This window comes from Panicum virgatum, chromosome 1N, assembly GCF_016808335.1.
Source record: "Panicum virgatum strain AP13 chromosome 1N, P.virgatum_v5, whole genome shotgun sequence".
Classification (NCBI taxonomy): Eukaryota; Viridiplantae; Streptophyta; class Magnoliopsida; order Poales; family Poaceae; genus Panicum; species Panicum virgatum.
In genome coordinates this window covers 46,625,564-46,697,233 of record NC_053145.1, presented here as the reverse complement: position 1 = coordinate 46,697,233, position 71,670 = coordinate 46,625,564, and the positions used below count along the sequence as shown (strand labels likewise).

At 46.1% G+C, this 71,670-nt stretch overlaps 4 protein-coding genes and 2 long non-coding RNA genes across 6 annotated transcripts; 3 read left to right on the top strand and 3 right to left on the bottom strand.

The window, feature by feature from the left end:
* Positions 1-24,493: 24,493 nt before the first annotated feature.
* LOC120653590 (anthocyanidin reductase-like) lies at positions 24,494-30,822 on the top strand. The gene is made up of 2 exons (XM_039931300.1): positions 24,494-24,598; positions 30,436-30,822. Exons 1-2 carry the CDS (start codon positions 24,494-24,496, stop codon positions 30,820-30,822), a joined length of 492 nt encoding a protein of 163 aa, XP_039787234.1.
* A 5,569-nt stretch (positions 30,823-36,391) lies between these two features.
* LOC120656156 lies at positions 36,392-38,106 on the top strand. The gene is made up of 6 exons (XM_039934185.1): positions 36,392-36,559; positions 36,653-36,850; positions 36,925-37,098; positions 37,177-37,566; positions 37,648-37,869; positions 37,943-38,106. Exons 1-6 carry the CDS (start codon positions 36,437-36,439, stop codon positions 38,033-38,035), a joined length of 1,200 nt encoding a protein of 399 aa, XP_039790119.1. The 5' UTR covers positions 36,392-36,436; the 3' UTR covers positions 38,036-38,106.
* Positions 38,107-43,249: 5,143 nt separating this feature from the next.
* Positions 43,250-45,153, bottom strand: LOC120656155 (zealexin A1 synthase-like). The gene is made up of 2 exons (XM_039934184.1): positions 44,234-45,153; positions 43,250-44,144 (listed from the first exon to the last, which is right to left on the bottom strand). Exons 1-2 carry the CDS (start codon positions 45,131-45,133, stop codon positions 43,512-43,514), a joined length of 1,533 nt encoding a protein of 510 aa, XP_039790118.1. The 5' UTR covers positions 45,134-45,153; the 3' UTR covers positions 43,250-43,511.
* Positions 45,154-46,383: 1,230 nt separating this feature from the next.
* LOC120654121 lies at positions 46,384-47,724 on the bottom strand. The gene is made up of 2 exons (XR_005666993.1): positions 47,552-47,724; positions 46,384-46,760 (listed from the first exon to the last, which is right to left on the bottom strand). It is a non-coding gene; the product is annotated as an uncharacterized LOC120654121 (long non-coding RNA).
* A 16,068-nt stretch (positions 47,725-63,792) lies between these two features.
* LOC120656154 lies at positions 63,793-64,208 on the top strand. Its single transcript, XR_005667826.1, has 2 exons — positions 63,793-64,001; positions 64,119-64,208. It is a non-coding gene; the product is annotated as an uncharacterized LOC120656154 (long non-coding RNA).
* Positions 64,209-64,521: 313 nt separating this feature from the next.
* LOC120653589 (atherin-like) lies at positions 64,522-65,216 on the bottom strand. The gene is made up of 2 exons (XM_039931299.1): positions 65,208-65,216; positions 64,522-65,013 (listed from the first exon to the last, which is right to left on the bottom strand). The coding sequence occupies exons 1-2, from the start codon at positions 65,214-65,216 to the stop codon at positions 64,522-64,524; spliced, it is 501 nt and encodes a 166-aa protein (XP_039787233.1).
* Positions 65,217-71,670: the final 6,454 nt, after the last annotated feature.

Below are 71,670 nucleotides of genomic sequence, written 5' to 3'. Positions count from 1 at the left end.
CGGATACACTGACGCCTAAGCATCGGTGCAATTCTGAGTGCAGACAGAAGCCATGTGGAGAAATCCCAATGCGACCGGTTGAACCGACGGGTTCTGGACATGCATCGGTGTAATCACCGTACTATTGTCCAGAGAGCATGTCAAGGACGCAGCAGCAGAAGCTTTAGCACCGGTTTAACCGACACCCCGTCGGTGCAATGCGTCGGAATAGTGACACAAGCTGTCAGAGCTGTTCAATGGCTATATGCGACTCAAATAGTGTGACCGGTTGAACCGACGCTATACCCCATGCAGAGGCATCGGTTGAACCGATGCTTGGTGGCCTATATATATGCCATCCCTCGGCCATTTTGGAGTTGCTGGAGTTCAAGGAGATCCTATACACATTGAAGAACACCTCCAAGCCACCCAAGAGCTTAGTGATCAAATCTTTAGTCCTTAGCACACTTTGTGAGCGTAAGTGCTAGGTTTAGCTCGTGATAGAGTGCAAGAGCAAGGTGCTGTGGCCTTGTGCTTTGGTTCTAGAGTGAACCAACCCTGTATCTCGGTGAGCCGGCCATCCTTGGAGTCTTGGTGACTCGCCGGCACGTCTTCGACCCTCCGGCTTGGTGTGGAGCGGCGTGCAAAACCCTTCGACCCTCCGGCATGTGCAAAAAGAAGTGCACAATCACTTCAAGCCAAAGAAGCCTGAGTTGAAGGAACCAATGGATCCAGCAGGAAAGAAATTCTTTCTTGGAATCATGTGCCAACCAAAGCAGAAAGAACTCCTATCGAACTACTACCGCTCGATCACAAAGTCATGGGAGAAGAAGAGTAACCGTCAAAAAAACCAGACGGTTCCCCAGCTCGGAGAACAACCCAATCAAACGGTACTCCCTCTAAAGGTGCTTTCAAAAGAGGATGAAGCTATTGCTCAGTTTGTTGAGGAAACCCGCCTCACAAAAGGTCAGCTCCAAGGTGATGAAATAGCGATTTACCCAGGGGTAGGCAGAAAACCATTTGTAATGGGGCAACCTCTTATGTGGCCAGAGTTGATTGACATGCTACCAGCGAGAATGCGTGAGTTGCATCAATAGTACATGAAAGCATCGGCACAGGGGTATGTAATGCTTCCTGCTCGAATTAAAGATATCCATTTCCAACGAGGGATGGATGACGTATGGATTGATTTTGACCATCTTTGGTTTCTATACAATCAAGATGCCCTAGACAAGTCGCTCGTCAGTGTATGGGCTATGTAATTGTTTCCTCTCATTTCTATACTCTAGCTCTACTAAGTCTCTTTGCTTTCTCATCCCCTCCTTTTATTTGTAATCGTGCAGGATGAAAGTGCAAGAATGCCGGAAAAACAGGATCTACAACATAGGCTTTATGGACCCAAATGTTATACATGAGGAGAGTGTACGCACCTGGCCAAATCGGACCGAGAATAATATATTCATGGCCTTGAATGGGCAGCATGATCACACATTCATTCTGTCGCCGTACAACTTCGAGTGAGTCCTTTGATTTTTTTTAATCACTTCAATTTGCCAATAATATAAGTATATATATATATCCAACATTTCTTCTAACCAGGTGTACCAACAGTTTCCACTGGATCCTACTTGTGATCGAGATCGATCGGTCCCGAGTCACGGTATTCGACTCGTTGAGGAAGCCAAAAGAAGAATATCAAAATCTCATAAACATCATGCAAAGGGCATGGTCTCGGTTCCTCAGAAAACAATTAGGAGTCACGTCAATGCCGAGTGAACTTGAATTCAAACTTGACAAGCCGGTACGAATATAATACATATTGCACATCAACTTTCATTTATTCAAACAACAATATATATAGTGTTTGAGACAGAAGCAAGGAACCAACATCTGTGGATACTACGTATGCGAGCACATGCATTATTTTTGCAGAGACACAAAGAGGATGACACAACATGCATTCGATGTACGTATAACATTAATAACAATTTATTGCATTTAATTCCATGCAGGTACTAACTGAAAACATTGGTTTTTATTTGTACTTGACAGATTTGGTGTATGAAAGAGGACCTCATCGAACCGGCAAGAATCAGGGCAATTCAAGAATCACTCTGTGGATTCCTGTTGCATGAGGTGATAAATCTAAAAGGTGAATTTTATTCAGATCAAAGGATAAGCGTGGCTCGAGCTGATCCAAAGAAGCGCGGCAACGGCGATGACGAAGACGATGACTAGAATTATTTAAGAATTTGTCGAAAAAACTTATGAGCATTCATACTTGTAAATATTTTAGTAAACCCAAGTTCTCTATTATTAGAAGTAATTGTAATATTTCAAGTGTATATAAATATAATATGTATATAATTTCTTTTATTTGCTCGATACAAATACGAATGCTAGATACGAGTACGAATACACAAACCGCTATGAGTACGAGTACTAATACTAATTAATTGAAATTGAGAAGAAAAGAGAAGAAACATAAAGGGGGAAATAAATAAAACTTATATTAGTACCGGTTGGTATCACCAACCGGTACTAAGATGCCTGCCCTGACTGCCTGTGTGGCCAACAGTTTAGTACCGGTTGGTGTTACCAACCGGTACTAAACTAGCCATTTGGTACTGGGCGTGGTGACCGGTACTAAGTGCACGCGCACTTAGTACCGGAGGAGCGGTACTGGGCGGAAAACCGGTACTAACCGGGGGTTCCCGCCTGGTACTAATTACTAATGTAAGTTTTTCTAGCAGTGGGCCTATGTACTATGTATATACCACTAAATGGTGGTATTGTGCGATATAAAAAACCTCCTAGGTGAATGTTTCTTCAAAATTCCTACCAAAAGCCCTTAAACACGAAAGGTCCTATAATGTAGAAATTATATAAACATGAAAAGCACAGGCTAAATATTGTTTTTCTGGTTACTGGGTGCACCCTCTTTTTTGCTTCAAAACTACTAAAAACAACCCAAAATATATTAACAAACAAGCAGATGCAGTTATCTTACTTAGCGAGTTTTAGATATTGTTTTGCGTATATGTCTTGCAACACAGGCTCATCATAAGGCAGGTCAAGGCCTATATCCTTGGCCATCTCTAGCAGCATTGGGAAGGTCATCTAAAAACCGACCAGCATCCAATTCTCATCGTCCTCACGTAGTCTCTTTATATTTTCATGGATAAACGACAAGCCTACAACAACATATCAAGTTCATGCCATTACTTGTGGGGTGACTACTATACATTAGCAAAAAAATATTAGCTCGATAAGGAAAGTCATCAATATAATATATATTCCTTGATGAATGTCAATGTTTTAGATTTTTATTGTTACTTATTATTAGACAAACTATTAAAACCTGTACCTTTGATGCACTTGTCGCTATGAACATTCCAAGTTTTCAGAGCGATGACGCAAGCCAAGGTGTTTTTTTTTGTGAAAAGGGGTTGTATTAAAATGAAGCACAGGACATCCCCGCACATTTACAGAAAGCACCCTGGAGAAAAACGAAATTACAAGCTGCAATCCCCAACCACCAGACGCTTCCCGAAGCCGCCGGAGCTCCTCGCCGCCGGCCTTCCGTCCGTCGGAGAAGACGACTCACAGCAAGGCAAGGTCCACCACCAATCCTCCCAAGGGGCGTGAAATTTTGTTGCCGCAAGAGCCAGCACCCGGCGCCCAAGCCGAAGCACATCGTGAATGATGAAAGAACATCGGCCGCCATCTTGAGAAGAAGAGGTGAGGAAGAGAGATCCACCACCATCAGCTGACCGACCGACGTGGGGAAAGCAACGCCACCGCCACCAGCATCGCTAGCAGCGTGGCCATGGAATCCCACGGAGATGCCGAAGAGGCCCACCCTTTCGCAAAGAAGTGGCCACACAAAACTCATACCTCCGCCGCCGGCGATGGAGAGGATTCCGAAGCAGATGGCTGTTGCACCGCCACCCTCCACCGAAGCCTTTACCCGACCATCGGAGCCGGAGCATAGACAGCAAAAGCACGTCCCACTATCTTCACCGGAGACCACGCCGAATCCGTCGCCATCGTTGTTGCAGAAGATGTGGAGGACCATTATTCGCCGGGATAGAGGTTCCTCCATCGCCGGAAAACGAAGCTCCGTCGCCAACGAAGACAACGAGCAAACCCTAGACTACTAGTTACAGACCTAAACTAGTATCTACAGCTGCGCCGGCCGTCGATCCGCCCCGTCCCCCACCCGATCCGGCGCCGAAGCGACCGCCGGAGGGGAGGAGCTGGGCGGATCGATGCCGGAGACGGGGTCGCCCCTGCTTCGCCTCTCTCGGTCACTATAGGGAGGGGAACGGGGGAGACAATAGAATCGGTGAACCCTCTCGCCCGACGCAAGCCAAGGTGTTGATGAGCCGGTCTTGGACTAAGAATAAGGCATCATTGCCCCATGAGCCATCTGGGAGCTGGCTCCTAGCGATACAGTCGATGGATGAGGGGAACTACGGGCCTTCTCCCCCAACCAGCTTTCTCACAAGTGCGAGCCACGCCGTGTCATATGGGGAGAAACCGATATCGCTACCTGCCGCCAACCTCAACGCAGCTCTGACGGTGCCGATCATTTCGTCGATGTGTCTTGGCTCACCCTTTATATATGCAGTGAAGATTAGTCCTTCGCTCTGTAGTGCCTCCACGATGAACCCTACAAAGCAGACATGCCAAGAATGGCCCTTGTTATTTTTAGTGCTGTTATTTTGTTTTGGTGGGGTCATTTGATTTCATGTCTTCATTCCGCGTGGTTAGAATTTTAAAAGTTTGGCCATTAATATCTGAAGTTACTATATTTTTTTTCAATGTACCTTTATGACAAAGTACAAATATGCAAACAAATCATGAATTCACACATAGTAAAAATGTTGCTTTTGAAGACAACAAATAGGTAGTAATTTCATTAAAATTAAAAAGAATAGATTGAGTCCTAAACCAGATTGATGAACGGTGAGCATGGAGTATGCACACTTTGAATATTTGCATACACAAAAAGCTATTACTTGTTATTTTGGACATCAATACACTACTACAAAAACATTGATTTGTCCCGGTTGGGAAACCCCTGTTGTCCCGGTTTCCCAACCGGAAACGCCAGTCCGGGACAAAAGGGGGTGCCCTTTTGTCCCGGGTCTGGCAACCGGGACAAAAGAGGACCTTTTGTCCCGGTTGGTAACACCAAACGGGACAAAAGGTGCTGCCGGCGCCCACGTGGCTGGCGCACCCTTTTGTCCCGGTTGGTGTTACCAACCGGGACAAAAGGTCCCTTTTTTTATGTTTTTCTTTTCTCAATTCTTTTTCTATTTTAATTATACTTTTGCATTTCAATTAAACTTATGTATTGGAATTCAGTGTGTATGATCTCCACTAATATATACATATATATATAGTTACTTATATAATATTTGTCCTAGATAGTTTTCATATATAAATTAATTCACTTATATATATATATGTATACACATATCTATACATATGAATTCCTTTACATATAAAAATGTCTAGGATCAATATTATATATATATATATATATACACATATATATTATTGGAGTGCTTATATATATAATACATATATACTCCATCATATTTGCATAGGTATATTCATTCTTAATTACATAGGTATATTCGTTCTTAATTATATAGTAGAATTCGCCTTTTGGAAATTTAATACATACATACATACTCATAAATAGAAATTTAATACATAGACACACATATATATTTACATAGGTATATTCGTTCTTAATTACATATATACGCGTATATTGTCATATTTGCTGTGATTGTCAATATTAGATATTCCATCATAGTAGAATTCGCCTTTTGGATCGAGGACTTGCTCAACAATAAATCCGGAGAATTGTTCTTGAATCGCCATAATCTTTTCCTCCGGTATGAGTTTATCGCGCATCTCCTCGACCTATGGAAAAAGGGGATAATTAATTTCGACTAATTAAAATACGAGGTCTAATATTAATAAGTTTTTTACTTACTTCCTCCTCCCAATCTGTCCAGCCCTTTGGAGGACCTACCAGACCATGGATGTTCTCGCATACATAGTATGCGCATAATACAGTGCCTTGTTTCTACCTCATACACTTTAAGAGAGAAGAAATTATCAGGTATTTACATGAATATATAATAAAACTAATGAATCGTGCAACAAATCATCCAAGTGCGTACCGGGAAATCTGTCTTGATCTTCAATTCCTTGTCAAATTTGCCTGGATGATTTTTAGCGAATTCTTTCCAAATCCTGTGCATGATTAGAACAATTATAGTCAAGTAACAAAGTGATTCAAATTATCGGTCATCGACGGAGTAGTGGTAGAATTACTTTTTCATCATGTTAAGAAGATTTTCGTATTGTTCTGGAGGTCTCCTCAATGAGTCCATAACCACGAGTAGGCTCTTCTCGGGAATTATGACAATTAGGACCCAGTGTTGACTGCAAGATTATACGGAGGCAGTTCTTGGTAGTTAAGGTTTAAACAATTCGATTACAGAATATAAAGAGTTAGACGGAAGGAATCACTCACGCAAAGTTGTAAGGAAACAATATCATTTGCTTGTTGTGATGAACGCTTATGTACTTGAACAAGTTTTGGAATATCTCATCAGAATTGTCACGTAGAAGTCTTCAATTACAAGTAATTGGGTCGATGAAGCCGAGGTGAGAGTATCCCTTTCTTCTGCAAGTATGTATCTCCATTCTACATGATACCGAATAAATCAAGAGATCAGTATGTTGAAATCATGCAAAACAATACGTAAGGAGAGTAAAATACTTACAGAACCCACAAGCCGACCATAGAGATGTCGAGGGCCTTCTGATGGAATAGTTGGTAAATTTCTTCCCACTTTATCCATATAATGGCCTCCCCCCGTAAGAAATCGTCATCTTTAATCTTTGCACCCTGCATGAAGATGCAATCGGCCATCGCATGCATGTAATGCTGGTGCAGCTTATACATTTGCGTTGGAAGCATAGACACTACTTCGGGGGGTACAAGAGTTTTGCCGATCTCAAACGTCCATTTGACGACCACATCGGCCTTTGGAATATCTTCTCCCCTGCAATTTGAGCCGCCGTCAGGTTTGATTCTTTCAAAAATGTAACAAAGTCTTGTTCTTGCGTCGTCTGTCCCACTACGAGAGGCTCTATTGATTGTTTCTTTTGGGCTCCGAGCTGTGGAACGTCGGACGATGACGACTTTGATTGTCTCTTCTTTTTCTTAGTAGTTTTGAGTATTGTGTGTTCGTAGTCTGAAGGGGGGGTCTCTCGGAATGAATTTTCTCTTATTTGCTTCGCACATTCCCTTAAAAAATTTCAAATCTATTGGATTTATCACTTTCTCGGGCTCCGGCTTCGGCTTCGGCTTGAAGTGCTCTTTAACTCTTTCTTGAGTTATCCGATCGCATTCTTCAAGGCTCATGTCCCAGGGTTTAATAGGAGCCTCCTTGGTTTTCTTCTCCTTTTCCTTCTTCTTTGGAGGCTCCTTAGCCGGTGTAGCTACCTTCTTTGCCGGCGGCTGTTTCTGCTTCTTTGCCGGCGGCGAAGGGGGTGACCATGGAGGCGACGGTGACGCTTGAGTGTTCATCGGCGCATGAGATGATGGTGACGGAGAATGTGCCGGTGAACTTTGCCGAGACAGTGCTGCCCTTGGGGAGTTTTGCGGAGATGCCGGTCTTGGAGAGGCATGCTGAGATGCCGGTCTTGGTGTTTGATCATCCGACTTTAGGACAATGTAGCGCTTATCCCATAGGATGTAGCCATGAATGGCTTCTGCTAGTGTCCTCTCCCCATCGCCTCCAGGAATATCAAGCTCGAGCGTCTCCCAACCCAGGCACACCTGCTCCACGCCAACTCTTGTGTATCTAGGCGGAATTTGCTTCCCGTGGTACACGTCGCCTGGTTGGATAGGCATGGCGGTACCGTACGCAACAGTGAACATTAAGTTCTTAACGGCAGTCTGCAGGTCACAAGGTGTCCGCTGGGTGATCTCATCCACTGGAAATCACTACGGGGCCGACGCTTCAACTGCGGCCTGGATCCCCGTTGGCTCGGCGACGGCGACGTCTGTGGAAGCGCAGCTGCTTTTCCGCTGAGACAGGTGATCGGCTGCGACATTAGGCTCTGGAGGCACCGTTTGCGCTTGCTGTTGCTTGCTCATTGCTATGGCCCCTTGGCGTTGAACCTCTTCCTCCAGTCTTTGATCATGTGACATGAGCCGTTCCTCTAGCCTTTTTAAGTGCTCCCGCTCATCATTCTTTCTTCTTTGCCGGCTTCTATATGATTCAATGTAATCCCTGAACCCATACTTCCACGGAACCACGCCTTTGCCTCTTGTGCGGCCCGGATGCTCTGGATTCCCAAGGGCGTAAGTCAGCTCGTCCCTCTCTCTATCCGGCTGGAATGTTCCCTCGGCCGCTGCTTGTATAGCCTCCTGTAGTCTCCGGGCTGCTCGCTGGATGTTTGGCCCATAGATGCAGTCACCAGTCAATGGGTCCAAGTTTCCCCCGTGACCATAAAACCAGGTCCTTGACCATTCAGGCCAGTTCATGGTCGCAGGTTGGATGCCTCTATCAAGCAGATCCTGCTCCATCTTCTCCCATTTGGGTTTTGCAAGCTTGTAGCCTCCTTGGCATAGAGTGTGATGGTACACTTTCTTCGAGGCGTTGTCTTTGGCCTTCTGCACCTTCTGAAGCCCAAGCTCTGAAGACTTGTATTCCACAAATGCATCCCAGTGACCCCTGAGCTTTTCGAGCTCGCCGGTAAATACGGGTGTGGTCCCAGTCTTGATATATTTCTTTGTCAAAATTTTCTTGAATGATTGCAGCTGTTCGGCCATCTTACTCAGGGTCCAGCGCTTGCATATCTCTTCGGATTCAGCTGGAACCGTGAAGTTTTTCTTAAGCTCCCGCCAGCACCATTCTTTTTCTCTTTCGGGTACCGCATCCCGTTCCTCGCTTGGATTGGAAGCTTTCCAGAGCCTGAAGCTGATCGGGATGTGGTCCCTGACAATACATCCAGATTGTCTTATGAATTTTTTTGGCGGCAGCTTCTGGAGCGATCGGTTCGCCATTTGGATCAACTTCCGTTATAATGAACCGCCATTCCAGTTTTTTTGTTGGGCCTCGCTTCGTCTTTTTCTGCTGCGACGATGATCCAGACGGCTATAAAAAACATTCATAGTATTCATATAGATTCAGATGAAAATATGATTGTCACTACAAATAAATATAGTTGTGATATGTACATTAGCACTTTGTTCAGCAGAAGCGTCATCCTGAATAGATGGTCGCTCAATTCCATCACCGGATATATTCAAATATATGTCGGTATTGCTGCCATCATCAGCTTGTTCAGGGACATCTCCTTGACCTTCACCAATCATATTCAATAGGAACTGTTCGTCTTCCGCGTCTGTGTGTCGCGGGTCCATCGTAGCTAAAATATGAATACAAATAAAACCCTTAAAAAATTCTCTAAATAATCCACATATTTGCGAGCATTTGACTAAGTACCGATCGATGGATGAGGTCGAGAAATAAATCGATTTGAATTCTTTACACGTATCGAATAAATAAAATATATCAAACCTAAATTAAACTAAATGTAACATAACATGAATAATTAAAAGATATGAGATATGCAATATCCATGATACATCTTGATTAATTAAAAGAAGTACTTAATCTATTACAGAACTTAACAAAGGAGTACTATACATGAAACTTAAAAATTCGGTCAACAACACATAGGTTTTCAACCGTCCTTGCGTTGGAACGCAGAATGCTCTAACGGATTTCTTGCTGGCGCAGAAGAAGATGGCGGAGCTGAAACCTCCGAGTTTGGTGGTGACGAACCGTAACGCCGCAATAAATCCTCAAGATCAAACGGAGGTTCCTCGCCCCTTGCCATGCATTCTCTATATTCTTTTTCCAAATAACGGAGCGCTGCCCTATGAAAAGCATTAGGTTTTTTTGGACCGACGACCTACTCGAGTTGTGGCCTTCTCTCCAGAAGGACAACGATCACCACCACCGGCGCCACTCTCTCCAGCTGCTGAAGCCATATTTTACTGAAAAATACCTTTATTTTCCACAAAATTATAAATTCTTACCATTACAATGCAAAAATTATTTACTATTACAATTACAATGATCAGATTAATAACTCTTGCAAATAACAATGAAATCATATAAAAAAGACGAAATGTATCATTAATCCTCAAGAAATCTCTAATTAATTGAAAGAATTCTCTATAACTTCTAATTACTTTGACACCCTTCAGTTCCAGGAGTACACTCTTTTCAATATCCAGAAACCCTCTAGAAGAAAAATAAACTTTTATTTTTGAAAATGTATATATCAGTAACCTCAACCCTGCGGTGATGACACTACCTTTCGGGGGGACACGGTGCGGTACAAGGATGTCACCAATCGGCCAGTCGCAGCACCAACATTTACGATTAATAGGCACAACACTTGGCACAGGCAGCATGCTCGTTCATATGCTCTCAGTACAACAACGGCCATGCTGACTGCGTCAAATGTTGTCTTCTTATCAATCGGAAATGCTGGTGATGCGACCAACCGATTCGCGACGTGCTTATAGCGCATCGTGTATTCCCGAAAGGTAGTGCCATCACCGTTGGATGGAGATTAACGACGTATACTTGTTTCGAAATAAAGATTTTTTTAGTTTCTAGATGGTTTCAATGTGAGCCTGAATTAATACATCACTAGAGTGTCAAAATAATCCATTCATAATACAAAAAATTCTAATATACTCATTTCATTAATTCATTCATGAATACAAAAATCAACTATCCACAATATGGTCATGTATACAAGTACATCACATGAAGTGTCTACACTCATTCTAAAAATTTCTACTATCCACATACTCATCTAAATCTAAAAGAAAATCACACCTACATATGCAATCTAGCTAAATGTCCAAGAAATGAGCTAGCTACACATTTTCTCTATTTCTAAAGCATGAAATGAGCTATACAAGCCAAGGAAGAAGAGAAAAACAAGCCCCAAACCTTTAGCGCCGATGGATGGACAGAGAATTAAAGATCTTCACAAATGTGGTGAAGAAATGAGCAAGAACTCCTCTCTCCCGAGCCGAGAACAGCAAGAAACAAGTGAGCTGAATGGCTCGGGCGGAGGGAGAGGGAAGGGGATAAGGGGGCCAAGGCCTTTTGTCCCGGTTGGAGACACCAACCGGGACAAAAGGGGGGCCTTTGGTCCCGGTTGGTGGTTCCAACCGGGACAAAAGGCCCCTGTCCCCCCGCTGGCCCGGCTAGCCGTTGGACCCGGGACAAAAGCCACCTATTGTCCCGGGCCCAAAGGCTGCCGGGACAAATGGCCTGGAACAAAGGCCTATTCTGTAGTAGTGATATAGCCTTCAAATATATACAAAGTGTAAAAATGCACTACCAAATAAGAGATATATCTTTCAAAGAAAAATGCTTTCTGAATAAGACAACTGATTTAGGTCCCTTCGAACCACTACTATCCCATCTGGATATACATTATAAGAAATATAATGGTGTTAAATGAACATAAGGTCATTGCAATGTTGATACTGTCTGCAATATAGCTGTTACCAGTGATTTATATAAAAAATTACTATATTTATTGGTGTAAAGTTATTGTGACTTCTTGGTGGTTAGCAACAGCAACATGATCACTACTGGAAACGAAGATTTCACTGTGTGTGACCAATTAATCTGTCTGTATTTGAAGAACACAAAGAAAAATTCTTTTTATTCTGTCGGTATTAGCAAAACGTATAGGAAAAAGGCAGTACACATTGAAAAATTATGAATTACCCTGTCGGGCAGGCGAAAACCCACATGGAAATTACAATACTCACAAAAAATAGTAATTAATCTGCCAGGTGAAAAAAAACGCACAGAAAAACTGTGCCGGACCCTCAAGAAAATTAGCCAATTTTTTTGTTGAGAAAAACAGTACAGACGCATATGCTCACAAACGCATGCACACTCACCCCTATGAATACATGCATGCAACCCTATCCCTATGAGCACTACTAGAGAAAGCCACATTGGTACTAGCACGTTAGTGCCGGTCAACAAGGAGCCAGCACTAACGTGCCTGAACAGGACCCGGTGGGCACGTTAGTGCCGGCTAGACATCCCAGCCGGCACTAACATGCCATCGCCCAACGGTTAACACAGCAGCCACAACATTCAGAAGCCAGGTTAGTGCCGGCCGGGAATTCTAGCCGGCACTAACTTGGCTCGGGGCAACTTAGTGCCGGCCAATGGGTCTAGCCGGCACTAAACGGCGCCACTTTGTGCCGGCTAGAACCATTAGCCGGCACTAAGTTGCCATGTATATATCTGCGCATCTTCTTCCCCCAGCCCGACCAAACCATTTTGGCCAACCTCCTCCTCTCTCCCATGGCGTTTTAGAGGGGAGTTGGTGCCCATTTTCCCTAAAATTTGTGTGGATTTCACCCATCCAAGTGCACCAAAGGTTAGTAGCTTCTTCCACTTTTTTTCACGGTGTTTATTTTTTCGTTTCATGCATTCTAGATAAAGAAAATTGTGATTTTAAGGTTGAGGAAAAATGAGCATAATTTTTTAATTTGTTCATTAATTTGAGCAAAATAGAATTGATTTGTTACTTTTTAGAGAAGGTTTACTAGATAGTTTGACTATAACACATTTAGAGTAATTTTTTTGAATTATTTCACGGGGACATATTTATAGTAGAATTGTCTCTCAATTATAATTAGGTATTAATTACTAGATTACCCTTACTAACAAAGGGTTAGATCTTCTCTATACAATATACGACTAAATGGTGGTATTGTACACCGTAAAAAACCTCAATTATAAAAGTGAATCAACAAAATATAGTTGTTTCTAAAAATAAAGGTCCAAACACTCCAAGACGTCAAATTATAACAAAATATATTGGTTAAGGCTGTTGTTTAAATTCTTAATTGGGATTGTTTCTGAAACGACGAATGACAATTGGTTCTCATCTGCTTGTCTGACAAAAACTTATACGAACTATTTCTGTTGAACAGTAGAAGGCATTTCTTTATCAACTTGACTCTCCTAATTTCCGTACAAACTTCTGCTACAGTGTATACTGACGGCACCTAAGATATTGAAAATACAGTGTTTAGAGCTATATGAATAAGTCTAGGTTAAGTATATCCATGACATTGAGATCATGAGTTTAACTTCGCCTGTGCCTTATGAAAATCAGGAAGACTAGGAATTTTCTAGTATTAGAAAGCAAGTACAAACTTCTGCTAAAGTTGATTTAATATTTTTTTATAAAAGTAATGATCCAAAAGAAATCCTAAATATTAAGTTATAATCAAATGAGCATTAAAAGTGATGATTGTCTTTTGAATTAGAATATATTATTCTTTTGAAACAAGAAATGAAAAATTTTAGAAATGGTTCTCACTTGCTTGTTGTCGCAGAAATTTCTATGCTTTGTTTATGTAAAAGAAAACATTTTGATCGAGTTGTCACTTTCATCGTCTTATAAACTTTCAGCTTCTGGTTTTTTTAATTTGTACATAAGTTCCACAAGAAATAAGTTTCGCCGATAGTTTGCATATTCTAGTTTCTTTGGATAATTTGTGTTGGATGTTGAGATATTTATTTGTGTTGGATATTCTACTTCGATTACTATTATTAGTGTGTAGATATAATTAACAATATGCGAAAATTTTTTTTGTTATATTATTGTAATTATTCAGCCTACTATGAATAATTTTTTGTTATATTATTGTAAATATTAAACTTATTATGAATAAATTTTTGTTATATTATTCTAAATATTAAAAATTTAGGGTACAAAAGAATTGGCGCGGCCAATTTTGGCTTCCCGCCAGATGAGACATGTTAGTGCCGGCCGGTAAAATTGGAGCAAGTTAGTGCCGGCTAGAATTATCAGGCGGCACTAAACTGCACCACCTGATGTCACGAGGGCAGGTTAGCCGGCACTAATGTGCTGCTCTGCCCCCAAAACAGAGATCGGTGCCCACACTTGGTTCATTCGATCGACGTGCCTCGAGCGCCGCCGCCGCACTCGGCTCGTCCTCGCCGCCGCCGGCGGTCGTCCCCCTCGTCCTCGTCCTCATGCGCCGGCGCCGCCCGGGTCGTCCCCCGCCGTCCCGGCCGGCCTGACATCGCGCGCTGTCGTCTCCTCGTCCTCGCGAGCCCGCGCCGCCCCGGTCATCCGCCGTCCCGGCCGCCGTCCCGACCTCGCGTGCCCTCGTCCTCGTCCTCGCGCGCCCACGCCACCCTGATCGTCCGCCGTCCCGGCGCCTCGTCCCCGGCGCGGCCTCCCCGACGCGACGCCTGCCCTTGCCGCCGCTCCGACCTCGTCGCCACCATCCCCGGCCGGCCAGCTGCCCCGCGCCGCCTCGACCTCGCCGTCCTTGGGCCCCCACCGCCGCTGCGGTTCGACGCCGCGGCTCAATGAGAACGACGCCATCACGCCGCTCCGCTCTGGCGTCACTGCGCACCACTGTGGCGTCCCCGACGTGCCTCCTCGCCGTGTAGGTGTGTTCCTGATGCAGTTCGTGCACAAAATTCATCAGCTCGGCTCCTCCCGTGTGCAATTAGTTGGTTCATTAGGACAAAATTGGAACAAGGCGGAGCGGTTGCCTGCTTAAGCTCTGCAAGCAATTGCTATGTACTGATTGCACTCCTTGCTAGGTTTTGATTTGCGTCTCCGGATCCCCTGCGACTCGCCCCCATCTCTTCTGGCATGTCTCATGCCCTTCCCCTTCTCCTCATCTTCTTTTTCCTTCTTGCTAGATTTTGATTTGGGTAAAATCAGTTGTATGCTGCCTAAGTTAGCCGGACTGATGTACGAATCAGTGTCATATTTGACACTACAAGTTTCAGCTTATCTACATGGGCATGGCTTGGGTCACATGTGAAATCTGGCTTCATAGGGTGTGCCACTACTTATAATCCGTTTTATCAGCATACCTGGTACATGATCATTACCCTGTTAATTGGAATTATGACTTTAGAATAGCTGTTCCGGGAGACTAGGAGGTAGGCTGTCCTTGAGTACCCTATTCTTGGTATTCTGTGATTCTTTTTTTTTCAGTTTCTTTCGCTGCATCTGCTGAATTCCATATTGTGATCTGTTCAAAATAAAATCTTTTGTAAATATTGATAGCCTGATGTGCGCCCACGTTGAATTATTATGGATGTGAATGTGACCTTAGGTTGATCTTAGTCTGGAAAAATAAGATAATGTCTTACTATTATAATCCTTGTTCAGTGGATAAATCAGATGTGTTCACGCTTACTATTCAGAGGTGCAGCTTTCTGAATAGGTCCCCAGTTGTTATGTGCATTATGCAGTAAGGATATCAGATTATCTGCCAGCAATTTAAACAACAGTTTGTGTCATAGCTCTACGTCACAATAATTTACATGAACAAGAAGCCTAACTCTACATGCTTGAATCCTGCATCAATCCAACATCACATTAGTGCAGACATCAACTTGTGTGCTCTTCAGTTTCACCTCTGAATTTGTTTGTAATTTGTTAGATATCGGTGTTCTTGACACACACTTCTGTCAGGCCTACTATACACACATATGACCATGAAACCTCTTGATGCAGCAATTGGGGCCATCAGCCCATCAACTGATTGGATCTGTGACTGGTCTCTAAGATGTGGTTTTTTGAATCTCCAAAATAATTTGACATTTTACTCTTTGTACTGTTCTAATTTTGTGCCTGCAAGCAAAGCTGGAATCCATATCCTGTTTTGTTTCTAAGCTACCCCTATATATTTGAGCTAAATCATAGTACAGATGATGCAGAGTCAAGTTTGTGCGCCTATAACACAAAAAGGATGCTTAATCAATTTACAGAGGATGCCTCTTTACTTACTATAATACTAACAAACTGAACAAGGTTATAGAGATGGCGGGCCATTCATCTATGCATTCTTAGTTCCATTTTGTTCTCTGAATTATTTGTTTGGCGGCAGGGTGCATGTATTGCAAATAAGAAGCATAGTGAAGTTAAGGGTATAAATATGAGAAAGGTAGAAGAGCATGTCAGTGTGTTCTTACATTTATAAATATATGAAGGGTCATATATTAAAAAAATGTATTTCTTATAACACTATAATATGTAGAACTCCTTTGCCCAAGTTAAATTGATATCTAAAATTTTGATCAGACACTTGGTAAATCCTTTGTTCTGTTACCATGACCTCATCCTGAAAATACTATAAACATTTATGTTTATTTGAAATGGTCGAAGTACTGTGAATTTAGCAGAATTATTCGTGTTCAGGAGCTGTTGGTTCCATGCTAATGTGCAAATTATTCTGTTTGGCGGATTTCGTTGTGGGATCATACTGAAAAAAAATTATTTCATGGCGATCTCCGTACAAGCGTCGTCAAAGAAGATCAAGATCCGACGACGAGGAAGCTGATACATTACTATAGTTGATGCTTAATAATTTGTAATATCTCAAGTATTTTTGAACTCCGAAGTGTTCCATACATTATATATATATATATATATATATATATATAATATTAGTGTGATATGCGGTCCTAATATTACTGTGCAATGCAAATAGTACGACTACGTAGTCACATACGGTAGAAATACGCATAGCCATACGTATAAAAACGAAAAAGAAAAAAAACATAAAGAAGAAAAAAAATGTTTAGTGCCGGCCAGTTATACCAGCCGGCACTAACCTTGCTGCCAGGCGCCGGGCGGTGTCGGGCACGTTAGTGCCGGCTGGTATTTCGGGCCGGCACTAACATACGCACGTTATTGCCGGTCAGAGTAGCCGGCACTAACGTCTGTCACGTTAGTGCCGGCCACAGAGACCGGCTTAGTGCCGGTCCCTGTGGCCGGCACTGATGTGCCTTTCTCCAGCAGTGGAGCTCCTCCGAGAAATTGAGTCGGCAAATTCTCAAAATTGACGAAGTCACCATTAACGCCTCGCTATCGACGGGCACGTCGTGAAATCCTAAAATAAATCCAGAAAAATACGAGCACAATGAGCAGATTCCACCGCAAGGAACTTTACTTCAGCAAATTTTGGACACCAGCCGCCAACTATTATCACTTTGCGCACTTGGTTTCTCTTTGGTGCGGTGATTTTTCGTTTCGCGCGCCTTGCCAGCGCTGCTTTTCAAGCCGGCGCGCAGGGGAAATGTACCCAGATAAAAAAAGAAAATAAAGGATATACCCTAGCGAATCCACCTCTCCCCGTCTCCCCACACGTTCTTTCCTCCGTCGCCTCCATCCCCTCGCGGTCTTTCCCTCAACGCCGCCACGCCATCCCCTCCGTCGCTACCTCCGCCTCCCGTCAGCCTCCCTCTCCCGTGCGCCTTCCTCTCCCGTGAGCTGCCCTGTTACGCAGCCACCGCTGGATTTGATGGTGCGCCCCAATCCCCAGCCACCGCCCCATCCCCGATGGCACTGGCATCTGAGGGTGGTGGCCGCATTTGAGGTCGCTGCCCCCGTCCCCTGTTGCTGCTCCCGTCCTTGCTGGAGAAAATCGCTATTATAGGATTCAAAACAAGTGGCTTCGTTAAAATAAAATTCCTAACGTTCGCTTCGCTAAAATAGGTATCGAAACCTTTGCACTTCAGAATACATAACATTATGCCCATTTTAATTCATTTGATAATCCTAAATATATGTATTTTTTCATGATATCCGTATTTGCCCCTCGTCCTTTCATCTGCCGATCGATCTTGCCCTTGTCGATCGGTTCATCTTTAGCGCCGCCTCCCGACATTTCACGCGCGACAGAAACGCCCGCCGCCCCGCCTCCCGATGTTCCTCGCGCGACAGTTCATCTGCCACGCCCCCTCCTGCAGAAACGCCCGTTGCCTCTCCTTCCCTCCCCCCACCTTGCCGATCTCTCTCCATGGATCAGGAGCCACCGCCTGCAGACGATGCAGGGCTGGCAGCCCTGGCCGGCTGGCCGCAGGACCTGGTCTGCTCACGGCAGGAGCAGTTGACGCCCTGGCCGCAGGACCTGGTGCCCTAGCCGTGGCTCCTGATGGCCTGGGCGCCCTCGCCGGGGCAGCCGATGGGGGTCCACAGTCGGGCGATGATGCAAGACAAGTTGCCGATGGAGGTCCACAGCCGGACGATGATGCAAGACAAGTTGATGCTGTAGCCCTAGCAAAGTCGCTGCTTCCTACTGTTGGTGTTCCGGCAAATGAGTATAATCTTCCTATTCTTGAAGTGGACAGGTACATATTGGATGCATTAGTTCTTTTTTTTTTTTCCAAAACCATGTATGAATCCGGCCATCAGAGACGTAGTACAGCTATTACAATTACCATGTTTTTATGAGCACGTTTGTGCTAAATTCATGATTTTACCTATTACTTGGATCATATCATACATGTATTTGAGATTGAAAATGATATACATGTGCCCAGCCATGGCCACGCCGCGGCCCAGGGGCGCATGAGCTCGGTGGTACCCAGCCATGTTTTTTTTTTTGAACGGTGCCCAGCCATGTTGATTGGGGGCGTCATGACGAGCAACTTAGTGAAGTTACTACAAATCCTGCTTGATTTTTTCACTGAAAGATCGACAAGATCCTGAAGCAACAACAGCCATGTGAATCAACAACCAGCTACTGGCTTTGTATCTGGCATGCATTGGTTAGTTTATGCTCCATCCGCTTGTCGCATTCCTTCACAAGCTCACAACGACGGGGCACGGTCTCGCGGTAGTGGTACACGACCACTACCGGATTCAGCGTCTTTGCTGAGTGTCAGGCACACTCGGCAAAGGCAGTTATACACTCGGTGAAGGTTTTGCTCGGCAAAGTCCCTGACGGTAAAGGAGGCTTTGCCAAGTGCCTTTTTTCGGGCACTCGGCAAAGAGGTTGACGAGAGCCGCGGGACTCGGCAAAGTTGCCACGTGGGGCAACCGTTGACGGCGGCTTTGCCGAGTGCCAAGCCCCGACTCGGCAAAGTTTTGCCCCACGTGGCAGCTTTGCCGAGTGCCAGGCACCGGCACTCGGCAAACTTTCGAAGCTTTATTGAGTACCAGGAGTTTAGCACTCGGTAAAGCAGCTTTTCTGCTGACCCTGTAAAGACCACTTTGCCGAGTGTTTTGGCTTATGCACTCGGCAAAGTGACCAAATTTTTTTTCCTCTTTTCTCTGTTTTTCAATACAAATACAACAAAAATATATCTGCATGCAGGGACATTACTGTGACATCCCAGCCTTGTTAAGTGGGCCAGTAGGCCAAACTGAATAGTGTTGGGCTGCGGATACTGTAGCAGGGGTACTGTAGCTGCGAGTGCAGGGGCACCGAATTGGGCCGGGCCTAATGTCGGGTACGGTAGGTCGGGTACTGGGGGGCACTGTAGCTGCACGGGACACTGTTCACCTGAGGCTTAGTCCCATATCGGTTACCGATACTGAGGCAGACCAGATTAAATAGCTGAGCCTGGGAAGGCTATTAGCTCCGGTTGTAATTTTTTGCGCGAAGCGAGGACGAAAGCGCAAGAGAGAGTTAATTAGCAGGTGTGGTTCACTCAACGTGTAGAGTGGATCTTAGCCGTTATCCCGAGCCGGGTCTTACAATTACAGGCAGTTATTATAACAAATATATAATTGATAATTACGATAATAACACCGATACAAATAACACAAATCCATCACATATATCACAAGTCCGATATGATACATCTGCCAACACAAGTCTGATACATAGAATGAGTCCAGAATTAATACCACAAGATCTAGTACTACAAGTCACTCACGGTCAGGTGGGGAGGGCCAAGTTTGCCACGGGGCTGCCGGCGAGTTCTGGTCCGGAGGAGGGTCGTTCGATGCATTCCACGACTGATTCTGCAAATAGGAACACATAAATTGAGTAAGAATTACAAAGATATAATAAAACCTACTAACAAAGCATACTCACGGGAGTGCCAGAAGGTCCCAGAGGGAGGTAAGGATGAGCTGGAAAGGCGAAGGGAGGAGGCGGCGTCGCATAGTTCATCGACGCGCCAAGTCCTTGCATCCAGGTGACCATGCTCTGCAACAACGCCGACTGCTCCTCCCTCAGCTTCCGCTCCTGCTCCAGCTTGGCCTCCATCTCCAAGCGGCACCTCCTCTCCTCCGCAAACTTTGCCTCCATCTCGGTCTATAAGATTTTAACATCCATGTTACAATACGAAGCAAAGTTGCATAAAAATCATAGAACGACAACTAAATCTCAACTAACATGTCTTTGGTGCACGCTGGCCACTGAAGTCTCAGGCCGGGGGCGTATGGGCGGGGTCGAGTCGGTGGTACTTGCCCTAAGCTGCGAGAGCCTGGGCGTACTCGCCGTGTCGACCAAGCTGTTGGCGATCCAGTACCGCCCGTGCTTCTTCCCGCCACCCGCCCTCATGATGGCTTCTCCAGAGAGTGGCGCGGTGGCCGGATCCCAAGTCTCCCCGTGGAGCACCTTTCCCACCTCCGTGTACTCATTGACGCACGCGTGGATGCTGGGGTTTGTGTAGGCCTCTGGTGGAGCCGCCGGGTTGTAGGCCACGTCCGATATCACCCTGCCCATGTGAGACATGGCGTACGCCGTGAAGTCATTGCAAGACTGGCCTGAATGAGACTCCGACTGCCAAGAAATCAACAAGATGATTAGTAAGACATCAAAATATATCTTTAGAAAGAATGAAGAAATTAGTGAGCTTACCCAAGTTTCCTTGTACTCGGCAGAGGCTACGGCCAACTTGCTTTGGTGGTGAAGTTCCTTCCTTCGCGATCAGTAGCGTCCGGGCTGGCCATGTAGTGGTCCCACGTGTATTCCGGCTCCAGGACCCCAGCATGCATCATGAGCCCGGGGAAGTGCTGCCTTCACAGAAGACCCAAGATACCATTGGGCTTCCATTTGTGCTCACCAGGCTGCACAGAAAACCACCCCCTGCAAGAGTGTTTAAGGTAAAATTTTAGTTAGTATTGTGATGGCAAACATATGTAATGCATAATAAAGAAGTACGAACATACTTAGGCTCTAATGGCCGAATCATCGGGCGTCTCGCTAGAGGTATCGGACGTCGTGGGAGTTGCAACGGTCCACAAAACCACACCTCCCGCTCACCTCCTGCCGCCCCCTCCTCGGCCTCCTCCTCGTCCTCCTCCTCCTCCCCCTCCACGTGCTCCTCCTCCTCCTCCTCCTCGCTCCCCTGCTCCTCCTCCTTCTCCTCCTCCTCCTCCTCCTCCTCCTCCTCCTCCTCCTCCTCCTTGTCCTCTATAGGAGAAGGAGTCCTCTCCCTCCTCCTCCTCACCTTACTTCCTCCACCACTCGCACTACCTCCTCCTCCACCCCTCCCTCTCCCTCTACCTTTCCCTCCCCCTCCTCCACCACCTTTACGAACACTACGGCTCCCGGACCCCTCGGGTGCGTCGGACCCACTACCGCCTCCTCCACCACTGCCCCTGTACAAGGAGCTCAGCCAAGTCATCTTGTGACCTCCTGGCCTCTTTGTTTAGTTACCTGTAATAAAAAAGAGTGAACAAATTAGTCAAGATAAACAATACTTGCAAATAAATGAAAATAAAGAAAATATAACTACAAATTAACATAATATATATTAAATATTGCGAGTCATACATGTTTTAGAAGTAGTCATCATAATCGGGATTAGCTGGATCGTAATCCTCATCATCACTATCAGCTATGTCAACATAACCAGCAGAATCTGAAGGAGGAATGTCGTCTTCACTGTCTCTGCCTAAACGTAGTCGCTCTAGTAATTATAAGTCCTGAATATTTTGAACCTCATCTCCACCTTCCTCGTCAACTTCCCTTTCATTGTCGACTTCCATTCCGATCTTGTCGGATAAGTCTATCTCGAAACTCCCTTGTAGCCCCTCTTCTAGAAAAAACTCTCAATCATTGTTGTAATCTTCGTTGTTTGGGAGAGGAAGTTTGCCGTGTGGTGATACTTTATACACAACATCCCAACCCCGAAGACGGTGGTCAGTTTGGCACGGGTATGAGAGATAATAAACTTGTGTGGCTTGTTGAGCCACAATGTACAAATCATCGCCTTGTAACGTAGAATCCTGTCGAATTTCGACTAGGCCAACATTAGGGGTATGCCTTGTTAATGTTGGATCGAACCAATGGCATTTGAAAATGACTGGAGTGAGCGGTACAGAACCATGAAACTTGAGTTCGTATATTTCTTCAACTCTTTTGTAATACTCGACTCCGTCTTGACCTGGCGTAAAAATGCCGGAATTTGTGGTTCTTCGATTGGGTTGACTCTGCTCGTATCTCATTGTGTGGAAGCGATATCTGTTCACGTCATAAACGTTAAACGACTTGACTCTGTAGCTAAAACCATCGGCAACTTGTCTCAACTCAGCACTCATGGACGAATCAGTTTGACCCTGCAAGCGTATGCGGGATAGTTTGTCAGATAGTTCGAGGACAACGGAATAGAATACAATTATGAATTGAAGACTACCTTCTGTTGAAACCAATAAATGAAATTGGGTTGTGAATTTCCCGCGCCATTTTTAAGAAGACTCTCCATTTCCATCGGGGTTGGAGCCCTTGAGCGACGCCAAAATAGCTGTTGAAATTCCCTGTATCAAAAATGACAAAGGGGGTTGGATGCTAAGTAGTGGAAACTTGTGAAACAAAAACTCGTGAAGTGGGCACAATGTTGAGAACTTACGCAATATACGGCTTGTCATGGCTCTACAAGGAGGGCCACATCCGGGTGGCGTAGTGCACCCGCATAATCCCAGAGGGTGGTTACTTGTGGAAGCGCAAGCGATTCGTCAGGTCTACTCATGAAGCAAGAACACAAGAACACTCGGGGATTTAGAGTGGTTCGGGCCACCGGATGCGTAATACCCTACGTCCACTATGAGTTGTATTGTTCTTGCTATGCAAGAGTCTATCCTCTGTCTCCCAGTCTTTTCTCACTTGAGTCCTTCTCTAACGGGCGTCTCCCTTTTATAGTGCAAGGGAGACGCGTACACAAGCGTTGGACCCCGACAGGTGGGCCCAACGAGGATGTATAGTATACCACGAAAAAGACGTCAATGGTGCTACAGTGGTTGAGAATCTCTCCCGGAAATGCTTCATCGCACTGTAGACTCTCTGACCGAGGGGAGGATTCCTCTGTCCCGTCGGCGAGGGGCCCATTGAGGCAGTGTAGGTTGCGGCGTAGACTGTTGGGTCTACCACGTAGGCGTCATGATGGGCGAAGCCAAGCCGTCGTGTCCAACTGGCGTAGCAGACTGACGTGCGTGGCGTGGGCGGCGCTAGCGGCTGCACTGTGTGCCTTGGTAATGCGCGATCAACAGTGCTGCCTGGCAAAAGTCGCCTCAGGCTCTGCTGTGGCAGTGCGCACTTACGTCTCCCATATTGAATGCGGTAGGTGGGCGAGTCTTCTAGTGGAAGCTTCACGGCCGTGCACGTGTCCGCGCCTGCGGACACGTGGCGGCTCCGGACTTGCCCCAGGCGGGGTGTCGGTTCCCTCCCCGCTGAGGGGTCCGGATAGTATATGGGGGTCCGGGACGCCGTAGGTGGTCCGGGGCTCCATGGGAGGTCCGGGACCCCTAGCTATTTGGGCTGAGCGCTCCCTTCTCCGGGACATGTGGCATCACCGAACCCTTCCCAAGCAAGGAATGGGTCCGGGGCCGTTGGCCGGGTGAGAAGGGCTGCGGACCACGGGGGTACGGCTGCTCAGGTCGTCAGCGCGTAGTTAAGGATAACTACGAGGCTCTTGCCTAGACACAGCAAGAATGGGTACCCCAGTCTAGGGGTACCGACAGTGGCCCCCGGGCCCACCTCGAGGGAGGTACAAACCCGCAGGTGGGGCCATTATCGTGATGTGTTCTGGCGCAACTTGGTTGTGTTGGCGTGCTCATGTCTTGAGCGGGTGCTCCGGACCCCCTAGAGGCCGGAGCACTTGTTGCCAGGTTCAGGTACTAGAGCGCTCTCCGCAGTGCGGCGAAGGTGTAGGCTTAGGGTACGGAACCAGGCTAAGCGGCTACACGGACCTCGGACCGCTCAGGGAGCGAGCACCACTTCCCCGGACCTGGCTCCTGGCGACCGTGGCGAGCAGTCTCCGCCGGAGCGGGCCACCGGAGTGGACTTGGAGCGACCGTGGCGAGCGGTCTCCGCCGATGCGGGCCATCGGAGTGGACTTGGAGCGACCGTGCCGAGCGGCCTCCGCCGGAGCGGGCCACCGGAGTGGACTTTGAGCGACCGTGGCGAGCGGTCTCCGCCGGAGCGGGCCACCGGAGTGGACTTGGAGCGACCGTGGCGAGCGGTGTCCGCCGGAGTGGGCCACCGGAGTGGACATGGAGCGACCATGGCGAGCGGTCTCCGCCGGAGCGGGCCACCGGTGTGGACTTTGAGTGACCGTGGCGAGCGGTCTCCGCCGGAGCGGGCCACCAGAGTGGACTTAGAGCGACCATGGCCAGCAGTCTCCGCCGGAGTGGGCCACCGGAGTGGACTTGGAGCGACCGTGGCGTCAGGGACACTTCCCTAGCAAGGAATGGGTCCGGGGCCGTTGGCCGGGTGAGAAGGGCTCTGGACCACGGGGGTCCGGCTGCTCAGGACGTCAGCGCGTAGTTAAGGATAACTACGAGGCTCTTGCCTAGACACAGCAAGAAGGGGTACCCCAGTCCAGGGGTACCGACACGGCTCCACCTCGGAAAGGTTGGTCAACACGTATAGCATGATACAACGCCACTCTTCATGGTTCAAGGTTTTGTACCTCGCATCACTTGCACTTCCAAGTTGTCCTCGGAAGATGCTGAGACTCGATTCATTATCGCCAGTATTGTAACGAGGGGGTGGATTATGCACGCTGGGAAGATTGTCACCATAGTATTTGGTTGTGAAGTTTGACACCTCCTCCAGAATATGACTCTGCAATAGAAGCTTCAATTTTATATTTATTTTTACATTTTGTTCGAAGGACCTTTTGACATCTCTCAATTAGATAGCACCAACGGTACTGCATAGGCCCCCCATCCGTGCCTCGTACGGAAGGTGTAGAAGCAAATGCTGCATCGGATTGAAGAAGGCGGGTGGAAAGATCTTCTCCAGCTTACATAGCAACACAGGGGCCACTTTTTCCATGTCTGAAATAACGACCCGAGATAACTCCTTAGCACACAGCTGGCGGAAGAAATTGCTCAACTCAGCCAACACTCGCCATATATTATCAGGGAGATAGCCTCGAACCATCATCGGAAGAAGCCGCTCAATCCATATGTGGTAGTCATGACTCTTAAGCCCGTTGATTCACATGGTAGTCAAATTAACTCCCCTCCTCAGATTTGCTGCATACCCATCTGGAAATTGTAACTTTTGGATCCGCTCTAGTGCTTCCTTTTTTTGGGGCCTCGTTGGGACGAAATCCGCTGGAGTCTTCCTCCATTGTCTCCCTAGTCTCGGAGTCTTCATTTCATATCTTGGTCTATCACACAACGTTGCCAGATCCACTCGAGCCTTGATGTTGTCCTTCGTCTTATCAGGGATGTCCATGACAGTTCCAAAAAGAGCCTCACCCCAATTCTTTTCAGTGTGCATGACATTAATGTTGTGTGGAAGGAGAAGATCATTAATATAGGGAAGCCTCCACAAGCCAGAGATCTGAGTCCAGGAATGTTCTTTGCCATATCCCACAAAACCACCTGCATCATTGACTTGGAGAGCATCTATCTGAGCATGAAGCACGGCACCCGTCAGCATCTGCGGTGCAGGTTGTGTAACTATGACACCTTTCGTGAAGTTCTTAATGTTTCTTCTAAATGGATGGTCAGTAGTAAAGAATTGTCGATGTTTGTCAAACGACGAATACTTGTCGTGCTACTACTGCTGACTATGCATTAAAAACTGAATGGCTGAAAGCCTCAAACATGTGCTACTAATGCTGACTACGCATTTAAAAAATAATTAACCAGTTTATATGGGCAAAATATTAAGTAGCAAAATCTTAAGTACCAAGAGAGGTTCCCAAACATTCAGATCAGTCGCCTAGGGGAAAAAGTATCCAAGATGTATACCAAGGTGAGGCCAACGATGGACATGAACCTAAGAAGATGCCTGCACCAATAAGAATATTAATTCCAGCAGCAAGATTTAGAAACCACACAAAAAAATGAAGTTGCAAATGATTCATGTCCAGACCTTGAATTGTTGATGGCCTTGTTGTGCGTCACGAGAGGTGGTCAAGAGGCAAAGCAGGATGGGTTGGTCTTCTGGTCCCCAGACGCAGGCCGGGAAATCAGCAAACTACCCCAGGCGGCAGTCGGCCGGCGGCCTCAGGGCCTGCGCCGCTGCGCTAGGGTAGGGGTGGCGCGTGTGAGGGCCGCAAGACCCTCTGTGCGCTGGAGAGGAGTGGGGGTCGCGGCCGTGAGGACTGCTGCAGCGTCAGCGCGTCGGAAGAGCGGGGGTCGCGGCCTCCTCGGGCCCCCTGTCTGCAGTGTTAGCGCGCCGGAGCAGTGGGGGTCGCGGCCTCCTCGCCAACCCTGTCTGCAGCGTCAGCGCGCCGGGGGAGCGGGGGTCGCGGCCTCCTGGGTTGCCGGCCTCAGCTTGCGCGGGGATGGCAGCGGCGGTGGGTTGAGCGGCGGGTGTGGAGGTGGCTGCAGGTACCCCTAGTGCCTAGCGGCGGGGATGCGGCGGGGGCGGGGCGGCGCTTTGGGTCGGGACTCCGGAGCGTGGGCGGGCGGGGCGGCGGGTCAGGAGCGGGGAGGAAAATGCGACAAGTCTTGGGCCCGGGGGTATTACGGTTCTTTGCCGACACGGATATGCCGAGTGTCAGATTGCGTCACTCGACAAAGAATCTAAAAAAAATTCATTTATTTGTTTGCCGAGTGCCGGATCAGGTGGCACTCGGCAAACAATTTTTTTACAACAAATTGCGAATTAAAATGCAGATAAGACATGAATTCAAAAAAACATTATTTCATGCATAATTATTTCAAACTCAAATTAAAACAAATTGTATTTCATGTTTCATGATTTTAGGCAAAAAAACCTATTATTTCATGTGTTTCTAAAGTCAAATTTTATTTATATCAACAAATTCGTTTTGATGAGGTATGTAACAAAATTTTAGTGACTATCAACTAAATAATTTCCCAAAATAATGCAACAATTTATGGTTCATGTTTTCATGCAAATAACTCTATTAGTTCATGCGTTTAAAGATCAAGTTGAAACTAAATATATTGATTTTCAATGTATGCCAAAAATAATTTTATATATACATAACAAACTCAAAAACTAACCAAATTTTCACATGACACATATTTTGTTGTTATTTCTCTATATAAAAAGTTTCACATTGAAAATCATATGTGACTTTCATTGAAACCAGAAATCCAACCGGATACTACGCATCTCTCTAAAACTTCTTCGGAGATCCTCCGGATTGTAAGCGGCGTATGTGTCACGTGTCCGAAACACTGTTAATTTTTTCCACTCTATCCTCGCATGAAACCAAGAGATTTGCACAAGTCCCATGATTTTCAGACATTGTATGCTATTTCTGGTTTTTTTCCGAACGTCCGTGCACACGCTTGTGATCAAGTTTTGTGATAAAGATGCTTCAACTTTTAAGTTCTATCGCACATACAACATCAGTTTTGATTCAAGTACATAAATAACACATTTCCATTCATTGATTTCGAAATTTCGACCCAATTCTAATTTTAAATTAAATTTGACCAATTATTCCCCACAAACCAAAAAATTAACATAATATAGTAAACAGATCAATAAAAATATTTTATGTTACCAGGGATTAAATTCTCAAATTTAAGTAGAGAACAAAAAAATTTGAAGGCCTAAAAAAATTGACCATGTTTGCCGAGTGCCGATTCTCAGGCACTCGGCGAAAGAACCTTTGCCGAGTGTCGGCTGAAGGCACTCGGCAAAGTTTGATCTTTGCCGAGTGCCATCTAGCGGCACTCGGCAAAGGATAAACGTCGTCAGTCACCCTAACGGCCGGCGCACGGCGGGCACACTGTAGCAATTTATTGTCTAATCACGGACTAATTAGGCTCAAAAGATTCGTCTCGCAATTTATAGGCAATCTATGAAAACCGATTTTTTTTCGTCTACATTTAATATGTCATGCATGTGTTCAAATATTGATGTGATTGATGTGTAAAATTTTTGACACGGAACTAAACAATGCAAGTCTTTGCTGGGCAGAATTGAGATGAGATGTCAGAGTCATTGCTCTCGCATGCCTGCCGCGCGCGCTCCCCGCGTCATCCTCGAGATGCAGACCCAGTTGGAATTTGGAACGCTAGAGCTCATGGCCTCATGCATGGGCAAAACAGGTCTACTGGATCGGGGCTCAGAGTCAGATCCATGGTATACGGGCAGCCCAAGTGTGCTCTCCAACACTTGGAATCACCTCGTCAATCATGCAGGCGTGGGCGCGAGTTTCCAGCTGCGGATCGGGATGGAATGAGCGCCGCAGCGCGCGGTGATGGCTTGCCATGGCAGTAACCATGTCCGGCCACGCATCTGGTGCTCGAGACCAGTGCCGGGTAGCATGTTCAGGGTTCAGGGGGATCCGCGATTTTCCAGCCTGCTTATGCGTGCTGCTAACGACAGACGACGACGCTGTGGCCGGAGTGGAGCTAGCGCAGCCTCTTGCCTTGTCTGCGAATGGCTAACGCACTGCATGCATTGTCGATTGAAGGAAGCCACCATGCATGATTTATTTTTTTAATCTTTGGGAGTTGGGGATCTGCGATATTCTTTTTGTTCCCGATGATAGATTGGTTTCAGGTATTTTTAGCCACGGTTCACGAAGCTCTTAGACCAGTCTCAGCGTACAGTTTCATGGCACAGTTATCTAGACTAGAAATTAGGTAATTGTGCCAGATGAGTTTCGTGGTGATGAAACTCTCCTCACATTCCATGAAACTTCATTCTTCTCTCTCCTTGTCATATCAGTAAAATTAATAATATTTGATATTATAAAACCCTCCATAAAACACACATTGAGACTGGTCTTACTCCTTTGTGTTTGTGTTTGTGTTTCACAACATTGTAGTAGGCATATATATAGCCGCATAGCTAGGCATGCAGCATGGTAATAAGGTCCTGGACTCTTGGACAGATCACAGATGGATGGTTTTTCTCCTTTTAATTCCTTTTTTTTACTTTGTGTCGCTGCATTACTTTTGACGTCACGACATCTTTTGATTTGACGCCTGTCGCTTCAGGTTCATTCGGTTTTAATTGCTAACGACAGTCCTCTCGTTGGACGCTTGCTCGCACGTTGCTTTTTCCCCTAGCGGTGAAGAACTCGGCTTTGATGCAGGAAACCGATCGAGGATCCATTCAATCAAGTGATCAACCCACAGAATAAGATTAGATTGTATTATATTGCGGTGGGTAGAATACAAATTTAAGATGAAGAAATTAGAGATTATTGTTTCTTTGCTTACAAAAAGAAGAACAAGAACAAGCAGTAACTGAGAAGGAGTAATACCATATCTCTATGCGTGCATCTTTGACTGTTTGCTTCGCCAAAGCTTCACGCCGTCTTCTTTCGGTGTCTCCTCCGTAGCGCAGTCGCAGTAGTCATCTGGTGCGCGCTAGCGGCGACACCGTGGACCGACGGCCGAGCTGCGACGCCGCCGGTGCAGCCTTGAGAAGCACGTCCGCGGCACGGCGGCTCACCAACACGGCCTGGTGCTGGCCACGAAGGGCGTGGCGAAGCACGGCTCCAGGCCGAGCCACGGCGGGCAGGTCAACGACGCCGCGCCGGGCGGCGCTGGCGGGCCCGCCAGCGCCGCCAGGTAGATCGCGGCCAGCCTGCGCACCGCGCGCCGGAGCCACCGCACCGTCAGCCAGCGCAGCCGGAGTCGCCGCAGGATTCCCCGCCCGCGGCCGGACGACCGGGAGCCTCCGGCGCCGGTGCCGGCGGCCGAGACCGCGCCAACACCGCAGCCGGCGCCCCGGCTCGGCGTCCCCCATCCTCTTGATTGCAGGCCGGCCGCTGTCTCCCTCGGGCCTCGGCCCCCTCGCCCTCCTGCTTCCCCTTGTCCTCGTCTATCCCTTTTGCATTTGGCTCGTCAGGGTGTGGCCACTACCGGAAACGGCATATATGCCGAGTGCTCGTTTCTTTGCCGAGTGCCAAACCACGGGCACTCGGCAAACATCATATTTGCCGAGTGCCGATACCCAAACACTAAAGATTACGCACACGGTACATTCCACTTTTGCCGAGTTCCAGCACTCGGCAAAAGTCCAACACTCGGCATAAAATATATTTGCCGAGAGCCGCGGGGTAGCCACTCGGCAAAATTTGAGCACGTGGCCGCCGCGGGCGCCAGCCGTCAAACCGGCTGACAGCCGTTAGTGTTTGCCGAGTGCAGGTCGTCAGGCACTCAGCAAAAACTAATCTTTGCCGAGTCCGGCTGCCCGCCACCTCCACGCCTCCGGCCGCCGCTCACCATGGCCGGCGCATAACCATCCCCCTCGACGCTCCACGCCGGCGGCCCCGGTCCACGCAGCCTGCGCCGGCGCTCGGCCCCCTGACGGTCCTCCGCGCCGACCTTGACGTGGAAGGCAGCTTCGACGACGCCGTCGCCGGCACGGTGAGGCACGTGGTGCTGACCTCGTCGATAGCGGCGGTCTTCATCAGGCCGGAGCTGCAAGGCGACGGGCACGTCCTGGACGAGGGCTCCTGGTCCGACGTCGAGCACCTCAGAGCCGAGAAGCCGACGTCGTGGGGGTACTGCGTGTCCAAGGTGCTCACTTAGTAAACACTTTGTTAAATATAACAAAAGAAAACAATCAGCCTGCAGCAAAATTCACACTGTTGATAGTTTCTGTCTTCAGCAAATTGAGTGAAAATTTGGTAGCCACTACTGGTATGTGATCATTTATTTAGTAGGTTCCAGTATGATCTCCATTATTCTGGAGTTACCACTACCAAGATTTGAAGCTTATTGCCATTTTGCACCGATCAGTAGTTGTTTATGTTGATTTCTGTTGGATAAGAAAGAAAAATGGGGTTAATGTTGGCATACGGTATCTTATTATTGTTTAAGTAAAATGTAACCCAATACCCCAATCTGCATTGAGTTCTGGACTAGCGTAGATGGTAAAAAGAAGGTTTTAGATGTTGAGCAGGAAACTATGATGGATATTTTGCATAAAGCTAATGACTGGATAACCATAAAAGAATACGTGATCATTGCATCCTAATAGGCATCAGGAGGAATTATATTTCTGCAAACCAAACTATGCATTCACATGAAACTACTTCTAGTTTTCAGATATCTGGCAACTGCCATCGTCTGAGAAAAACACATAAACATAAAACATGAAACCAAACAATTGTGAGAATTGAGAATTGCTATATTCTAACAACATACACTGCGCCTAGCCTTTTAAATGTTGGTTATTTTTCTTTAAACTGATGCACAGCATACATGCTTCTGAAATTGACCAGTTTCATGCTTATCAAATACACTGACACCCTTTTTTCTTTAGTTGAAAAGGGAGGTTGATTCACCGTTGTCAACTCGTTCACTTGGCCGCAAGCCGTCGTCGAGCAGCACGGACCGTGGAGCCCGTAGGTGAGCACGTGTACAAGACTTTGTTTTCGTATTCTGTTCGTAGTTCACGTAACCCGGTTAGGCGTCTCCCGTTCGAAACAGATACGGTTCGAAATATGTAGATTTATACATATCTATGGCCGTATCTGGGTCGAATTGTCCATGTTATTTGGACAGCCCGATGATGCGTAGATGGGGTTAGTTTCCATGGTCCGCTTCCATCCGAGACATAATCTTGGCAACATCTCTCCATTGTTCTCCGGATACACAATTTCCCTTCCGGGACGTGTATCTCGAGAACAGCGGGGAGGTGCTGCCGAAATTCTGTCTCGGATTGGAGGGGATCATGGAAACTGACCTCATCTACGTATGGTCGGGTGGGATTAGGACCTATCTTTACCTACTAGAGTCTAAGCCGAACTTCTACATGCATTTAAATTTGATAGTAGTCGCTGATATCTTGGAAGATGGATGACCGTGAGTGGATGTACACCGGCCGGGTAACTCGAGCTAGCATGACCAATGAATGGATTGAGAAGACTAACGAGTTCTTGGAAGGGGCATGGGCGCAAGCTGAAGGGTCGAGATTCATGTGGTGTCCCTGCAAGAGTTGTGGAAACCAGAAACGAAAGACAAAGAAGGTCATGGGCGAACATCTTGTCAATTATGGATTTACGCCAGACTATACCCGGTGGATCTTTCATGGTGAAGCCCATCGTATGAGGGACGAGGTCGTGAGGCAACGCATCGATGAATGTGATGCTGCTGGTGGGATTGGAGACATGTTAGACGACTATGAGGAGGCACATTTCGGTGAAGGACCGCAGGAGGAGGAGCCAGAGGCAAGCACAAAGGCGTTTTATGAGATGTTGGAGGCGGCACAGAAACCTCTTCACGGCCAAACAAAGGTTTCTCAGCTGGACGGCTTTGGACGCCTTATGGCCTTAAAGTCCCAGTTTGGCATGAGCCGAGACGCCTTTGATAGTATGTTGACCGTTTTTGGGAACATTCTTCCGGAAGATCACATTCTGCCCAAGACAATGTATCAGGCGACGAAAATCCTTAGTGCACTAAAGATGCCATATGAGCAGATACATTCTTGTCCTAATGGGTGCATCTTATTTAGGAAAGAGCACGAGGCTGAAACTTATTGTCCAAAATGCAAAGCCTCAAGATTCCTGGAGGTGGATGCTGGTGACGGTCAGCCTAAGAGGCAGCTCATGATTCCTGTAAAAATCGTACATTACCTTCCGTTCATTCAGAGGATCCAAAGACTCTATATGACCGAGGAAACCGCGAAACAGATGACATGGCACAAAAAAGGTGTTCGATACAACCCAGATAAGATGGTGCATCCCTCTGACGGTGAGTCATGGACTCATTTTGATGAGATTCATCATGAGAAAGCTAAAGAAGCTCATAATGTACGTGTTGCGCTGGCAACCAATGGGTTCAATCCTTATGGTATGATGGCCGCATCGTACTCATGTTGGCTCGTGTTCGTTATTCCCTTGAATCTCCCCCCCCCCCCGGCGTTCTCTTTCAACGACAAACCATATTTGTGTCGTTGATTATTCCTGAGCACCCAGGGAATAAAATGAATGTTTACATGGAGCCTCTAATTGATGAGTTGATCAAAGCATGGGAGGAGGGGGTGTGGACGTACGACCGAGCGACAAAGACAAACTTTAGAATGTATGTGTGGTACCACTACTCTCTGCATGACCTCCCAGCGTATGGCATTTTCTGCGGGTGGTGTACTCATGGAAAGTTCCCATGCCCAACATGCAAGGCAACTCTGCAGTTTATTTGGTTGAGAAAGGGGGGCAAGTATTCATCGTTTGACAAACATCGACAATTCCTTCCTGCTGACCATCCATTTAGAAGAGACATTAAGAACTTCACGAAAGGTGTCGTAGTTACACAATCTGCACCGCAGATGCTGACGGGTGCCGTGCTTCATGCTCAGATAGATGCTCTCCAGGTCAATGATGCAGGTGGTTTTGTGGGATATGGCGAAGAACATCCTTGGACTCAGGTCTCTGGCTTGTGGAGGCTTCCCTATATTAATGATCTCCTTCTTCCACACAATATTGATGCCATGCACATTGAAAAGAATTGGGGCGAGGCACTTTTTGGAACTGTCATGGACATTCCTGATAAGACGAAGGACAACGTCAAGGCTCGAGTGGATCTGGCAACGTTGTGCGATAGACCAAGATACGAAATGAAGAATCCGAGACCAGGGAGGCAATGGAGGAAGACTCCAGCGGATTTCGTCCTAACGAGGCCCCAAAAAAAGGAAGCACTAGAGTGGATCCAAAATTTACAATTTCCAGATGGGTATGCAGTGAATCTGAGGAGGGGAGTTAATTTGGCTACGATGCGAATCAACGGGCTGAAGAGTCATGACTACCACATATGGATTGAGCGGCTTCTTCCTGTGATGGTTCGAGGCTGTCTCCCTGATAATATATGGCGAGTGTTGGCAGAGTTGAGCAATTTCTTCCGCCAGCTGTGTGCTAAGGAGTTATCTCGGGTCGTTATTTCGGACATGGAAAAAGTGGCCCCTGTGTTGCTATGTAAGCTGGAGAAGATCTTTCCACCCGCCTTCTTCAATCTGATGCAGCATTTGCTTCTACATCTTCCGTATGAGGCACGGATGGGGGGGCCTGTGCAGTACCGTTGGTGCTATCCAATTGAGAGATGTCGGAAGGTCTTTCGAACGAAATGCAAAAATAAATGTAAAATTGAAGCTTCTATTGCAGAGTCATATATTTTGGAGGAGGTGTCAAACTTCACAACCAAATACTATGGTGACAATCTTCCCAGCGTGCATAATCCACCCCCTCGTTACAATGCTGGCGATAATGAATCGAGTCTCAGCATCTTCCGAGGACAACTTGGAAGTGCAAGTGATGCGAGGTACAAGACCTTGAACCATGAAGAGTGGCGCCGTATCATGCTATATGTGTTGACCAACCTTTCCGAGGTGGAGCCGTATATTGTGTAAGTACTCAACATTGTGCCCAATTCACGAGTTTCCGTTTCACAAGTTTCCACTACTTAGCATACAACCCTCTTTGTCATTTTTGATATAGCGAATTTCAACGACTATTTTGGCGTCGCTCAAGGGCTCCAACCCCGATAGAAATGGAGAGTCTTCTTAAGAATGGCACGGGAAATTCACAACCCGATTTCATTTATTGGTTCCAACAGAAGGTAGTCTTGAATTCATAGTTCTATTCCATTTCGTTGTCCTCGAACTATATGACAAACTATCGTGCATACGCTTGCAGGGCCAAACTGATTCGTCCATGAGTGCCGAGTTGAGACAGGTTGCCGATGGTTTTAGCTACAGGGTCAAGTCGTTTAACGTTTATGATGTGAATGGATATCGTTTCCACACAATGACATACGAGCAGAGTCGACCCAATCGAAGAACCATTAATACCGGTGTTTTTACGCTAGGTCAAGACGGAGTCGAGTATTACGGAAGAGTTGAAAAAAATATACGAACTCAAGTTTCATGGTTCTATACCGCTCACTCCAGTCATTTTCAAATGCCATTGGTTTGATCCAACATTAACAAGACATACCCCTAGTGTTGGCCTAGTCAAAATTCGACAGGATTCAACGTTACAAGGCGAAGATGTGTACATTGTGGCTCAACAAGCCATACAAGTTTATTATCTCTCATACCCGTGCCAATCCGACCAACGTCTTCGGGGTTGGGATGTTGTGTATAAAGTATCTCCACACGGCAAACTACCTCTCCCAAACAACGAAGATTACAACAATGATGGAGAGTTTTTTCAAGAAGAAAGGCTACAAGGCAGTTTCGAGATAGACTTATCCGACGAGATTGGAATGGAAGTCGACAATGAAAGGGAAGTTGACGAGGAAGGTGGAGATGAGGTTCAAAATATTCAGGACTTACAATTACTAGAGCGACTACGTTTAGGCAGAGACAGTGAAGACGACATTACTCCTTCAGATTCTGCTGGTTATGTTGACATAGCTGATAGTGATGATGAGGATTACGATCCAGCTAATCCCGATTATGATGACTACTTTTAAAACATGTAGGACTCGCAATATTTAATATATATTATTTTAATTTCTAGTTATATTTCTTTTATTTTCATTTATTTGCAAGTATTGTTTATCCTGACTAATTCGTTCACTCCTTTTGATTTCAGGTAACTAAATAAAGATGCCAGGCGGCCAAAAGATGACTTGGCTGAGCTCCTTGTACAGAGGCAGTGGTGGAGGAGGCGGTAGTGGGTCCGACGCACCCGAGGGGTCCGGGAGCCGTAGTGTTCGCAAAGGTGGTGGAGGAGGGGGAGCGAAAGGGAGACAGAGAGGGAGGGGTGGAGGAGGAGGTAGTGGGAGGAGGGGGAGGTGGGAGAGGACCCCTTCTCCTGTAGAGGCCGAGGAGGAGGAGGAGGAGGAGGAGGAGGAGAGGGTGGAGGACCAGGGGAGCGAGGAGGAGGAGCACGTGGAGGGGGACGAGGAGGCCGAGGAGGGGGCGGCAGGAGATGAGCGGGTGGTGTGGTTGCGTGGACCGTCACAACTCCCGCGACGTCCGATACCTCTAGCGAGACGCCCGATGATTCGGCCACTAGAGCCTAAGTAAGTATGTTAGTACTTATTTATTATGTATTACATATATTTAAAATTGCAATACTAATTAAAATTTTACCTTAAACACTCTTGCAGGGGGTGCTTTTTTGTGCAGCCTGGTGAGCACAAACAGAAGCCCAATGGTATCTTGGGTCTTTTGTGCCGGCTGCACTTCCCCGGGCTCGTGATGGATGCCGGGGTACTGGAGCCGGCATACACGTGGGACCACTACATGGCCAGCCCGGACGCTACTGATCGCGAAGGAAGGAACTTCAACACCAAAGCGAGGCGGGTGGTCGGGGAGTTGTGGGTAAGTCATCCTCGTACTAAAATGGTTGAAATATCGCATTCTTTTTCAATTTTTGGAATAATGATTGCAATTATCTTGTGGGTATATATGCAGGATTTCTACAGGTGCGAGGAAGGCTATGAGGCCCGGGCGAACGAGCTGGCTCACCAGGCTTGCTACAAGCTGGTGAACGACATGCACTACGAGGCGCGTATCCAGGCCGTCGTTGTGTACTGCGCCGAGTACGAGAAGAGGAGTGTCAAGAAACCAGCCGCAAGGGACATCTTCCTCACGCGAGACCAGTACTTAAGGGTAAATAAATGCCATCTCTATTCATTTATCTTGTATTTGATAATACAATATGTCATGCACTTTATTACGTTTAGGTGCCTCCGAACTGGTGTGCAAACAAGGCTGAGTGCTGGTCTATGATGGTGGACAAGTGGATCAGCGAGGATTGGGCCCGCCAGCACGCCTTATGCCGGGAGCGCCGCTTGATGATGCCGGGTCCGGCACATCATCAAGGGAGCCTTAGCCTCGGCGAGTACAAGAATACTTGGGTAAGTTCACTAATTTCTTCATTCTTTCTAAAACTATATTTTTAATTCTTACTAATCATCTTGTTGACTTCTTGGCAGTCGGAGTCTCATCCAGGCCAGTCTTGCAACGACTTCACGGCGTACGCCATGTCTCACATGGGCAGGGCGAAGTCGGACGTGGCCTACAACCCGGCGGCTCCACCAGAGGCATACACAAACCCAAGCATCCACGCGCGCATCAATGCATACACGGAGGTGGGAAGGGCGCTCCACGGGGAGACATGGGATCCGACCACCGCGCCACTCTCCGGAGAAGCCATCATGAGGGCGGGACAAGGGAAGAAGCACGGGCGGTACTTGATCGCCAACAGCTTGGTCGACACGGCGAGTACGCCCAGTCTCTCGGAGCTTAGGGCAAGTACCACCGACTCGACCCCGCCCATACGCCTACGGCCTGAGACTTTAGTGGCTAGCGTGCACCAGAGACAGGTTAGTTTAGATTTAGTTGCCGTTCTATGATTAAAATGAAATTTTGCTTCGTATTGTAACATGGAGCTTTAAATCTTGTAGGCCGAGATGGAGGCAAAGTTTGAAGAGGAGAGGAGGTGCCGAATGGAGATCGAGGCCAAGCTGGAGCAGGAGCGGAAGCTGAGGGAGGAGCAGTCGGTTATGTTGCAGAACATGGTCACCTGGATGCAAGGACTTGGCGCGTCGATGAACTATGTGACGCCGCCTCCTCCCTTCGTCTTACCCGCTCAGCCTTACTTTCCTGCAGGACCTTCTGACACTCCCGTGAGTATGCTTTGTTTGTAAATATTATTATATTTTTGTTATGCTTCTTCAATTTATATGTTCCTATTTGCAGAATCAGTCGTGGAACGCATCCAACAATCCTCCTCCGGACCAGAACTCGCCGGCGGCCCAGTGGCCATCTTGGTCCCCCAGACCTGAGCAGTGAGTGTCTTGTAGTACTACTATATTGGACTTATTATACGTATCAGACTATATTCTATGTGATGGACTTGTGTTATGTATCGAACTCGTGTTATGTATTGGATTTGTGATATATGTGATGGACTGTGTTATTTGTATCGATGCCATTCTCGTAATTGTCAATTATATGTCATGGACTATAACTGCTTGTAATGACCTGCATTCATATATATTTCTCTCGTATTTGTATGGAAAAACAGAGAAAACAGAAATAAAAAAAGAAAATTCACCACTTTGCCGAGTGTTTAAGCCAAAACACTCGGCAAAGGGGCCTGCCCAGGTCAGCAGCGCAGCAACTTTGCCGAGTGCCAGAATCCAGCACTCGGCAAAGCGGCCACATGGCGGCACCCCTGGCGTGGGGACTTTGCCGAGTGTCGGACTAGGACACTCGGCAAAACTCCAAACTTTGCCGAGTGTCTGCCGTTAGACACTCGGCAAAGCGCCGGACTAGGGGTGGCGCCACGTGGCTTATTTGCCGAGTGCCAGGGCACTCGGAAAATACTTTGCCGAGTGCCCGTGACACGACACTCGGCAAAGTCCGCATTGCCGTGTGATTCTTTGCCGAGTGTCGTTTGCCGAGTGTTACACTCGGCAAATACTTTGCCGAGTGTAACCTGTCCTTTGCCGAGTGTAACTGACACTTGGCAAAGTTTGGAAATCCCGTAGTGGGCGTTGGGAGAGTGTGAGATACGGGGGACAGGTGGCTGGACCATGGAAGCCTCCAAACGCACTTATACGAGTGGCGCCGGGAAACTTGCATGGCAAAACTCGCCGACCCCAGGCCGACGAAATCGGACGCCTGGGATTGCTGCCTGGGCAGGCAGCTTTGTCAGGGTCTGAACAAGCCCTTTGTGCGTGCCAACGATTCATTCCCTTCTACTGTATATACTATGGTAAAGACAGTAAAACACCACTGGCATGTACGTACTACATTCGTTTCAAATTATAATATATTTTAACTTATCTATATACATAGTTTTTATTAGGGAAAAAATCTGGTTTACACCATCCAACAATCACAAAAGTTCAATGTTCAACATTCAACAACGAAATCAAATATCAAAGGCCATCCAACTGTTTCAACCGGGTAAATTTGGCCCCTTAGGTAGATTCGAATGTGGTTTTCTCTTTTTCAAGAATTAAAAATATTTAAATTTAATGTAAAATTCATAATTAATTCATTTTAAATTAAAAAAATACAAAATGAAAAGTTTTCTAAAAATCTAACTATCTATTGGCACGATACTTATCAGTTCTTTAGATTCAATTTTTTTATATTCATAATATTTGGTTGTTTGTAGTTATGCCTATTATTTTTGAATAACTAAGATACAAACAAATAGAGCAATAATAGATATGTTATATTTTTAGAAAAAATTTAGTACTAGTTTCATATTTTTCTAATTTAAAATAAAATAGTTTTATTTTTTATATCTAATTAGAATTTTTAAATTTTTAAAAAAATACAAAATCACCTTCGAAACCACCCTAAGAGCCTAAGGGCCAAATTTACCCAGTTTCGATAGTTGAATGGCCTATGTTATTCGATTTTGCAGTTGAAGGTTGAAAATCGAGCTTTTGCGATAAGTCGAGGGTGTAAATCGAACTTTTTCCTTTTTATTACTTATCTAGATAGAGCGTATATCTAGATGCATAGCAGAATTTATGTATCTAGAAAATTAGTTTTGACTATACTTTTTCACCTTCCTACACCTCTCTTGACACAAGTTTCGCACATCCAGTTCTCTTATATCCCTATAGATACACTTCTTACTGACTGTGATTAATTATGGCAAATGTCGGGACCGGGGAGGACGATGCATAGCAAAAATTTATTTCATTTTGTTAAGACAAGTCTTGGAACGATAATTACTTTATCAGTATCTATTTTTTTATCCATTGTTGATGCCATTAGATTTGTACCAAAGATAACGTCTACTTATTATACTTTTGTACCAAATAAATAAAAATATTAATAGAGTAATTATTACTCAATAACTTGTTTTAATAAATCAAAATGTGCCATGTAAAAAAAAGAAGGGAGTATGTATTAGTTTAGTAGAGATTGAGCATCACACTAAACGACGGCTCGACCCTCTCTGCATCCAAGGCCCTGTTTGGCCTGGTTCCGCCGGCTTCGGCTCCAGATACTGCACAGTACTGTAGGAGTACTGTAGCGAGCGGAGCCGGAGACGGTGGAGGCAGAAAAAGTGGCTTCGCCTTTTTCCCGGTTCATTTTGATCCTTGATTTACGTTACGGCTCCTTCCTGTAGTGCTCAACAGTGCGGAATAGTAACACCACAGTGCTATCTTTTTTAGAAAATGGATAAAGATCCGACCCATACGGTCATTGTTGATTATTACATCATCATGCGAATAACATATTTGAAAAATTATAAAAGTAAATTGCTCTAGATTATATGATAACTCATACCATTCACTTAATCTAAGGGGGTGTTTAGTTGATGAAAATTTTTGATCCAAAGATCACATCGAATGTTTGATCAGATGTCGAGATGGATTTTTGGACACTAATTAAAAAACTAATTTTAGAACTCGCTTGGAAACCGCAAGATGAATCTTTTGAGGTCTTTGACTGCATCATTAGCACATGTGGGTTACTGTAGCACTTATGGCTAATCATGCACTAATTAGGCTCAAAAGATTCGTCTCGCCGTGTACATCTAAATTGTGTAATTAGTTTTATTGTTTACCTACATTTAATATTTCATACATGTGTCAAAAAAAGAGGCAAAAAATTTTGGCAAAAAATTTGGAGAACTAAACGAATCATGAGCCATTTTTTGCTACAGTGTTATCTACTGCAGCATGGAGCTATAGCTGCCCGGCCGAGTCGTGCCAAAGGGGCTCTAAATTTCGGTAATTTTAGCTGGCAGCGTATATGCCCAAATGGCAGCTGTTGTTCCTAGGTAGGACATTTTGACCACTGTTAAAGTGTAGTGAATCATCTCGAAAATAAATGATGCTAACTTATTATTACTTGTTGCGTTTACATGTGGGCGCCTCCAGCTGCCTATGTATCCTCTCTCTCCTCTCCTAGCTTTGTCTCTGGTAATTTAACTATTTTCTATCTTTATAGTTTGTATCTGCTCGTTTACTATTCTTCCAAATGAAACTAATTTTTTGCCACTTTTTGTACTTGAAGCTAATCTTTTGCTAATTTCGCCGACGTGACGTGCCAGCTCAAGTAAGGTCACCAAGGCGCGCGCAAAATGACCCCTGTGCCCCTGGCTAACTCCATCCATCTTCCACCTCCATCGTCGTCTTCCTTGAGCCGCCGCCGCCACCGCCGCCGCCGTACCCTCTCGCCGAGGTCTTCCCCTACATCTCCGATGAGTGGGAGACCATTGCGAAGGGCTGGGCGTGCGCCGCCGCTGCTTTGTACTGCCTCTCCAGCGCGGTGCCCGCCACGGGGCGCCTGCCGCGCGCGCCGGCGTATGCGCAGCAGGCACTGCTCTGGGAGGCGGCTCTGCGGGCAGCTCCTAGAGCGCGACCCCGCGTTCTTCGAGAGCAGAGGAGGGGTGGCGGCGGGCGACATCGCGCACCGGATCGCCGACGAGGCGGACCAGGCGTGCAGGGGGCTGATGGCCACCGCGAAGCCGAAAAGCTGCAGCGCCGCGCCATTGACTGCAGCCCCGAAGACGCGGGGGACGGCGGCGCGGATCCAGCGGAGGACCTTCGCCTCAAGGGTGTCCCCCTCGAGCTGCTGGACGTCGCCGAGCGGCCGGAGCCGTACACCTGGACGCACTTGCGGCCGTATCCCGCCTCGGCCATGCAGGAGACGATGGCGTGGAGGTCGGAGATGGCGTCCGTGGGGTACAGGTCGAACTCGTGGATGCTCAGTAGGGAGCAGTAGGTGCGGCGGCGGCCGACGGAGGATGACCCGGAGCCGTCGGCGTCGGCGTCGGCGTCGTCTTCCTCCGCAGCCGCCTGCGTGGCGTCGGAGTTCCGCTGGTCACCAGACAGGGAGGGCTAGCTGAGGCCAGCAAACGCCTCGATCTCGAGGTCGAGCGCGCGCGCCGCGAGCACGTGGCGGAGCTCGTCCTCGAGCCGCACCATCGCCACCTGGACTGAGGCGCAGGCGTAGCTCGCCGCTGACGGCAGCGCCAGGCAGCGAATTTCGTCCACCGCCTGGAGGAACCGCTCGGCCTCAGCGCGGTCGCCGGCGCCGCCGAACAGCATCGCCTGCTCAAAGGCACAAGCTCAAGAACATGCTCCAGGCACAAGCTCAAGAACCGGCCGTGCTCCCCAAGATCGCATTCTCTGAGCAGTAGCTCAAGCTTAGGAAGAAGACGTCGGGGTGGAAGATGGATGAAGGTAGCCAGGGGCACAGGGGTCGTTTCGCGTGCGCCTTACATGCTGGCGAGGTGATCTAGCTTGAGCTGGCGTGCCACGTCGGTGAAATTGGCAAAAGATTAGCTTCAGGTAGAGGATGGTGGCAAAAAAAATTAGCTTCGTTTGGAAGGATGGCAAACAAGCTGGTACAATCCGTAAGGATGGCAAATAGTACGCACTTGCCTGCCTGCCCCTCTTTCATCCGGAGCTTGACACCGACGCCGCACTGCTTCTACTGCTGCCGAAAGCTGCGTTTGGAATCCCCTAATTGTCTATGAATCGACGTTTCTGAACGTAGAACATCTGTGACCTAGCATTGACGAAGAAGCAATACAAAAGGAGCACACGTTTTACTCGATTTGATTGATAGGGCAACCGGCTGGCCCAGCCGTCTCGCGGGCGAGTCAACTTAGAGAGAGCAGCTAGCCGGCGGGCGTAGCCAAACTTCCTTCGGTTACTAGTGTGCTAGTGGACTGGTACTCTCCACACTGCGCAGAGTAGGATGCGAAGTGTGGTTAGTTGGTGAAAGTCTGAATTCTGAGAGATCGTCTACCTAAAGGAGGAAATTTACTAGCTCCACGCCTGAAGTCTGAACAAGCATGCTCTCCGTTCTTGATTTGCTTACGCCTTACGGACGCACTAGCACTAAAGTCTCTGCACTAGTACATCATTAAATAAAAGCGCTGTTTGAATACATATTTTTCTCCTATTTACCAACGCTACTAGAGGCGGCACGGTATTATGATGATAGTATTAGAGTTACATTGTCAGAAGCATATTATGATGATAGTTTTATTTAGGGCAAAAAAATGAACTACCAAGATAAGAGGCAACATATAGTTTATTGCATGACACATATATAACATAGTTTGGGTACAAAGATCTAATAATTAAGTGGGGACTGTTCGTCCCCCGGTGTTCCTTCATAAAAAGATCTAATAATTAAGTTTTACACCCGTAATGCATAAAACTTATATAGTATAGATTGGGAGTATGTAATACAGATCTAACTTAACATAGACTGTGTGCATGCATGATTCTTGCCATACTTGTCCGTACCCTATTTTATGCATGAGTACCTTAATTTACGCGGCCACCGCTAGAGGAATGAAAGTAACGGGGTGCACAATAAGGCTAGTTTCCTTACTTGCAACCATTCCTACAACCTCCCGCATGTCGACATCCTTAGGCTCCATTCCCTTAGGAAGTTTCCAATCAAAGTGGTAGAGAAGGCTTGCCAGTGCAAGCTCTATGTTGGCCAGCCCAAGATTAATGCCGGGACACATACGACGGCCAGCACCAAATGGGATGAACTCAAAGTTTGTCCCTCGAAAATCTAGGTTATTAGTCTCAAACCGTTCCGGCTTAAACTCCTCAGGATCGTCCCAGTAAGAAGGGTCCCTACCAATTGCCCATACGTTCACGAACACGGCCGTGCCCTTGGGGATATCATAGCCCATGACTTGACATGTCTCGCGACACTGACGTGGGATAAGGAGTGGTGAAGTAGGATGCAGCCTTAGGGTTTCTTTGAACACTAGCTTGAGGTAGCTGATCCCGGACTCGGCGATGTCATCGTCGGTGATGATGCTCTTCCCTTTGAAGGCTTCTCGCACCTCAGCCTGTGCCCTGGCCATCGCAGCCGGCGACCGGATAAGTTCTGTCATGGCCCAGTTCAGTATGGTCGAGGAGGTGTCGCTGCCCGCACCTAACATGTCCTAGAAGAAACATTTGTGCACGCGCAGGTATATTCATCAGCTTCCTAGCTTGATTAGTTCTGTCATGGTGATAGAGTGAGAAAACTTACAAACATGAGAGCAATGATGGTTTCATTTGTGAGAGGGATGGGCATGCTTCCGTCCTTCTGGAGTCTGAGCAGCAGGCTAACGAAGCTCTCATGGGCTGTCTTGTCCTCGCACTCCATGGCTTCCTTGGCCTCCTGGATGATCTGCTTGAGTATGCGATCGATCCTTCGGCGGCACGCGAGACCCTTGCGCGGTGCCGTGCCGAGCATCTGCATAATCCTCGAAGACGGGTAGAGGTCGGCGATGGTTAGCCCCGACGCCAGTCGAGTCGCCGTGTGGACGGAATCGAGGTACTCGTCCTGGTACTTGCACCGGCTGCCGACGCACTCCCTCAGGAAGGCGTCGTTAACGAGCTTACCGACCGCCGTGGAGAAGTCCACCGCGGTGCCGGTGGCGGCAGCCGCGGCCATGCGCTGCAGGAACCGCGCCACCTCCTCCTGGCGGATGTGCTTGAAGGACTGCACCCGGGTGGCGGTGAGCATCTCCTGCACGACGATCTTGCGGAGATGGCGCCACCGCTCGCCGTAGGGCGAGAGTATCAGGTCGGTGCCCCCGTAGGAGATTATCGCGCTGGTGGCCGGGGTGTACCGGTCGGCGAAGCTGGTATCGTGCACCTTCAGGATCGCCTGCGCGGCCTCCATCGACGACGCCACCAGCGCGGGCACCTCGCCGAGGCGGAGCGTCATGAGCGGGCCGTGCTTCTTGGCGAGCCCGCGCAGGACCCGGAAGAGCAGCGGGCTGCTGACGAGGTGGTGGAGGCTGCCGATCACCGGCAGCATCCACGGCCCGGGAGGCAGGTTGAGCTTCGGCTTCGCGGCGAGGGAAGGCCTGATGATGAGCCTCCAGGAGAGGACGACGAGCACCACGGCGGTGGCGACGGCGAGAAGCAGCTTGTCCTCCATGGTGCCGGCTTTCTAGTGCTGTTCGACATGGCGCCGGTATTGGCTTGATTTATAGGACATCTCAGTACGTCATCAGATCAGCCAATTGTTATGGTGGTAGAAAACACGACGGCTGCTCGATGAGCTTAGTTTGTTTATTCCTCCCACATGCTTTGACGAGCAGTGCCATCGCGCGCACGGAGCTCAGTTTTCACCACATGTGTTTGTCCTCCGAGGACTGGCGATCGACCTTCCCGGCTTTCCGCAGCCAAACCAAATACGTCCACATCTAGAGATGATACTAGCAAAATGCCCATGCGTTGCTACGGGAGTTTAAAATTTTCAAACACAATATACGGACCATGGAAAAAGTATGGTTTTGATCTTAGTAGCATGTTAATTTGGGCGACATTGAGATTCATACGCACTAATTCAGCAAAGTGATTTAGCATCCATTTACTCATCAATTCAGCACGACATAACACTAACCCAGTAGGCCACGAGCACATGTATGCACAACATATAAGGAGTAGCCCTAGATCATGCAAAAACTCTCCACACGAAGTCTCTACTATTTGGATTTCCAGAATACCACCGTTCTATCAGTAATGTACCTTTCTCAATACATGCATAGAAGCACATAGCAAAGAAGACGAAATAATCAAAATTACCATGTTTTTTATTGATAAAAGATGATGCGCACATGATTCAGAGACGCACGCAGGATTCAGAGACCACATACTTTGGGTTAGAGACACAATCAAACATACTTCTACCATACTGTTGGCAATGTGCCCCCCAAAACATGCTTTGCAGTTCTATCATATAAAGAAGGAAAAAAAGTATGTTGACCTGTATTAACTATTCCACTTGACACCAAATATATTGTCATCACATTACATTCATACTATTATATTACATTTGACATAAAAAAATTGGCATGCATGACATTACTTTCAGAGACACACACATGATTAGAGGCTATATGAAATAATTACAAATGATCATAGCAAACTGAACAGAGGATTCAGTGCAACAACATAACCATGGTCACCAACATAATACAAGAAGGAAAAATTCTGATGAGTGTACCTTTGAATCAAATAAAGGGTTCCTTGCTAGCTGACCAACCTCCTGTCTGCCTCTATTTTATTCTATCTAATTTGACCATATACCAATTAATAACAATGAGCTAGCAGGAGGGAGGAATCAGAGCGAGCCAGAAAGGCAGGGATAATATGTTGTTGCCGCACAGATTGTTTTGGATAGCAGGATAGGGATGAATGGATGATTGATACACAAGTACACAACTTAGCTATTTCACTGATACATTTCATCGAACAAATGGCATGCACAAGGCATGTATATGGAGGCCAGCACTGGAGAACGATGCTACACAAATTTTCAGAGTATAAACACTGTTCAACCAAAAGAAAAGCATGTGTATCCACATACACGGAAAAAGAACTGTGATCAGCAGCTAGCAGCCATGAAATATCACAACTTGGCTCTCTACCTCTGCTCCAACGTTGGCTGTACTGATCCCCTCGTCCTCGAGAGCGGGAGAGCCTAGGCCTGACCGGTGATCCTGGAACTTGCCAGCCGTTGTCCAGGCTGCGATGCGACGCGATGACCGTCACCACACCTGCTGTGTAATCATCAGGACCATGAAAGAAAGAAAAAAACGTCATCAGCACACCATGCCACCAAACGCCATCGCACCTAGATCGTTGCAACTTGCAAGTACAGCCGCCACCATGGTTCACCTTATCACCGATAGATTTCCGATAATTCCGATATTTCTGTTTTACCGGTGAGCACCGATAGAATTAGTTTATCTTCTAAAAATATCATTGTTTTAAATTTAGCACTCCATTCGACTAACCCACAAGTTTGTGCACATACTTTTTACCCACTATAACGAGTAAAAAGAGCATGTAACCATCTTTTAATAATAATCCATTCATTTGCTTTTATTCCACCATCCAATTCTTCATATTCTAGTGAGAACCGACGTAGCAGACATGTCTCCCTATCGGCTATTTCCTTTCATTTTTCTTCGTTATTATGTATAGTTTTTTAGGCTAGATGGTTTGAAAAAAAAATCTAAGTTCATTTCTACACAAAATGAGAGTTTTTTCTCTAAATTTTGTCCGAAAAAATTTCTCTATCACCGATAGAATTCCGATATATCCGATATTCCCGTTTATCACCAACCTCCGATATTTTTAATTTATCGATAAGGTAAACCCTGGCCGCCGCTCATTGCAGCAACGAAAAAGAGATATCATCACTACCTAAAGGTAAATGGAATATTGATCCCAACCCACTGACGATTCGTTTCCAATTTGGATAGGAGGCCACGGGCGCCGCTGCCATACTTTCAACCGCCGCACAAAACGCAAGGGTGGGGGGAGGGAGGACGAGAAGGGGCCGCACCTGTTGCCGCCGCCGACAGGAAGGGGAGGCCGGAACCATGGCTGCCGCAGAAGACGCAGGAGGCTAGCAGGCGGTGATCTGCGCATGCAAGCTGGAGGACGGGAGGAGGGGGAACGAAGACGCGAGAGGCCGGACTCCGGAGGATCTGCGCGTGCGAGGACGGGAGGGGGAACAAAGCCGCGCGAGGCCGGCGGGGTTCGCGGGACGCGCCTGGGGTCTGCGTCTACGAGCGCAGGGGGACGGCTCGGATTACTGTTTGCCTTGGGTCCACCTGTCAGTGACACATAACAGACCAAAAGTCAGCGTACCGAAAAAAACGATCCGCTCTTTAGAAAAATGTAAAGAATTATTAGTATTAGGAGTGGAACTTCGACCCTTGCGCAGGATTAACATTTTCGGTCGAATTTTGCCGAAATTTCAGTATTTTTTTCGTTTTCGCTATACACCAGGAAAAGAAATTTCGGTACTTTTCGCCATTTTTTGTTTTCAAATTTAAAAATTCAAAAATATTTATAAAAAATTCGAAAAAAATATGATAAAAAATTAGGTGTTCTTCTAAGCAAATAGGACTAGAACACACTCAAATCTAAGATCATTTGCTAGGCTAAAATTGCATTTTAGTTGAAAAATAAGGTTATTTGTAGTCTAATGAGGTAGAATTTATAGTTGAAAGTTGGCATAAAAGGTAACGAAGTAGGAAAGCACACCTTTCGGAATGCTTTAACAATTCTCTATACAAATTGAATCCAAAAAAAATTCAAACACTGTCACATGAATTGATAACCAATTCAAATCATGTTTGTACTGGATTTAAAACAACTTTCAATTGGATCAACCAATGTCCCTGAAATTTTATAGGCATATCCGCAATAACAAGAATAATAAAAGTCTAGTTGAGGCCTAAGAGAGAAAATGGAAGTTGTCACATGAAATGACAAGACTTTTAATTGGTAGTTTTTGAAATAATTAAATAACTTTCAAACCATTGCTCAAATGAAAAAGTTCCTGAAACAAAAGTTGTAGATCTCGAAAAACTGAACAAAGTTGGTATTCAAAAGTTTTTCATTTGACCTCGGAAACAGTAGGAAAATCACAACTGACATCATTTTCCGGTCGAAAATCACCGAATTTCGGTCGAAATCACCGAAATTTCGGTCGGAATTCATCGAAAATTCGTTTTTGAATTTGAATTCTCTTTCCGTTCGGAATTAGCGAAATTTGGTGAAATTTCGACCGAAATTTCGTTTCCGGCAGTTGGCGGGATTCGGTAAAAAAACGAAAAGGTAAACCCTGCCCTTGCGTCCCCCACTCGGCCACCCCAGCCACCGCTGTGTCTGCTATAATCACTGTTACTACTAAACAAGGATTTCTAGGGACGGTTGAAAACCCATTTCTAGGGGGGTGTGCAGTACCCGTCCCTGTTTCTCGCAGCTAGAAATAGCTGTTTGCAAAGATAGGTAACACGCCCACCCCTGAAAGTCCATTTCCAGCGGGTCATGGGACGGGTGAACCCATGACCCGCCCCTGTAAATATATTTCCCGAGGCCCAGGAAACATCCATCCCGTCAAATATTTGAACGGTTTAATTTTGAATTTTTGAAATATCTTTTCCCCATTTATTTAAATTTTGGTTGCCGCCAATTTGGACCTATAACAAGTTAATGCGCGATCCAGTATCATTAGTATATTTAATTATTGAGCTTTTTTACGATGATTGTAAAGTACCAATGGGTACTTTTAAGTACTTTTACCTTAAATTTTTTCTAGCCGTTGATCTACGAAAAGTATTTATAAAAATTAAATTAAATTAATATTATGTCCCACTTTTTAGTACTTGGTCTCATATTTTGAAAGTACCAGGTGCTTTACCCTAAGGTACTTCTGGGTATTTTCTACCTTCACCATCGTAGGATTTTATCAGATGAGTGGCTCCTATTTTTTTCAATCATTATAAAATTTCTCTTAATTATTTATATTTTATAAATATAAATAATTAAACATATAAAACTAAATCATATAAAAAATTGATAGTTCTCGTCGTTGTCCGATCCCTTCCGATCCCCACCCAAACATGCAATTCGTGCTGATTATTAATTAGCTTCTCTCTTAAAAAACTCGATCGGGGGATGAAACAGACCCCACCTGTATTTTATTAAGAGGAGCGATTGCTCGGTTTTTTCCGGCCGAGAAACCCCCGAATCTTGACCCATGCCCACAAGAGGCCATGCCTTACGGCGAACACAACGAGGGGTTTTTTTTATCTCGTCTCGCGGAGAGAAAATTCCCAGAAACAACCAGCGAGTGCCAACGGGGGGCTCGAACTCGCGCCACGAGGGCGCTACTGGGAGCGCTCGACCAGCCGGTCTAGCGTCCGTTCGCAATTAGCTTCTCTCTTAACCTGCCATGCATATCCATACTCCATAGATGGTGTTCACATGCATTATGTCGTTGATTTCTTGTGTCAAGGACGTGTCCAGTTCTTCACCTGCACGTGACGCTGCTCGGTCCGGCCGTCTATTTATATACGGCCGGACCGAGCAGCCGTGCGGCTGTTGGCAATACCCGTCACGTGCAGGTGAAGAACTGGACACGTCCTTATAATAGACCGAGATTTGTATACGGCCGGACCGAGCAGCCGTGCGGCTGTTGGCAATACCCGTCACGTGCAGGTGAAGAACTGGACACGTACTTGACAACAAGAAATCAACGACGAGGTGCGGATGCGCGTTTTGGCAGCACGCAGCGATGTCGACCTTGCCACCGGCCCACCGCACTGGATCGCGTGCATATATACTTTGCTATTCCTGTACGATCGGATCCAATCTTGTGCCGATCGCGATAGGAATACCTATGGATTCAGCAACATGAAAGAATCAATATATATATATATGTATATATATGTATATATATATGCGTTGTAAGTGTCTGAGTTCTACTGTGTAATCTTAAAAAAATAAGTTATTTTGGGAAGGGCAAATTGCTTAAAAAATAGAATTTAGGAATAAACAAGAGCTAATTCCTTCAGTGCCACAAAAATTGTTGCCTCTCCCTTTAGTGCCACAAAAATTTTACAAATTCCATTAGTACCATAGACAATTTGATTTATCCCTTCAATGCCATTTCCGTCACAATTCTGTCAAAAGGGTGCTAACTGAGCTAGGAAAAGACCATTTTGCCCTCTGGCCCCAGTTGTCAGTGGCCACCTCTTCCTATGCTTGTATTCTCCTGTCTCTTCGCCATCAATAGAAGCTCCTACGCCGCGCAGACTGAGGTCGGATGCCGCTGCAGGTGTCCCCATGACCGCCGGCGCCGCGTGCTGCCCGGCCTTGGTGCTGTCCTCGTGCTGCCCGCCGCCGCCGCCGCCACGTACCCCACACCGGCTCCCTTGGGACGGGGCGGATCTAGGCCACCGCCATCACGGGCGTCGGAGCTCTGCCGCCACCGCCGCGGGCGCTCCTGAGCTGGGCCGCCGCCGCCGCGGGCGCGCCTGAGCTCGACTCCGCCTCCGCGGGTGCCGCGCGGGCCGGAGCTCGACTCCGCCTCCGCGGGTGCCGCGCGGGCCGAAGCTCAACAGCCTCCGCGGGCGTGCTGCAGCTCGGCCGCCGTCCCGGGACAAGCGACCTCCGCCACGGGCATGTCGTGAGGCCAAGCTTGGCCTCTTGCTGATGGTGAAAAGAGAGGAGACGACGAGCAGAGGAGAAGGTGGCCACTGACAAATGGGGCCAGGGGGCAAAATGGTAATTTCCTAGCTCAGTTAGCACCCTTTCGCCAGAATTGTGACGGAAATGACATTGAAGGGATAAATCAAATTGTCTATGGCACTGAAGGAATTTGTAAAATTTTTATGGCATTGAAGAGAGAGGCAACAATTTTTGTGGCACTGAAGGAATAGGCTCAATAAACAAGGATCAAGTTTGATCATGTGGCGTCTTCCTTCTGCTATGTGCCTGGCACCTATGGAAGCATCGACATGATGTCGTTTTCAGGAGCATGGAACCGTCCCTCTTACGACTACTGCTTGCCTGCAAGGAAGACGCCCACCTGTGGCGCTGCCGTCTACCATCTACCCTGCAAGGGACTGCGGAAGCCTGGTGTCAAGTGTTTTGTTTAAATATGTAGTCCCAGTTACAACCCCCCCCCCCCCCCAAAATGGTTTGTAACCTGCTGAACCTTTGGTTTTTATGAGCTGCCAAAAGCTCCTTGCAATATAATCCTGGTGGGGATTCTCTCCCCCCGTTACCATAAAAAAAATCATGTGGCTGTACTGTCCTTATCATTATCATTAGAACAAATCCAACAGTTCATGTATATAAATTTGGGTAGCTAAATTTAGAGAAAGAGGAGAAAAAACATCTTGCAAGAGACTCTTCATTCCCTCCTCTCGCTATCTTCCTCGCTATCTCTCCCCTCCCCCTCGCTTTCTTCTCCGAGCGGCGCTGGCTTGCAATCTCCTCATTCACGCGCACTCCCCCAACTTCCCGCGCCAAATCCCCCCTCGCGCGCGGGAGCTCTCCTACTTCCGGCGGCAAAGCTCCTGCTCCTGCGCCAAATCCTCTCGCCCATTCGCCCCTTAGCGCCAGTCGAGCTTGCTCGCGCCGTCGCTGCCCCTTGGCACCGCCATCGCCCCCTCGCGCCGGCGCAGTCCCCTGCCGCTGCCATGTTCCGGCCGCCGCGCCCTCGTGGAGTTGTGCCGCCGCGTCCTGGCGCAGTTGCGCCGGCACACCGCTCCCGCCCCCTCGGGACGGTACAGAGGAGGCTCGCTGGTGTCGTTGCGCCGCCGCCGGCCATCTCAACGCCGCCTGAGAATACCACCTTCCCTTCCCTCCGTCCCTGTCTCAACTCAACCAGGCGGATCTGCAGGCTCATCGCCAGAGGATCTGGAGGCTCATCACCAGCTGCCTGAATATTTGGTCAATGCTGAGCACATCGATATGAATGATGGCTGCAATGGTGAGATTCCTGCACCCTTGGATTGTTGACTGCAGGCCCTATTGCAATCTGATTTCACTAGCCATAGCTCCGTAGAAGTTGTTTCCTCACATTTTAATTACTTGTTGTCTTTCATTTAGCTTCTTGCACATGTTTGTAACTCTCTGGACTTCCCTTACTTTTAATGCATAAGCAGAGCACCTGCTAATTTCCCTCATCAATCTGATTTCACTAGTACTTTTATTGATTATAAGAATTGACTGCCTCCACCCTTGGATTTTTTATTAAGGCCCTATTAAGTAGCTTATAATCCGTCAAGTAACTGAGCATACGATGAACTGATCAGCAAGAACAATGATGGTTCTCTATTCTCAGAAGAACAAACTGACCATTTTTAGTTGCTCATCAGCATGTGTCTTGTGCTACTTTTTACAGTGCATTCCTATTGCTCTTTTGATTACACAGTATGGTATTCCCTGTTCCATATTTGCAATAGGAATGGTTATGAACCTTTATAGTTATTTTATTTTGTCCCATATTAAGAAGTACCTTGATGTTGTTAATCCATAATTTTGCCCAGCATGATATAATTCATCAGAGTAGCATATACCAACTGGCCTATCAGGGTCGGCTCGCAGCAACTGGACTATGTGATTTTATATAGGCACATTGAGAAAGCTTGATTTTATTCACAAAACATAAGATGGTTTTGAATTGTGGTCCTCCCAGTTTACAGTTGGGATGGTTTTATTCTCGGTGCAAATTAGGCAACTGTCTGTGGGTGTTCCTTATGTTCCATTTAACACTTTATTCATTCTCATCAATTTTTCCTTATGTTTTTGTATGAAAACACGATATTATTTTTTCTATGACAGGAGGTACACAAGCAGGGTATTTCACTGACCTCCTAGTTAATGATCTTGAAGAAACTCAAGTTGCCCAACCTACTAGTGATCCAACCATCGATGACGGCCCTGCAGCAGCCAAGTGTTCTCAGTGTAGATCAAAAAATTTCAGTACTGAGGAGGACTGTCTTCTTGTGTCAGCATGGTTAAATGTGGGCATGGATCCTATTCAAGGAGTTGATCAATCCCAGGGCACATATTGGGAAAGAATATCTGATTATTTCCATACAAACAGAACTCCAAATTCCCTTTCAACATCCTTTCGACAAGCTTCTTGTGCCTTTGCAAAGTATTTTTTCTTATTACCTTGTGGCTCTGGAATGGTCTTCACAAAAGTTGCCCACGACGGATATATCCCATCCGCTAGATAATAACCCATCATATATTCATGACCATTGATCTTGAAATTAACCTGTGGACCTTTCCCCTCAGCAAGTCTTGCAAATATATTCGATCTTTGAAGCACATTAATATCATTGTGCGACCCTGGCATGCCAAAAAATGCATGCCATATCCATAGATCTGCAGATGCAACTGCTTCCAGTATAATTGCAGGCTCCTTTTTATAGCCCATGTACATCCCATGCCATGCAGTCGGACAGTTTTTCCAGCTCCAATGCATACAATCTATGGATCCAAGCATACCAGGAAATCCTCTGCTCGCGCCAATAGCAAGTAACCTAGTGGTATCATGTGCGTTTGGCCTCCTCATCTACTCCGGTCCAAATACCTCAACAACAGCTACTACAAACTTTCTCAAAGCTGCTAAAGCAGTGCTCTCACCAATACGAATATACTCGTCCAAAGCATCGGCCGATACTCCATAAGCTAACATACGAAAAGCTGCAACGACCTTCTGCAAACAAGATAGTCCTAACACACCAGCTGCATTCCTCTTCTACATGAAATAGTCGTCATGTTCCTCAACAGCATTCATTATGCGAAGAAATACAGGCCGCCTCATCTGAAACCTATGTCACGACACAATTAAAAAAATTAGCAATACTATAATAGACAGTACCATGATCATTAGATAAAATTTATATACAGCATGCGAACCATCGTCTAAAAGTCTTTGCTTTGAACGTAGGATTATCTGAGAAATAGTCTTTGTAAAGAAGACCATAATATAATAGTTTTTCACGATCCAGTACATCATGTCCCTCAACCGATCCAATTCGACCTGGATTATTTACCGAATCCTCAATGATCTTTTGCGCAGCCCAAAAAATAAATCATCCTCATCATCCGAAGATGAGAGATCAACTACTTCATTCGTCACAAACTGATTGAATTCATCATCGGACTCCATCTACAGGACCCTCAGGTCCTTCTTCCTGAACCCTGCTGCCCCGACAAAATCCATCATATATCTGTTCAAAAGAATTGAGAGGCATGGTGCAGCATAGATGGTGAGATCGTTGGCTGCTTTACCTGATACAATCAGCGACACACACAAGCACACAGCAGGTTCAGAGGCGCCAGGACCTCCCACGCGCCAGCAGGTCCAGAGAAGCAGCCTCCCACGGGTAGGAGTTGGCGGCGTCCCGCGAAGCAAGCGCCGTCGAGCGGCAGCCAGGTCGAGCGGCGCCGGCACAGGCGGAGTCCAGGTCGAGCGGCGCTGGTACAGGTGGAGTCCAGGTCGCCAGACGATGCGGCGCGGCGGCGTTCAAGCGCCGCAAGGATGCGATCGATGGGGGAAAAAAACAGGATACAAACCGACGTGACCCCACTTTTGAATATGGAGAGTCAAAATAGCTAGTCTTTTGGTTTACTCCATCTTTAAAGAAACTTTATACTTTTACAAAGTTCTCTTTTCACTCTATATTTGACTAAGATATACATAAGCTGTTGAAGTTGCTCTTAGTAGTTCCTGGCAAAAAAAGCAATCTACTTCTTTCTACGTTCCCCTTTTTGCTACGGGAACGAATAGTTAGCTCTGTTTGGACAGCAGGAACGAAACAAGTTGGATAGTGCTAGTTTTTTCCCGCATAAAAAAATTAATTTTTCATCAAGAGTTTTGCCTCAGCACGGTGGCGCCGCCAGATGCCGGTTCCTCGATGGGATCGCCAGAATGAGATGAGAACCGACGAAAGGGTGCGGGAACCAAGATTTTAAATAGAACGGAAAATTAGGATCGTTGGTTCCATGTTCGAAAAAAAATATCGTTGGTTGCCTATCGTGTTCCCCCGACGCCATGCCTGATATCCACCGGCGCAACAGGATCGGAGGGAGTCGAGAGAGGGGTGAGTAGCTAGACATACGTGTAGAATAGATTATATATATATATATATAATTAAAGTGTATGATTAAAGTATATCATTAAAAGTGCAACATGAATATATATTTTTTTCCAATTTACTAATGCTACTAGAGGCAGCACAGTTGTGACAGAACCGCCCAAATTAAACCGGTTTAAGTGCGCTAACTATCATCTTAAGTGTTAATCAAGTCACCCCGCACTTAAAACGGTGTAATCCGGCAGCTGTAGGGTTAAGGATCGAAAACACTGGAAGTCTCACCCGAAGGCGAGCGCAGATGATTACAAGCAGACAAAAGTTTCTCAAATTTAAATCACAAAACAAAGCTTTACAAAATGAGTTTTAAAACAATTTATTAGAGTTCAATCTGCAGCGAAATTTAAATAGGAGTTTAGTTTAGAAAAACAACAATAACTACGATGACGTGAGGACGTCACATCGAGCCCACCGATGTGGATCCTGGTTAGCTTCAACCAGCAGCAGTTACCTGAAAACAGGGTGACAACAAACCCTGAGTATACTAATACTCAGCAAGGCTTACCCGACTATTGGTATATACTTAGCCGACTCCTAATATGCAGGGCTTTTTGGCTCTGTAGTTCTTTTGCTGAAAAGCCACTATTAATGGGTCCTTACTTTCATTATTTTAGCACAAATTGAGTTGACAGCTACAACTAGGTTAGCCTGAATCTCTAAAGCAAACATGGTTGATCATACCATCTTATCAAGAAAATCATATTCACAAGTCCAACTTTCATCTTTCTGTCTTTCCAATCTTTACTACGATGTGACTCATTGACCAAGGCTCTCATATCCGCGAGTCACGGCGAATCGATCCGATTTAACCTTGCAAGGTAGACCTAACTCACACGCCTAGTGCAACCCCGTCGAGTCACACCGAGCAACTGTTCCCATAATTACCTCGAAATCTGACGCGCGGCCGCAAACACTCGGATGATGAGTCCCACACGTGCGAACACCCGGTGAACCCGTGGACGACTACATCATCCGGCCTCGCACCACGCCAGTGTAGCGGATGGAGAGTTAGATTCCGTCACAATTAGGTAATTAGATTACCGGTTTCGACTACCTCCTACTTCCGGCATGTGGTTAGTACTATTCAATCCTCAGTCAAAGGGCCAACAACGGCACGGTCCTCAATCGACACAAGCGGAGGCTCATATTTCCTTTATTTCATAATCATGCTCAACTTTCCTCCACCCGGTCTCAAATTTCATTCTTACAGGACTCTTTCTCAAAATAACCTTCTGAAGTAACAAAAACTTATATCTCGCGAGTGATAGGAAATCACCCGTCTTCTACCGGATCTTAATTAAGCGTAGCAGTTCTATCGATCCAACATACTAGTAAGACACTGGGTAAAAGAGATTATGCATCTATGGTTCCAATCAATTCCTTGAACGTAAATGCACAATACTTTAGATATAACATGGAGTACTTTAAAAATAAGGGATATGCTCCAGGGCTTGCCTTGCAGGTCAGCAGGGTTAGCGACTTCCTCCGTAGCATGCTCAGCTGCTTCGATGGCTTGCGGTTCCCCGACTTGCGGCTCCTGGATCGGCTCAGCGACCAACTCGTAGACGACTTCAGTTTCAGCGTCTATACGAATAAAAAAAATATGCCATGCATGAAACTCAGGAAAGGATGCAATGCAATGCAGTACTTGCAACTAGAAGTATAGACCAAACCGATAAACAGCACTCTCAAAACTACGGCCCAAAGGAAGGGTGTAGTACTGAGATGGGGTTTTGGTTCCTAATTCCTTTTAGTCTGAAGTGTCTCCATCAAAGAAGACTGGAGTTGCCCTTACTCAATTCTGAGGTAGATAATAAGTGTTCTAAACCTCAGTGGTCATTGAACAAGCCTAAGCAAAACCACCTGGCAAAAGGGTGTGAACTACTCATCTCAAAGTTCTATCAGATAGAGCATAAAATTTCGGAGCTATAGGAACTAGTTTTGCCTTTTTAGGATTTTTCTACGAATTTCTTTGAATTTTGGGAGATCAGCACACAAAACTGAAACTGGAGTTTAACTGGAAACCCGGAACTTCCAGATTTGGGGGAAAAAACAGGGGACAGAATAGGGGAGGGCGCACGGCGGCGCTGGCCGGCCGAATTCCGGCGAGCTCGGTCGCCGGCGGTGAGGGGGTAGTGGGGGAACAGCTCGAGGAGGTAAAGAGCTACCTCGGGTGGGTCGAATCGGGGTTGGGGACGGTCGGAGAGGCGGGGTCGTGGAGGAGGGCGGCCGGCGATGGTGGACGGCGGCGGTGAGCCAACGGAGAAGGGGCAAATTCAGTCGGGATAGGGCTCGGCCGAGCTCGGGATGGGGCGGTGGAGGTGCGGGGTGAGATGGAGTGGCTCGGGGAGGGCTCGGGCTCGAAGAACAGCGGCGAGACGGCGACGGGATGCCCGGCGCGGTGAGCGGCGGTGCTAGGGTTTGCTTGGCTCCGCTCGCGGCGAGGAAGGAGAACGACGAAGCCAAAATGGAGTTGGCCAGTGCAATGTCGTGGAGAGCTTAAGCGGCGGTGCGGACGTCGGCGCGGTGACGCGTGGCGTCGCCGGCGGCACAGTCGCCGGTATGGGCGCCGAACAGAGCAAAACCGGAACTTTCGGTTTCCAAAACCGGAACGTCCGGGTTTTGGGGCGCAAAACCGGAACTTCCGGTTTACAAACCCGGAACCTCCGGGTTTTGGTCAAAATAGATTCACTTCTGGAGCGCCCAAAACTCAAATTTTCATATAACAACTTGAAATTTGGCCAAAATAAAAGTTGTAGAGGAAGAAAAGATCTACAACATTGGTATTGGATAAAAATTGTTTTGATCAACGATTTGAGAAATAAAATTGGGTCAAAAGAAGATCAAGGCCACTGTTGCAGAAAGGCACATCAGTGCCGGTCACAGGACGGCTTAGTGCCGGTCCCTGTGGCCGGCACTAAATGGCCGGCACTAACGTGACAGACGTTAGTGCCGGCTACTCTGACCGGCACTAACGTGCGCATGTTAGTGCCGGTCCGTAATACCAGCCGGCACTAACGTGCCCGACCCCGCCCACCTCCCATCAGCAAGGTTAGTGCCGGCTGGTATAACTGGCCGGCACTAAATGTTTTTTCTTCTTTATGTTTTTTTTCTTTTTTGTTTTTATACGTATGGCTATGCGTATTTCTACCGTATGTGACTACATAGTCGTACTCTTTGCATTGCACAGTAATATTGGGACATATTACACTAATATTATATATATATATATATATATATATATTTGTCATGTATGGAACACTTAGGAGTTCAAAAGTACATGAGATATTACAAATTATTGCGCACATCAACTATAATAACGTATCAGCTTCCTCGTCGTCGGATCTTCTTGGGCGACGCTTAGACGGAGATCGCCATGAAATTCGCCCTTAGGATTTATGACTTCATCGAGTAGAAATCCGCATATAGCTTCTTGAATTGCCCTGATCCGAGCGATTTCAATGAGTTCTTCTTTCATCCACCAACGCTGTCACATTTTTCGATAAAAACATGAGAATAAAAAATAATGAATTAAAATAATGAGCAGATGTGGTTGTGCTCACGTACATTGAATGCCTCCACTGTCATTTGCCCTTTTTCACTTGCAAAAGAGTTGATCCACTCGCATACGTAGTATCCACATAAGTTGTTTCCTTGGCCCTGTCTCCAACACTATGGACAAATGTGGGTTACGATATAGAATTTTTCTGATGTTTATTGCGAATGACATTAGTAGTGAGAGTATATTCATACCGGAAAATCAGTCACCCAATGAAGAGGCTCGATTTCACCTATGGGCAAGCCTATATGTTTGTGGAGGTAGCGACTCCATGCAGTATTTACTGTCTCGATGATATCTTGGTACTTTGATTTATCTTGCCTTAACGAGTCGTACACCAAGACCTTGTGCTCCTCAATCCGAATACAAAGCAATATCCAATGAAAGCTGTGCATATACATACGCATAACCAATTAATGTTGATTATAATAGTTATTAAATAGTATTATTAATACGAAGGGATTGAAAAAAAAGTCTAACAAAGAACGACTCACTGATGGTTGTATGGCAAGAGAATGAAGGGACACATGCTATTTTTACGCAACCCCCTGTATATAACATTGACTACGTCTCCAGGATTTAGTGCTAGCGATTTCTCGTGTATAATATCGGGGTCGAAGAACCCGACGTTATGGAAGTTCTTCTTTCGGCAAATTTGAATTTTTGACCTACGGGACACAAGAAAAACGGGGATCAGTCAACACACAAGGCTAAAATAATGAAACGAGAGACAATACTTACATGCACCATACACTCATGAGGGACTTGTGAAGGGCATCTTGATGGTATAAATCGTAAAGTGCTGCAAACTCGATATATACATCATCTGCCCCCCGCCAGAAATGCTCATCTTTAATCCGAGCTGGGAACATCTCTAATTGATTAGCTTTAGATTGCACGGCATACCATTTGTGTAACTCGGCCATTCTCGTTGGTAGGAATGGTAGCAACTCTGGCCATATCAAAGGTTCACCAAGTACAAACTTTTTCTTGCCGCGGGCATTCTGTAGGGCCTCCCCAAGCAATTGAGCCCTTGTTAGATCAGTTTGCAATATCATCCCAGCCATGGTCAACGGATCTCTTGATTCATCGGGACATTCTTCACGCGGCACTATCAACGGAGGGATCGATTGTTTGGACTGCTCTCCGAGCTGGGGAACGGTCTTTGCATTAATCCGCCGATTCTTGGGGTTGCTGTAGCACTTTCTGATCTGCCGATCATAATCCGACTCTCTTTCTTTCTCCTTGGTGGGATCTTTAATGAAGTGTTTAATGAAGTGTGACTTTGCAACCGGATCTATTTCTGGCTTCTTGTTCGCAGCCTCCCTCAGTAGCTTGCGCTTCAGCAAGAAGGTTTGAAACGATTCTTCTGCCTCTTCCTCTTCTGGAGCCTTTGCTTTCTTCTTTCTTTGCTGCTTATGAGATGGCTGGACCGAAGGTACCGTGTATGACTTCTGTCGCTGACTCTGATTCTGTTGTGCGGCTGGTGATGATGCCGGAATTGGCTCGCTTTGTGCGGCTGGTGATGGCGGATCCATGCTGGGGTCCCGTGCAGGCGGTGGAGAAGGTGGGCCAACACTAGGATTCCTGTCAGCTGGCGTTGGTGATCTTTGCCTTGAGCACCGAGCGGAATCTGTGTCTGCTTGCACCAATCTTATGTCGCGCTTTGGCCACGCGATCCATGTGTGTACGGCATGTTGTAGTTCTATTTCTTCAGGACTTATAGGGATCGGGAGGTCCATGTCTTCCCAACGTTCTTCCGTAATTCGGTCAACAAAGACTCTGGCGAATCCTTCAGGAATCGGCTGGCAATGTATTGTCCCGCCCTCTTCTTGGACTTCCGCATAACCCTCAGCACAAACTTTGAGCTTTTTCCCATAAAGAACCAGAAGCTCACATTGGGTCCTAACGGTGATGTCGTCAATGGGGTCCCTCGGCCTGTCGGCACCCAAATTAGGGTGCTCCGTGGAAGCAACACTGCTACGACGCTGAGAAGAGGGGCTGATCTCCATATTGGCAGCTGGTTGGTCCGAGCGTTGCCCAACTGCTGCCTCAAGTGACATTATCCGGTTTTCTAGGCTATGGATCTTCTCAGCCACTACTGCCTTGCTTCTGCATCGGCTTCGGTAGGTTTCGAGATCTCCGGAAAAGCCAAATTTCCATGGAACTACTCCCACGCCTCGGGTCCGTCTAGTGTGTTCCGCATTCCCAAGAGCGTAAGTCAGCTCGTCATTCTCTCTGTTGGGCTGGAAGGTTCCTTCTTCGGTACGCCTCATTGCGTCCTCGAGTCTTTGGGCAGCCTCTCTTAGTACGTCGCTAGTCACAAACATTCCAGTGTCGGGGTCTAGTGTGCCTCCATGAGCATAGAAGTAATACCTTGCTCGTTTGGGCCAACTCAAGGTTTGCGGTACGATTCCTTTTACAATTAAATTATTTTCCATCTTTTCCCATTTCGGAATGGCAACCTTATAACCTCCGGGCCCAAGTCTATGGAAGTTTTTCTTTTTGCTAGCATTCATTTTGCCTTGAATCGAGGCTGTCATGCTGTCAGCACTGTGCTTGTAATTCACGAATTCATTCCACCACTCTCGTTGCTTCTTCCAGACTTTATCAAAATCTGGTGTGAGGCCCTTGTTGACAAAGTTTGCCACCAATTTTTTCTTGAACGAGGCGAACTGAATTGCCATCTTCTTAAATGCCCATCCCTTTATTTTGTCAGCTTTGCCTGGGGGAAAGTTGAAGTGTAACGACACCTCTTTCCATAACAAATCTTTCTCTGAATCTGGCACGATATCTTCAGGTCGATCAGAGGCTTTATTTCTCTTCCAAAGCTTATATTTTATGGGGACGGATTCCCTAACAAGATATCCCAATTGATTTACAAATGTTGTCTTAATTTGACCAGGAGCTAGTGGCTCGCCGGTTGCTTCGTTGATCTCCGTGATGGTCGTACATCCTACCATCTTCCTCTTGGAGCCACGTTTCCGTTTAGGCTTCGTCGATCCTGATGCCTGAAAGAATCGCAAATTTATCAAGCGGGTTGCTAGCAACTAGTGGACGTCGCGGCATGTATGCGTAACCTGCATAACCCGCAAGCAAGGGTTCCAGATCGAAAATTATCATGATATTAGGTAACTTATTGACTGAAACATTCATAAGAATTTTTAGCTGGAGCACGACTCCTTACATAAAGACTAAAATCATCAACAAAGCTAGCAACATAATACAAATAGTTCGCAGCTGGGCCGCATGTGTCACAAACAATATCTTGCTCCTAACATATATATTGAGAAAATGTTTATCCTGATGCCTGAAAGAATCACTAAACTTTTATACCTCGGCTTCCTCGACATTTCCTTCTTCCTCCCCACTAATATCTTGGTCCTCGTCGCCATGATAATGCAAGTTTAAAAATTGGCTGCCATCGTTCTCGTCCTCATCAAACTCTGGAGCTACATACGCAGTACTATCACGAATGAGGTCGTGCATTAACTCGTCTTGGTTGTCCGTAGGATCCATTTCCACTACCTGAAACAATAAAAAAACAGCAAGCCACATAATATATGAGGTTACAAAGCATCTATTAAAGCCACATACTATATCATACTGCCTAGACTGAACAATCTACAAATTATGATACCTTACAGATTTGAGGAGTTTCTTGAGGATCTAGTGTTCTTGGTGGAGACAGGGGAGATACCTATGTCTCGGATTGATGATGCGGTCGAGCGGATTCTGGTAAAAGACTTCAAAATGCCTTATGCCTAGTTATGAAATTATGGGTAATAAAAATCATGTATGTGAAGTCTCGAGTACTGTAAATACTCAGTAACCTGTACTCTAAGAATGCATATCTTGTCTGATCAATACAGAGATTACTTGGATTATGAAATTACTTGGATTAAGAAACGTAAAAAACTAACCTTATGCCTAGTTTAGATGTCAACCAAATACGAGAATTTTCAGTACCTGTTGAGAAACAAAATAATATGATTGTAATACATGTGTAAGGTGTAAGCGTATACTAAACTTTATTGGGTAAATACACAGTTCAAATTAGATAAATGTTAAATATCGTCCACAAAGGCTAGATGCTAAAGTTCACAAAGTTACATATAAGAGAGGAGAGCATGGTCTATATAACTTTAAATTTTGAAGAACAGACTCAAAATGCATGTACCAGATGCAAAAGGGGGGAAACAGTATAGCAGTGCATCACACTGTTTAGGAAGGAATTGTGAAGTCTAAAAAATGTTATTTTGTTTTTTTATCCTGCAGATATGATTGTGCTTCAGAACTGACCCAAAACGTTAAGATCAAGTTAAAATGCTCATTAACTACCACATGTGCAATCAAAACTACTACTACCCTATTGATAGTGCTACTTTGAGCTATACCTATTATGTTAATCAAAAGGGCATAGGGCAAATGGAAGATAACAACAAGATCAGCATATCGAATCCTATATAATTCAGAAATTTGGAATTTGTAATGGTAAATCTGGAGAAGACGACACTTGCAGATGGCACAAGAAATCATAGCATAAATTTTCACCAAGTTTTATGCGTGCAGGTTTCAATGTTTAAGAAAAATTACGATCATCTCCCAAAGGATACATACTTTGGCCTATACAAAGAAGCAACACGTGGTAATCCAAATTACTTCCTCACTTATGGTAATGGAAAATCAGCTGCAAGGGTTCAGGAGCATTTGCGTCCCAATGGTGCTCATAGATGGCATAATTACATGAAAACCCCAAAGTAAGACATCTGAATATGCTGACATTTTTCTAAAACAAATCTGCACTCAACAAATTTCTGTCTGTTTCAACCAGATAGTTTATTCACCTATTTCTTTTTCTTTTATTTTTTTTGTAGCGAAATCAAATTGGAGGAGGCTGCTATCCTGCATTACACCTACACAAAATTCTCGGACCTAACCTCAAGGAGGGATAGGTGTGGCTGCAAGCCAACTAAAGAAGATGTGAAGCGATGCTTTATCTTGGAATTTGACCGTTTAGTGAACATGCACTCCGCATTACCGCATAGATCATGTATTTCAATAGTAGCCAGGTGATACAACATCAGTTAAGATTAAGAAGTACAAAATTGATCTCAAAGAAAATTTTAGCTAGTACAAAAAAATAAAATGTATATGAAACAAAACTGAGCCTGCAAAACTGATGTCCTAGAAACTTTGACACTAGCCAATACATGACCAGACAAATGAGTGTTAAATTTTGAATTAAATTAAATTACTATCATGTAGAAGTTTAGTAGATTAATATATCACCTTGCAGGGCGCGGCCGGGAAGTTGACGGGGACGAGGAGGGGCGGCAGCGCGGACCGGGCGCGGCGAGGGGCGGCGCGGGCCCAAGGACGGCGAAGCCGAGGCGGCGCGGGGGGCAGCTGGCCGGCCGGGGACGGTGGCGACGAGCGAGGTTGGGGCCGGGCGGCGGCCGGGGCAGAGCGTCGAGGCGGCCGCCGAGGACGAGGCGCCGGCGCGGCAGGGGACGCGAGGACGACCTCAAGGATCCGGGGCGGCGGGGGCAGGCGTCGCGTCGGGGCCGCCGGGGACGAGGCGCTGGCGCAGCGCACGCGGGGGACGCAAGGACGATGAGGCGTGCGGCACCGCGGGGCACGATGAAGACGCGACGCGCGGCAGAGCTCGTTGGGCGAGGGCCGGCCGGGGACCAACGCGCGGCCGGGGACGGCGGTGGCGGCGGCGCAGGCGGGCGAGCGCGGGAGCAGGGGCACACCCACGACGTCGATCTGAAATTGGAGGCGTTGGAGAGAAGGAAGGGGAATAGTGGGGGGCTGTGGTAAGGTTAGTGCCGGCTGGCAAGGCCAGCCGGCACTAATGTGCCCTCGATGACGTCAGCAGTACAGGTTAGTGCCGGCTGGTAAAACCAGCCGGTACTAACGTGCAAAGTTAGTACCGGCTGGTTTTACCAGCCGGCACTAACGTGCTCCATCCGGCGGGAACAAAAAATTTGCCCTATCAATTCTCTTTTACAATAAACTTTTAATATTGATTAATTTATTCGTAATAGGCTTAAAAATTAGAATAATATAGAAAAAAAATATATCTTAATTTTTTTAGCATATTATTAATTATATCAACACAATAAATTGAAAACATTTCGTTTTGAAGTAAATACACGAATATGAAACCATTATCAATTATGTGTAGCTTATAGGGTTTATATATGTATATGTTTCTATTATTCGTAATAAATCGAAAAAATTTCAGATTGATCCATGCAAAAATATTCAAAAGTCTTTTCAGTAATAGCCTATACAATGATGTAATCAATTCGCAAATTACTTGATTATTTGTTTGTAATTTAATGTTTCAACACTCCTAGTAATGCAAAATTAGCGAAAGTAAATAATATTTATACCATGCAAAAATATAATATTATCTGAAGATGATATTGTGTCCTAATTGGACGAATAGTATCGAGAATTGAGACAAATACGACGCGGTGCGTTACATTACATCACTTAATGAGAAAATACAATATATAATTTATATAAAAGTACTACTCATCATCATTATCTACTGGAACATTGATAATCTTTCTTTTGATGAAAGTGCCTTGGATGTGATCACGGCGTAAGTAAGGCGTGTCCTCTTTGGATAAGAGGATGCTGGGGTCAACGTCAACTGAGAATGGAGGAAGGTCATCAATCTGGTCATAATCTTCCGAATTGTCCGAAATATTCTCGACTCCAACAACTTTTCTTTTACCTGGAAGAACTATGTGCCGTTTCGGCTCATTTCCAGCCTTGTCTGCTTGAGACGTCTTATCCGACTTTTTCTTCGGTTTGCTCGACATGTCCTTCACATAGAACACTTGTGTCACATCCTTGGCTAGAATGAATGGCTCATCTTTATATCCAATCTTTTTAAAATCGACTATGGTCATCCCATACCGGTCCTTCGTTACGCCTCCTCCAGCCACCCATTCGCAACGAAACAGAGGGACAACTATGGGTCCATATTCAAGTTCCCATATCTCCTCTATGACACCATAGTAGTTGTTCTTTTCTCCATTACTGTTTACTATACACATACGAACACCACTGTTTTGGTTGGTGCTTTTTTTATCTTGAGCTCTCGTGTAAAATGTATACCCATTGATTTCGTACCCTTGGTATTGCTGGACGGTTATTGATGGTCCCCTGGCCAGCCATTGAAGTTCTTGATCAACTGTGTTGTTGCCCAATAATTTTCGTCTGAACCAGCCGTCAAAAGTTTTTATATGTTGGCGTGTAATCCAAGCAAAATTCTTCTGTGGATTTTCAGACCGTATAATATTCATGTGCTCATCAATATAGGGAGCCACCTTGGATGAATTCTGAAGAACCGTGAAGTTTGCTTTGCTGAATTCACTACAAGAGATGTTCATATTACATTTCTTTCCTAGTGTGCCTTTTCCCTTTAGTCGCCCCTCATGGTGTGACACGGGGAGCCCAATCGGATTGAGATCAGGAAGATAGTCAACGCAAAACTCAATGACCTCCTCTGTTCCATAGCCCGTAGCAATGCATCCTTCTGGGCGAGAACGTTTGCGCACGTACTTCTTCAATACGGCCATGAACCTCTCGAAAGGGAACATATTGTGTAGAAAAACAGGACCCAGGATAGTTATTTCTGTCACAATATGAACTAGAAGGTGTGTCATAATATTGAAGAAGGAAGGTGGGAAGACCATCTCGAAGCTGACAAGACATTCGACAATGTCTTTCTGCAGTTTTATTAGATTATTTGGATTAATTGCTTTTTGCGAAATTTCATTCATGAACGCACAAAGCTTTACAACTGCCAATCTCACATTTTCCGGTAGAACACCCCTCAGTATAACCGGAAGTAGTTGTGTCATCAGGACGTGACAGTCATGTGACTTCAAGTTTTGGATTTTTTTCTCTTTCACATTTATTATGCCCTGTATATTTGAGGAGTATCCAGACGGGATCTTGATACTGTTCAAGCAATCGAACATACTTTCCTTCTCCTCTTTGCTCAGATTATAACTGGCAGGTTTTAAATAGTGGCATCCTTTGTCTCTCTTCTCGGGTTGCAAGCCTTGTCGTCCAGCTAGCTGTTGCATGTCGCGCCTTGCTTCCAATGTGTCTTTTGACTTACCATACACTCCCAGGAAGCCTAGTAGGTTCACGCAAAGATTCTTCGACAGATGCATCACATCAATTGCGTTGCGAACTTGTAAGACTTGCCAATAAGGTAGGTTCCATAATATAGACTTCTTCTTCCACATTAGAACATGTCCCTGGTCATCCTTGGGAACAGGTTGCCTACCGGGACCCTTTCCAAATACTACTTTCACATCCTTGATCATCGAGAACACACGCTTTCCATTACGGAATAGAGGCTTAGGACGAGTTTCGGGCTCTCCTTTGAAATGCTTCCCTTCGGTTCTTAGGGGGTGATCGGTAGGAAGAAATCGACGATGGCCCATGTATACGCACTTCTTACAGTGTTTCAAATAAATGCTATCGGTCTCATCATAACAGTGGGTGCAGGCCATGTATCCCATGTTCGACTGTCCCGAAAGTTTTGCAAGTGCAGGCCAATCATTGATGCATACAAAAAGCAAAGCTCGGAGGTTGAAGGACTCCTGTTTATACTCATCCCACACACGTACACCTTCTTCTTTCCAGAGTAGTAATAGATCATCCATCAAGGGTTGCAGGAACACATCAATGTCGTTGCCAGGTTCTTTTGGCCCTTCTATAAGCACCGGCATCATGATGAACTTACGCTTCAGGCACAACCAAGGAGGAAGGTTGAACATACATAGGGTCACAGGCCATGTACTATGAGCGCTGCCAAACTCACCGTACGGATTCATTCCATCAGTACTTAGAGCAAATCTTATATTCCTTGGGTTGTTGTCAAATTGAGGATACTCTCGGTTAAGATTTCTCCACTGGGACCCATCTGCTGGGTGTCTGATCATGTGATCCTCCTTACGGTCTTCTTTGTGCCACCGCATCAACTTAGCGTTATCCTTGTTTTTGAAAAAGCGCTTCAGACGTGGTATTATAGGGAAGTACCACACCAACTTTGCGGGAACTCTCTTCTTTACCGGCTGCCCATCAACATCACCTGGATCATCTCGCCTAATCTTATACCGCAATGCGCTGCAAACAGGACAAGCTTCCAAGTTCTCGTATTCACCGCGATACAGGATGCAGTCGTTAGGACATGCGTGAATCTTCTGCACGTCCAATCCAAGAGGGCAAACCATCTTTTTAGCTTCGTATGTTGTTGACGGCAGTTCATTACCCTCAGGAAGCATGTTCTTTACAATCTTTAATAGCTCACCAAATCCCTTATCGGTGACACCATTAGTTGCCTTCCATTTCAGCATCTCCAGCGTGGTACCCAACTTCTTTTGCTCCGGTTTGCAACTAGGGAACAACGGCCTTTTGTGATCCTCCAACATCTTCTCAAACTTTAATGCCTCCTTCACAGTCTCACCGTCTTTCTGTGCATCAAGTAACGCCTGACCTAGCTCGTCAGGTGGCTCCTCTTGTGCAACATTTGCTTCACCCTCGTCCATTGGTTCATCTTGAAAGCCACCTGCTTCATGAACCCATGCCCAATCTGGAAGGTTGTTATCATCATCGGCATTTTCTTCATTATCTTCCATCATAACTCCAACTTCGCCGTGCTTGGTCCAAAGGGTATAGTTACTCATGAATCCATTCAAGGCCAGGTGATTCCATAGAGTATCTCTTTTCCGGAATTCCTTTTTATTTTCGCAAATACTGCATGGACAACACATTAAACCCTTTGGCGACCTATTTGCCATTGCCGCCTTGAGAAAAGAATCTAAACCCTGAATCCACGCCGAGGTGCTCCGGCTGCCGTGCATCCATTGCCGGTCCATCTGTAATTAATTACCGTATAAAAACAAAAATCAATTCTACATATATCAAAACAAGTTACTATGAAGTATTTCGAAAACAAATTGTAAATGTGTCATAGGCCACCTATCTAGTAAACCTAAAGTAAATAGCAAAATAAATTGACACAATAATATATACACATGTCACCATGAAATAATTCGAAAAAATCATTCTAAATATGTGATAGTCAAACTATATAGTTAACTTTCTCTAAAAAAACAACAAATAATTCTACCTTGCTCAAATTAATGAACAAATTGATAAATCATGTTCATTTTCCCTCATCCTTAAAATTTTGCATAATAACATATAGACATGTCCCCATGAAATAATTCAAAAAAAATAATCTAAATGTGTCATACTCAAACTATATAGTAATCCTTCTCTAAAACACAATAAATCAATTCTATTTTATTCAAATTAATGAACAAATTGAAAAATTATGCTCATTGTTCCTCAACCTTAAAATCACTATTTTCTTTACCTAGAAAGCATGAAACAAAAGAATAAACACCGTGAAAGAAGAGTGGAAGAAGCTGCTAACCTTTAATGCACTTGGATGGGCGAAATCCTCACAAATTTTGAAGAAAATGGGCAGCACCTCCCCTCTAACACGCCATGGTTGAGAGGAGAAGCTCGGCCAAATGGATGGGTCGGGCTGGGGAAGAAGTGGGGGGCAGTATATACGGGGCAACTTAGTGCCGGCCAGTTATTTCAGCCGGCACAAACTGTAGACAGTTAGTGCCGGCTGGACCTTTAAGCCGGCACTAACCTGCACCATGCCAAGTTAGTGCCGGCTGGAGGCTCCAGCCGGCACTAAATTGGCTCTGACCGTTAGGGGGCAGGCTGTTGACCGTTGGGGGTGACACTTTAGTGCCGGCTGTAGAGAATAGCCGGTACTAAAGTGACTGTGGTGTACTGTAGATACACGTTAGTGCCGGCTCCCTTGTGACCGGCACTAACGTGCTGGTACCGATAAGCGTTTCTCCAACAGTGGGCTGATTTTAGACTCAGCGCAAAGAGGGGTTCAGACAGAGATTGGACTAGATTTTGATTGCTAGTTTGTAATTAGCAGAAATTGCGCAAACATAATTAAACTTGAATACATGTGATGACATAAAATTCAAAATGTAATTATGCATGCACAATTACCACTAATGACAAAGCTTAAACTTGACCATGATTAAGCAATGCTTAGCGGCTAATGTACAAGATTAACACCAGGGGTGTTACAACAGTATTGCTGATTCTCCCACTCACGAAGACCAACATATTTAGGGCTCGTTGCTAATTCGTGTTCCGTGTGAAAAAATTGCCCCTTACATTGATCACTTGATGCATAATGCAATGACATAAATTGGCGACTATATTTAGAAGGTATTCGTGGAGTTGCGCCTCATGCCTTCCCAGCTGAATCCGCAATTAATGAATCCACGGAAAAATTAAGCAAGTGTTAGATAGACACAAAAGCAGTGTACACATATGCATTTATCCTTAATAAAGAGTAGCCCCTTATATGTTCGGGGTTAGTAGTATATCTCTCGAGCACCATAATATGCTCGCACATGTAATATCCACGGACCACGGTATAAGGAACTATAAGGTTGCTCGTAGCACGAGAAATTTGTGCTTAGAGCAGTATATTTTTTTTCTCTTGGAGGATGAGCTCCTCCTCTAACAGTGTTTGGGGGGGGGGGGGGGGTTGCTGGAGTTGGTGGAAATCATAACCCAGAAAGTAGGAAGAGATCCTACTTGAAAAAATAGAGGCAACAAGTAAAACCTATCACTGGAGTTGCTCTAAAAAACAATACGAAATATTTCTTGACGATTCATTTATTTGGTACTATAGACGTCAAAATATAATTATATTATTAATTTGGAACGTAGGGCGTTCACGTCTGCACGAGAACAAAGTTGCACCTCTTTTAGTCCCCCCTTCTTCGGCAGTGTCATGTTTGTTCGTTTTAGGACTTAGTTTTTTTTTGGGAACAACTCGTCTTGCGTTACGGATGACAAGTGACACGCCTGTGGAGTTCTTTTTTTTTTAGAAAGGGAAAATATATTAATATGGAGCATAGTACATCCCTTTTACAAACAAGACCTCGAAAAAGTTTAAAATTACAAGTAAGCCCCTAGGAGCCCTATCGTCGTCCACCTCGCCTTCGATCCGCCCGGCTGTGAACCCGGAGCAAAACTGAAGCTGTAAACTTCAACTTCTCCGCCGGAAGACCTCAACGCTCGATGAAGCCGCAAGATCCACTGTCCCGGAGCACCAGCCAAGACGGATCTGAGACGCTGAACGAGAATCGGCGATCCACCCGTCGGAAAAGAAGAAGCAGAGCCTCCCAAACCAGCTAGCGGCCAGCGTGAAGAGGAACTAGCGCTGCCACTCCAAGACAGAGACGGTAGCCTAGAAGAAGATCCGCCGCCGGCGACGACGCCACCGACGAGGAACAAGCACCCCCACGGGGAGCACAGCTCCAATCCCTT

Bases quoted from the DNA above. Each gene is read 5' to 3' on its own strand.
- LOC120653590 (XM_039931300.1), top strand. From the start codon at position 24,494: ATGGCCAGCAGTCTCCGCCGGAGTGGGCCACCGGAGTGGACTTGGAGC. The intron at 24,599-30,435 runs GTGAGAAGGGCT...TGCCGAGTGCAG, and splicing joins GGTCCGGGGCCGTTGGCCGG to GTCGTCAGGCACTCAGCAAA.
- LOC120656156 (XM_039934185.1), top strand. From the start codon at position 36,437: ATGGATGCCGGGGTACTGGAGCCGGCATACACGTGGGACCACTACATG. The intron at 37,567-37,647 runs GTTAGTTTAGAT...TAAATCTTGTAG, and splicing joins CTAGCGTGCACCAGAGACAG to GCCGAGATGGAGGCAAAGTT. The intron at 37,870-37,942 runs GTGAGTATGCTT...TCCTATTTGCAG, and splicing joins CAGGACCTTCTGACACTCCC to AATCAGTCGTGGAACGCATC.
- LOC120656155 (XM_039934184.1), bottom strand. From the start codon at position 45,133: ATGGAGGACAAGCTGCTTCTCGCCGTCGCCACCGCCGTGGTGCTCGTC. The intron at 44,145-44,233 runs GTAAGTTTTCTC...TGTTTCTTCTAG, and splicing joins CCATCATTGCTCTCATGTTT to GACATGTTAGGTGCGGGCAG.